The 52,921-nt window shown below is 32.2% G+C and overlaps 3 protein-coding genes and 2 non-coding genes across 9 annotated transcripts; 2 read left to right on the top strand and 3 right to left on the bottom strand.

Moving 5' to 3' along the window:
- The first annotated feature begins 252 nt into the window (after positions 1–252).
- LOC112101104 lies at positions 253–5,292 on the top strand. Of its 5 annotated transcripts, none has more exons than XM_024191262.1 (13): positions 253–528; positions 1,164–1,256; positions 1,342–1,458; positions 1,536–1,886; positions 1,971–2,195; positions 2,282–2,344; positions 2,436–2,707; positions 2,792–2,965; positions 3,063–3,167; positions 3,270–3,435; positions 3,554–3,667; positions 3,935–4,039; positions 5,085–5,292. In XM_024191262.1, exons 1-8 carry the CDS (start codon positions 481–483, stop codon positions 2,937–2,939), a joined length of 1,317 nt encoding a protein of 438 aa, XP_024047030.1. In that variant the 5' UTR covers positions 253–480; the 3' UTR covers positions 2,940–2,965; positions 3,063–3,167; positions 3,270–3,435; positions 3,554–3,667; positions 3,935–4,039; positions 5,085–5,292. The 5 variants fall into 5 exon arrangements, with proteins under 5 accessions (XP_024047030.1, XP_024047028.1, XP_024047045.1 ...); XM_024191260.1 differs by lacking the exon at positions 5,085–5,292 and adding an exon at positions 4,139–4,440; XM_024191277.1 differs by lacking the exon at positions 5,085–5,292 and adding an exon at positions 4,139–4,440 and having other exon boundaries at positions 3,533–3,667.
- A 5,515-nt stretch (positions 5,293–10,807) lies between these two features.
- LOC112095546 lies at positions 10,808–10,914 on the bottom strand. Its single transcript, XR_002903924.1, has one exon. It is a non-coding gene; the product is annotated as a small nucleolar RNA R71 (small nucleolar RNA).
- A 14,220-nt stretch (positions 10,915–25,134) lies between these two features.
- On the top strand, positions 25,135–26,965 carry LOC18031641 (blue copper protein). Its single transcript, XM_006421468.2, has 3 exons — positions 25,135–25,312; positions 25,896–26,317; positions 26,837–26,965. Exons 1-3 carry the CDS (start codon positions 25,141–25,143, stop codon positions 26,963–26,965), a joined length of 723 nt encoding a protein of 240 aa, XP_006421531.2. The 5' UTR covers positions 25,135–25,140.
- A 6,208-nt stretch (positions 26,966–33,173) lies between these two features.
- LOC18031552 (ervatamin-B) lies at positions 33,174–34,688 on the bottom strand. The gene is made up of 2 exons (XM_006421467.2): positions 34,161–34,688; positions 33,174–33,959 (listed from the first exon to the last, which is right to left on the bottom strand). Exons 1-2 carry the CDS (start codon positions 34,606–34,608, stop codon positions 33,373–33,375), a joined length of 1,035 nt encoding a protein of 344 aa, XP_006421530.1. The 5' UTR covers positions 34,609–34,688; the 3' UTR covers positions 33,174–33,372.
- A 6,520-nt stretch (positions 34,689–41,208) lies between these two features.
- Positions 41,209–41,315, bottom strand: LOC112095550. The gene has a single exon (XR_002903929.1). It is a non-coding gene; the product is annotated as a small nucleolar RNA R71 (small nucleolar RNA).
- Positions 41,316–52,921: the final 11,606 nt, after the last annotated feature.

Raw genomic sequence — 52,921 nt, 5'->3', positions numbered from 1 at the left:
TCTACTTCTCTCTTTCGGGGTTTGATAATTTTAGGGTTATAGTTGAATTATTTATATTTTAAAACAATCTAGGGTTGATTTAATTGATTCCAAGTGTCGTATCTGCTCTGCTATTTGAATGCACATTACTTGTTTGATGAAATGTCTCTTTAAAAGATTATTTTGTTTTTAACAAGCATCTTATTGAGATGTTTCTCGTAATATATTAACGTAATGCACTTAGCTTCAATTTGGTCCGTTTAATACATTTTAACAAAGGAAACTTACAGAACTGCAACAATTCTCAAATTGCTTGCAAATTAGAAGTAATGTTATTGATTTTTATTAATTAATGAGATTTTAATTTATTGAGTCTGTAAACTCACTCTAAGAAGTGATTATTGCTTCAATTTAGTCTGTTTCATACATTTTCATTCTCATTATAAATGACAGTCATCTCTCATTTTTTCATCCAATCACTCAACCTATAAAGAAGAACCCATGAAGAAGTTCAGCTTGCTTCAGCTTCATTCGCTTCTTGAATTTCAGGTATTTTTTTCTTTTAATTTTGATTTTTTTTAATTCTCTCTTTCTAGTTTGATAATTTTAGTGTTATACTTGAATTAATTGTATTTTTAATTGATACTAAGTCTTATATTTGTTCTTGTTCAACAAACAAAGAACGCACAAATAATTTTCACTTTCATTCTTAATTAGTAAAATTGTGATCTCATTGCCTTATTTTTTGGGGTTAATTATATAATTTTATCAGTTGTTCTTGTGGTTGCAAACAATATCATTTTTTAATATTAATAAAACTAAATGAATATTATGTGATGCATTTGCAGGAAAGTTAGTAGTTTAAATATGTTATTTCATGTCTTACAGAGTTCGTTTGACGTGGATGATCGATTTAAAAGACAATGTTTGCAAATTGGTGGAAGTTCATTTCGTTCTTTTAGATATAATCTCACACGACATGTTAAAAAGTACAAAGCCCATCCAAATCATTTGCGTAACCCACCGTTATTGTACTCTTTCATACAAAAAGGTCATTAGGATGCATTTGTTAATGATCGATTATCCAAAGAATTTAAGGTAATCTTTTTTTATTATTGTGAACATTATTTTTTTTATATTTTATTTATGTTAATGCTAATAAACATATGTATGATATGCATTAGACGCTTATTGGCCTTCAAAAAGAAAGACGAGCACTAAATCTTTACAACCATCACCTTGGTCGAAAAGGTTATAATGGATTAGAAGAAGAAATAGTAAGTATTTTTTTCATAAAAAAATTATAATTATTTTTAGCACTTGATGTATGTTTAACATTGGTCACATTGCTATTGGAATTAGAAAAAAGAATGTGGAAATCCCAATTTGAAAGTGGATAGAAGTGTAGCATGGAAAAGGGCTTGTCGAAACCCAAATGGTGGATATCATCCAGTTGTGATACCTGTTGTGCATACAATTGTAAGTATAATATTCTTTGAGCAATTTTCCATCAATTCCTTGTATGTTGCATGAATAATGGTCTTATATTCTTGTAGGATGAGTTGACCCAGCTAGCAAAATCAGGGGTTATAACCACATCTAGTGAGAATGATATTTTGGCCCAAGCATTAAAGAAGCCTGAGCGTAATGGGCATGTTACAGGGAAGGGAAGAGGAGTCAAGCCATCTTCTTTCTTTCACACTGTTAATTTAGAATCTGATTGGCAAAAGGAGAAGAGGCTGTTGAATGAACAAATAGTGAAGATGAAAGCTACTATCCATGATCTCTCAAAATCTTCACCAAAAGCAAGACACTCCAATGTCTGTAGCAACAGATTTGGATCACAAGATGTGTCTAACGAGACAAAGAACAAAACAAATCCAATTTTTGAAAAGCAAAAAAATAAGGTACGCACACTCAAGTAATTAAATTAATCTTTGAATTTATACTTTAAGTGCATATTTAATAATCTTATTACTTTTTTTGGTTAGGATCAAACTTGTCAGTTGGCTGTAGGATGTAAAGAAAACATTGTTGCTACTGGAACTATTTTGGAGTATAGGAAGTCAAATGTTTTAGTTGTAATTGATATGGTATTAAGTCCAGATGCCCATCTTCCAATCAGGACTAGTGAGCTTGTTTACGTCAGTGATGGGTTAGGACAGCACATATTATGGCAAGAAAAGCTTGTTTCCCAAGCTGTTGTAGTAAACAAGGTATTGAATTTGGCATATATTACTTTTTTTTAATTCTTTAATTGAGAATTTAAATTGTAACCATATGTGAATGCTTAAATTTCTAGATGTCTAAGTCAGCTGTAAAGCCTTCCAAGGGGAAATTAGATGTGAATGCTAACACCCCAATGGTACCTGGCCTATATTACTAGCTTTAATTCTTGTTTTATTTCTTTATTTAAAATTGAAGTAATAATCATATTTGAATGTTTGCATTTCTAGGTGTCTAAATCAGTTATCAACCCTTTTAAAGAAAAATTAGAGGTGAATGAGGAAGTAAACTCTCCCATAGTTCAGCAAACATTTAAAAAACCTCCTGACATACAAGTTTTTGATAAAATGGTAAAGAAAGTTATGAAACCTGGTTCCCAAGTTAAGGTTGATTTTGAGGACACGTTTAGTTACAAATTGCATACATATCTCACTTTGGAGGAAATTCAAGATCTTATTGATATGCAAGAGCTTTCACAAAACTGCATTGCTGTATACATGAGGTATGATACTTCAATAATGCTTTATATTTTGTCGAATATTTTTGTTTCACTTTAATTGACCTAGCGCTTTTTCTTATATACTAGATATCTTTGTGCTGAAACGAAGGCCAGGCTAATTAATGAAAAGTTTGGGTTCATTCATCCTACCACTCTTTCTTTTTTGGATGAGAGTACTTTCAAACAGAAAGCAAAAACTCTTGCTGATCGCTTCCAAGAATTGAGTGCAAAATAATTTATCTTCTTACCATATAATCCTAGGTTAGTTATTTTGTTGCTTTAAATATCTTTGTTTATCTACTTAGTTTTTACTTTTTAATTAGTAATTTTTTCTAACTCTTTATTCATTTGTTAATAGTTGTCATTGGATCTTGCTTGTGATCGACTTGCCCTCAATGGTTGTTCATTATTTGAATTCAGTGAGAAATGAAATCAGTGTTGATATAAAAAAAATTGTAACAGTGTAAGTATATTAAAGATATTTAGCTATAAGTGTACTAGTGGTTTTTGCTATATATATAATTATTGAGTTTAATATTTCATATTTAATTTGTATTTTTTGTAGTGGGATTTGAATGTTTCTTGTCAAAAAAGGACAGCAAATGAAAAAGATTAATTTGAAATGGAATGATGTTAATGTGCCTACGCAAATTGGTAATGTTGAATGTGGCTACTATGTCATGCGATTCATGAAGGAGATTATTGCAGATCAAAGTATACTTTGTGCAAAGGTTAGATCATTAACATAGCTTAAACTTATTGTAGATTTTACAGAGAAATGTGGTTAAAATGAAGTCTATGAATTGAAGGAGTGACAAATAAATATAGTTTTCTGTCTTTTGATGTCAGTTTAATGAAAAAGATACTTATAATGAAGATGAGATCAACGAAATTCGCTCTGATTGGACCACTTATGTTAGTGACTTGATTTGAAAAAAAATGCAAAAGAGACAAGTAATGCAGGTAAATAGCATATGATTCAATTGAAGTACATTAGTTTATTGTTAATATTTTTCATGCATAGATTTTTCCTTCTCTTTGTGCATAGATATCTTATGCTTTCATTGCATAAGGCAACTATATCATCTAGTTGGATTCATAATAAAAGCTCTCAGTTAATTCAATCAAAATTTGTCAATGCCTTACTGGTAACCATGACTTACTTTTTTAGCCTCTTCCTTAAACAATAATAGTAGTATATGGCAGTAATTTTGGTTTCTTGATGTGTAGGGCTATGTGGGAGTGTAGGTGGTGTTGGTGGGGGTGGCATATTTGTTCCTGTACTTAATCTGATTATTGGATTTGATCCAAAATCATCTGTAGCACTATCAAAATGTAAGTGAAACAAACCCCTCTTTTACAGATACAATCTTAGTTGTTCAAGACAATCATATGCTTACTCTCATAGTCGTTTTAACCCTCATGACTGAGTAGGTATGATCAGTGGTACTGCGGTTGCTACTGTTGTCTACAATCTAAGGCAAAGGCATCCCACACTGGATATGCCCGTTATCGACTATGACATTGCACTTTTGTTTCAACCCATGTTGGTTCTGGGGATCAGTATTGGAGTTGCTTTTAATGTGATTTTAAGCACAGGAACACATTTTCCTTTTGTATGTACAATGCTGCTATGAAAAACTTTTGGACCGATGGTGGAATGCTAACTATAGGCTCAATGTATAGTTTTAGAAACAATCTTATTTTAGAATTATACTTAAGACATTTGATACATTTATACATACAATGCAAGTTCATTTTAATATGAATTCAGGTTTCCTATGCTTTATTATGGTGTTTGAAGTTAGTTGAAATTTTTTGAATTTTATCAAGTTTCAATGTTATAATATATATTATGTGCAACCCAAGACAAGGAATTATAATATTTGATATTTTTATCAAGTCATTTGCATTTGACCATTTTGAATAATGTCACATGTATATGACTATTATTAAGTGTCATACACATTTGACAATCTTATATTGTGAAAAATATTTGATTATTATTAATTGACAAAAATAAATGACAATTTTACTAAATGTCAAATAAGCATATTTGACACAGGAATATTTGGCACTTTTTAATGGTCAAATATTCATTTATTTGACAGTTTTTAAATATCAATAATTCTCTTTTTTCTTATAGTGAGTAGTAGAAAAATAAAGAAGTAAAAATTTAAAATAATAATTATACTGATAACTCTATGAAATGAGAGTTATCATAGCACTTTTAGACTTAAATTAATATTACTTAGAGAGTAAATGATGTGTTTCTATTGCATTTTTGTTATATTTTGCATAAATATTCATTTTAGTTTAGTCTTAATGAGTTTTGCTTAATTTAAAGTAATTCGTGCTTAAATTGTGTGCATAATTGTAGGTTTCCAGAAGCTTATAATTCATGGAAGGAATGTTCATGCAATAGGCTTGCAAAAATGAGGAAGAACTTAGCTATCTGGAACAGTGCAGTTGTTGTAGCCGTTGCTGTAGCAATCCTAAAACAACGACATAGAAAATTATGTGCGGGATACTTGCAGAATTGCGATCTACAGTTTCCTAATCTGACTAATGCTTGCCCTAGGCTTCCGTTTACCCTAATTTTCAACTATAAAAGAAGCACACATCATAAGGAATAAGAGAGCCATCACCCAAGGAGAAAAACACAAAGAAACAAAAGAAAAACAAGATTCAAGAGAGAGATTAAAGGCTGCACAAGAGGAGAATTTACAAAATCACTACAAGAAAAATGATATTTTATTGCAAAAAATTTAGTCACTCAAGATAACATATTAGTCACCTTATATTTTCTATGATGATAAATAAATTGTCACACGCTAGTCACGGAAAGACCGTCTTAAAAGGTTTTAGCGACCATAATTACTTTCGTCATGTTAAAAATATGTTTTGTGACAAAGACCATTGTCTTAAAATTAAGTTAAAATTGTCACAAATAGTGTTCAAAATGGTCAAATTAGAGATTCAAAAATGCAATCAATGACACTTCATATTTGTCACAATATGTGATTTACAGTGACTATAATATTTGTCTCAATAGGTGATTTATAGTGACTAAAACATTGGTCTCAATAGGTGATTTAGAATGACTATAATATTTGTCTCAAGAGTATGTAAATATAGTCTCGATAATTACTAAAAATCGTTATTTTAGAGGTTCAATGATACAATTACCAATCGTTGACAATTTACATATCGCGACATTACACAATCGTCTCAAGTAGTTATCATTTGTGACAATTTTTACAAATACAATTGGTAATTAATTTAGTCTCAAATTTATTTTAAGGACAATTTTTATAGTCTCACATAAATTTAATAACAATATGTAGTCATAGAATTCAAAATTTAATGACAAAAGAACTTTGAAGTGAAAAATATTATTAACATAAATATAATTCATTACAAAGAAATCTAAAATCAAAAAGGTAAAAAATCAATAGTCTAAAAATAAGATTACATCATAGAAGAAAAATAAAAGAAACATTACACAAAAGCATAATTAAGTAAACAACAGGTTGTTGTTTCATGAATGCTTCAACTTCCTTAAATTTGCTATCTTCTTCCTTGATTTTAACTTTTTATCCTTGTTGTGCTAAGACAATGTTGTAGTAGAAGATGACTTTGAAGGTACCTGTCATTTTTTTATCTTTATAAAATTAAAGATTTTTCCAAAAGTATTTCACAATTTGATCATCTATTATTGGTACATCATTTTTCTCTATCTATCATTTGTCTTTACATGATTAAAAAATAATATTAATAATAAAAAACTTGAGAAAACACTTAATTGGTATAGGAGAATAATCTTATGAAAGAAAATCTTATTGCCAAAATGAAAGAATAGTAAATAGCAAGGCAATAGCTATATATAAAAATATTTAGGTAAGAATGCAAAAATAATTAAATTCTCAATGAAACATATCCGCAATCAATTCTTTCATCCAATAAAAAAATGGAAAAAATTCTAAATGAAAGACAGGAGATTACAAGCACATACTTGCTTTCATTATGACTTCAAATTAACAATATAATCACAAGATTACAAGCACATAATCAACCTCGATTCACTTGCACAAATTTTACATCCAAAGCTCTGAACTTAATCGATTAAACAGTTGGTGTCAAACTTGAACTAAATTAAATTATTAAGCAGTCAATAAATCAACATTTACAGTACAATAAATATAAAGTTGAAAGAAATAAAAGATTAAGTCAAAAAATAAAAATAAGATAACTTACACATTTAAATTTTGTATGGAGACTACTTGAACCTTTTTCGCTCACTCTAATACATTTTCTTAAACAAAGTAATCGAGGAAACTCTCTCCATACTTTTTTGTTATCCCAGTACAAAAGAAGATAAGCATATTAATTTTGACTAAACATACAACGACCACTTGGGGAAAAAAAGGCTTTTTGACCTTTATTTAGTCACTTCATCTACACTTCCTAGCAAATCCAGCAAAGCCAACAATATTTTCAGCAAACTTTAGCAACCCAAGCTTCAAAATCGTCCTTCCAACCAACACATGTGTTTTATAATTAAAAGTTTGTAGCTTAACTTATTATTATATCGGCTGGACTCGAATAACTTATTAACTCTTTTTACTATATGAATACTAGCTATAATTATCTTAAAAAAAATAACGAAAGATGATTAATTACATACCAAGTTGAAGTGAACAAAAATTAGAAAGATCCCATTTTCGAAAGTTCTTATGAAAGAATATTAGGAAAAAAAAATCTGATATCAGCACACCTAAACCCACTGCTCAAATTGAAAAACAAATTCATCTTAATATCCTAATTTTGCAAAAGTTTCTCAAAACCTACTAAACTTTGCTTCAAATTCCTTCATTTATTTGCATATATTTTATGTTTTTCTTTTACTAGATTCTCTTAGGAATTTTATCAAGCACCTGATAAGCATAAAAATATTCAAATAATAGATCTAAGAATTTCAATCCCTAATTTTACCAAACACAAAAATATGAATTTCACATAATCCAATCACAATTAAACTAATCAAAATTAAATTGGCTGAGTTTATATATACTCACAATTTCGAAGTAGAACGAGAGATGAGAGTGAATTTTGTTGAGTGGCTGATTTTGGCATGCATGAGTGGACTGGTGAGGGTGGCGTGCTTTTGGGCGGCGGCAAAGTGAGGTGGCCTCCATAGTCATGCGTTTTTGTTCTGTTATCATCATTCACACACACTCACGCATAAATTGGAAAGGATTACAAAAGATAAAGATAGGGTAGTTTTTTAATACAAAACCAATTAAAGTGAAGTGGCCTGGGAGAGAGTGGGAGGAAATTAAATGGTTTTGTTTGGATAACAACAAAATTGGCCAGGGAATCAGTGGGAGGGGATTTATTTGTATTTCACGATTTCATTAGAGAAACTTATATTCTATTTAAGTTTAGTTATTCTTTTATTTTAATTTTTATCCAATATAATATGTATTCTTTCTGTAACTCCAACATAATTAATTATTATAGGATTCTTTTAAAAAAATAAAAAAGAAGCTATAATAAGTTTGTTATTATTGGTTTAAAAAAAGTCTATTATCATTTTTTAATAATCTAAGTTAATTATTTTAAGGCTATTATTTTAATTTTTATTAATCTAACATAGTTAAACAAATTTGTATGAAGCTAAATAATAAAAAATAATGTGCGTAATTAAATTTCAAGAAAAATGTATTATTTAATAAAATACCTATCAGTTAAATACCTTTTTTCTTGATATTTAATATTGACATTTTATCTTATCTTATCAATTATTTAATAAAATACATATAAAAAATTTGTTGGTCACAAAATATAATATAATTTAAAAATATTGATTATTATTCTCTGTTTTTTGTCAATGTTGTAAAGTTTGCCAAAAAAATATGAAACAAATACTAAATAAAGTGTCTATGAAAAAAAAAGTCATGAAATACAAAATTACTCAAGAAAAAATTTTAAACTATTATTTTTTAGTTTTGTCACAATAGGTAATTATTTGTGATAAAAATAAATAGGGTCTTAAAAATTAATCAAAACCATATTAGGTTTGGAGACTAATATTTTTTGTCACAAATGGTTTGATCAATTTTACATCCCTCTTTTAGTTACGAAATAATTATGTCACTTATAATTACATTTCGCTACCATATTTTTTGTCATAAAAGATGATATTTTGTCAAAAACTGATCAATTTTGGAGGGAATTTAAAGTATGTCTTTTTGTGGCTAATTTTATATTTGTCGCAAAACATTTGATTAAGTGACCAATTATTGGGTCATAAAATGAATATTATTCATTACAAAATATAACATGAGCCAGGACGAGATTATTTGCTACGACTTTAAAAGATCATCACACCAAGTATTATTTTATGACAAAATCTACAAATGTCATAAAAACATTTGTCTTAGAAAGTCAGATTTCTTATAGTGAATCAACTGGGAGCTCAATCATTCTTATTCTTCTCTTGTTTTTTCGTTTTCTATTTATTTATGGGGATGTGTTTCATGGCTGAAACTTTGTTCTTTATTTTTCTTTTGCAAACCATGAACTAAATTTATCTGTGGTTGAGTGATAAACAATCTTGATGGTTTATTGACTGAATATATGTGTTGCTGCATGTTTGCTGTAGTAGTTTGTTTTGATAGTATTTATTTTTATTCATTATTTCGGTTGATCACCCATTTACTGATACAAGTTAGGAGAGAGCCGCAAAAGGGCCTATCTTAATGAAACATATCAGAACAATACTTGATCTTAAATTGAGTTTCTCGGATTGAGTTTTACTTGAGTTCCAAAAGGGCCATGCTTGATTTAAGATTAGTGATGAACTAGACATAAGGATTCACCTTGTAGGGTAAATAGAACCTAAGCGTGTAATGTTATATCTTATGTTGGCATAGCAACTGATCATTGTTAGGTTGCATATAGATATAAGATATCCAACATGCGACGGCTGTGGATATATAAGGATTCGGCCTAGTGCTGTAGAAAATGTTGTAGCAACCGAACCAAACATTAAAAAAATAGTCAAGACCATTAAGAGAGTTTATTCACTCAACTGCTTTATATTCCCATTGATTTTATCCTTGAGATTGACGTGATAATTTACTTTATTGCATTTTATTTATTGTGTTTTTATTTTAATTAGTAAATTAGTTTCATCAATTGTTTATCTTACTTTAGACACAAAATCTGCACTGTTAAGATTGCTGTAGCAAGTCTAATAACATCAATCCATGTGGAGACGATCTTGAATACTCATCACTTTATTACTTGTTGTGTACACTTGCACATTGACACCAATAGCATTAGTATTTATACACCAACAAGTTTTTGGCGTCGTTGCCGGGGATTGATTGTTCATTGTGATTTGTGAAATTAGTTTTAACGGTGCTAATTTTTTATTTTATTTTAGTTTGTTTATTTTGTTGACATAGGTGATCTAGCAACCCTTGCATGCGCAAATATAAATCTGTTGAATTCCAGTTTGATTCAGAAATTGAAAGAATTGCAAGGAGATTAAGAAGAGAGCGTTGGGAATTACAAGCTGCTGTAGCAATGGATGATTTGTAAGATTTGAGAAACTTGAACCGTATAGAGGAGATACAACCAGTCGATGTACATGAAGGTTTGAATGGACATTGTGTTCAAAAGCAACCAGGGAACAACAACATTATTCACATGGCGAATGATAGAGATAGAACCATTCAAGACTACACAGTGTTGACTCCTCAAGCCATACGTCCAGGAATAGTTAAACCCGATGTTCAAGCTGAAAATTTTGAACTCAAACCCGTGATGTTTCAGATGCTTCAAACAGTGGGGCAATTTAATGGTTTGCCATCCGAAGATCCTCATTTACACCTTAAGTTATTTTTGGAAGTAAGTGATGCTTTCAAGATTGCTGGAGCATCGCAACAAGCGTTGAGACTCAGACTTTTCCCGTTTTCTTTGAGAGATCAAGCAAGAGCATGGTTGAATTCTCTACCACCAGATTCTATCACTACATGGAATGACTTGGCTGATAAATTTTTGATGAAATACTTCCCACCAACCAAGAATGCAAAACTGAGGAATGAGATTACATCTTTCCATCAACTTAAAGATGAGAGCTTGTATGATACATGTGAAAGATTTAAGGAGTTACTCAGAAGATGTCCTCATCATGGTATTCCTTACTGCATACAGTTGGAAACTTTCTATAATGGTCTCAAGCCAAGCACTAGATTGATGGTGGACGCTTCAGTAAATGGAGCCTTGTTATCTAAGTCTTACAATGAGGCTTATGAAATTTTGGAGAGGATAGCCAACAATAACTATCAGTGGCCATTAACCAGACAAGCTGCAGTGAGAGGAACAGCATGAGTCCATAACGTAGATGCCTTGACATCATTGCCAGCCCAAGTAACTTCATTAACAAAGATGATAAAGGCTATGACCACTGCTTCAACAACTGTTAACCAAATTTCTGATGTGTCATGCGTTTATTGTGGAAAAGGGCATTTATTTGACAATTGTCCTAGGAATCCAACTTCAGTCAATTATGTGGGGAGCTTCAATAGATAAAACCAGGACAATCCATATTCAAACACTTACAACCCTGAATGGAGACAGCACCCGAACTTTTCAAGGAGTTATCAGAACCAGACTGCTGCAGCATCCAGTGGACAGAACAAACTTGCTCAACCAGCTGGATTTTATCAGCAAAATCAAGAGAAAATAAGCATCAACAATGATCAACTCAGCTCTCTTGAAGGTTTAATTAAGGATTATATTGTGAATAATGAAACGGTGGTCCAAAGTCATGCTGCATATTTGAGAAACTTAGAAAATCAAATTGGACAGCTTGCTACAGCAGTAAGCAATAGACCTCAGGACAGTTTACGCAGTAACACAGAGAACCCAAGAAGAGAAGGGAAAGAGCACTGCAAAGTGATAAACTTGTGATCTGGAAAGGAGGCTGATAGTTCAGTTGGTATACCAAATAGAAGAATTGAGTCCAACCAAGGCCAAGAAGACACTCAAGTAGAGAAGAAGTCACAGTCTTCCACTTTTCAGAATGCAAATAAACATAATTCTGCTACAACATCTGCAGAAAGTTATGATCTAGCACCTGGTGGTGAGGAAGCTACAACACCAACAACAACAGAGCCGAGTAGAGCAAAAGAGAAGCAATCTGCACAACATGCTGCAGCACAACAGTTTAGACATCCACCACTATTTCCTCAAAGGTTTCAGAAGCAAAAACAAGACAAGCAGTTCAGCAAAATCTTGGGAGTGCTGAAACAACTACATATCAATATCCCTTTTGTGGAAGCTCTAGAGCAAATGCCAAATTATACAAAATTTTTTAAGGATATCTTGACAAAGAAAAGAAGACTTGGAGAATTTGAGATAGTTGCTCTAACACAAGAGTGCAACCGAATGCTTCAGAGTAAGATACCACAGAAGATGAAGAATCTAGGAAGCTTCACAATTCCATGATCCATAGGCACTGAATACAGTGGCAAAACACTTTGTGATCTGGGGGCTAGCATCAATCTCATGCCTTTATCAGTGTTTAAGTAATTGGGAGTTGGTGAATGTAGACCAACAACAGTGACTTTACAACTTGCTGACTGATCTCATGTCTATCCAGAAGGGAAGATTGAAGATGTGTTGGTGAATGTAGATAAATTTATTTTTCTGGTGGATTTCATTGTGCTAGACTTTGAGGCAGACAAAGAAGTGCCAATCATTTTAGGGAGACATTTCTTAGCCACGGGAAAGACTTTAATTAATGTTCAAAAAGGAGAATTAACCATGAGGGTAAATGACCAGCAAGTTACATTCAATGTGCTGGATGCCATGAAGAGTCTTGATGAGATTGAAGATTGTAATTTTATTAGTGTTGTGGACTTTATTGTAGCAGAGAGATTATACAGTTGTTGTAGTAAGGAAGAAATTAATGTTGTAACATTTGAAGAACTTGATGATGAAAATCATGAAGCAGCTAACATATCATGGTCGTGGGAGAAACAACCTTTCAGAATTGACAAGCAAATCCAGCAAAGGGGACTCACTCCAGACCAACAAGAATTCAAGGTTAATGGGCCGAGAGTGAAGTACTATATGAGAGATGATATGAACAACCTAAAGAATGATCGGTTCTTGAAGGATCCAGGTTGAGGAAACAAGAAAGGTCAGGCTGAAATACCTAAAATCAAGCGTTAATTGGGAGACAACCCAATAAGGGAAGTTGTTTCAAGTTTTTATGGCATTGAATTTAGCTTTTAAATTATTTAATTTGTCTTTTTATTATTTTAAGTGTGCATCTAATTTTTTATGTCTTTATGTTACATTGCAGCAAGTAAAAAAACAATGTGTGGGCAAAAAGAGCAGGAGGGAATTGTTGCAGCATCACTTACAGTATGACATAACAGAAGATTCTCAAACAACAGAGGCATTCTTGCTTTTACAGCAGCAAATGAATTGATCAGATTTTATGATAAGGAGCGTTTAAGAAGTGGATCAAAGAAGAAGTGACCCTTTACAACCTATGATGCAGCAGTGCTTCCAGCAACAGGGGAGTACCTCCCTACCTGCTAGTTTATTTTACTTCTTTCTATAAAACTTTTCTTTCATTTAGTTTTAATTTTCTAATTCATTCTACATGTTCTTTTATTTAGTGTATGCATGTCTGATTTATGTGGTTTTGTTTTGTGTGCTTGTGAGGACACAACACCACTCAAGTTTGGGGGGGTTGTGTTTCTGAGTGCATGTGTTTATGTTTGTGTTGTGTGTTGTGTGAAGCTCTGTTATCTAATATTTTTGTATGGATTTGAAAACCTAATGAAGATAAATTGAGTGTTATTCAGTATTTATGAGAATGCCAAGTAGAGATAGTTATAGATAGAGGTTGAATTTCTGTCCCGACACTTAGACTTTGGTTCAGTTTTATGAGAATGCTATAGAGAGCGAGGAAAACCAAAAAAAGAGTAGAAAATATCTCAAGTTTAGGGGAAAATTTTTGTTGGATTGTGCCTGTTATGAAATAAATTCTGCTCCAATAGTTTAAGTTGTTGAGTAACCAAGGTTGAGTTTACACCCCATATGCAAACTTGAGTCCAAAGGCAACAAGAGTTATGAGCTGTGCTGCAGCAATTATATATATATAAAAAAAGCAAAAAGCAAAGCAAAAAAAAAAAAATTGTGATGAAGGAATAAAAAATAAAGAGGTCCGCTACCTAAGATACTGAGTAACATGATCTGTTCATGAGCCTCATGTTCAGCCTTGAGTCAAAGGCGTCCAAAGGTAAGACCTAGATATAACATCCTAAATGCGTTGCTGTAGCAACTCTGACATGTAATTTGAATGAGTAATTGGGTGTCGTCATTGCAAGTGATAGACATTCACATGAAAGCTCAATGTTGCATTGAAGGGTTTAACTGAAAAAAATTTTTTTTATTACTGTTGTAGCACAGTTTGAGTATATTTTTGATTTCTGCTCCCCCAAATGTGAATATATTTGTGTTCTACCTTTGAATTATATGCAATGTTTCTGTAATGTTGTAGCACCTCTGGAATTTGATCTATTTTGCGTGATTAAGAATGTGATCTGAGGGTGGAAAAATTCTTGCAAATTTGATGATAGAGCTAAGTTATTTGTTGCATGACTGTGTGATTGAAGTGTTAGCGTTGTTGTCATTACTTGAGGACAAGTAATGGTTTAAGTTTGGGGGTGTGATAACTCTATGAAATGAGAGTTATCATAGCACTTTTAGACTTAAATTAATATTACTTAGAGAGTAAATGATGTGTTTCTATTGTATTTTTGTTACATTTTGCATAAATATTCATTTTAGTTTAGTCTTAATGAGTTTTGCTTAATTTAAAGTAATTCGTGCTTAAATTGTGTACATAATTGTAGGTTTCCAGAAGCTTATAATTCATAGAATGAATGTTGATACAATAGGCTTGTAAAAATGAGGAAAAACTTAGCTGCAAAAGAATTGAAACAAGTACACATCATAAGGAATTGCGATCTACAGTTTCCTAATCTGACTAATGCGTGCCCTAGGATTCCGTTTACCCTAATTTTCAATTATAAAAGAAGTACACATCATAAGGAATAGGAAAGCCGTCACCCAAGGAGAAAAACACAAAGAAACAAAAGAAAAACAAGATTCAAGAGAGAGATTAAGGGCTGCACAAGAGGAGAATTTGCAGAAATCAATTGATCAATCATTCTTATTCTTCTCTTGTTTTCTCGTTTTCTATTTATTTATGGGGATGTGTTTCATGGCTGAAACTTTGTTTTTTATTTTTCTTTTGCAAATCATGAACTAAATTTATTTGTGGTTGAGTGATAAACAATCTTGATGGTTTATTGACTGAATATATGTGTTGCTGCATGTTTGCTGTAGCAGTTTGTTTTGATAGTATTTATTTTTATTCATTATTTCGGTTGATCACCTATTTAATGATACAAGTTAGGAGAGAACCGCAAAAGGGCCTATCTTAGTGGAACATATAAGAACAATACTTGATCTTAAATTAAGTTTCCCGAATTGAGTTTTACTTGAGTCCCAAAAGGGACATGCTTGATTTAAGATTAGTGATGAACTAAACATAAAGATTCACCTTGTAGGGTAAATAGCAACTGATCACTGTTAGGTTGCATATAGATATAAGATATCCAACATGCGACGGCTGAGGATACATAAGGATTCTGCCTAGTGCTGTAGAAAATGTTGTAGCAATCGAACCAAACATTTAAAAAATAGTCAAGACCATTAAAAGAGTTTATTCACTAAACTACTTTATATTCCCATTGATTTTATCCTTGAGATTGACGTGATATTTACTTTGTTGCATTTTATTTATTGTGTTTTTATTTTAATTAGTAAATTAAGTTCATCAATTGTTTATCTTAATTTAGACACAAAATCTGCACTGTTAAGATTGCTGTAGCAAGTCTAATAACATCAATCCCTGTGGAGACGATCTTGAATATTCATCACTTTATTACTTGTTGTGTATACTTGCACATTGACACCAATAGCATTAGTATTTATACACCAACATATACCATAAAAATATATCTTATTTTTAAGAATAAGATTATCAAATAAGATAGATAATTATGAATAGGAGTAATAATAAGGTAAAGCCTAAATATTAGTTTTCCCATAATATAGGGCAAAACTATGTTGGCACATAGGTGTGTTACCCCTTTTTTGTCTTTTTCTAAGTCAACTATAATGGAGTCTTGATATTTGTTATAAAAACAAAAAAGCCAAGGACTTTTAAATTTTGACACATTTCTCTTTTACCTACAAATTTTCAATTACAGTGATGTCTCTAGAAGCCAAGACCTCTAGAAGTCAAGACCTATGTCACAAGCACCTTTTGAATATATCAGCATGAACACAATACTCCAACATCACAAAATTGTCAAATTTGGACAATACAAAAGTCCTTGTTCAAGCAAACAAAAATGATTTTGCAGATTTTTAAACTAACACTTTGTTATTATTAGTAAACTAATATATTTTCATCATATATTCAAATAATTGATACTATGTTAAATAAATGTTATATTTCAAAAAAATAATAAAACATTAACTACATAGAATATGAAATTAAATTCATTTTCATATTTTGTACATTTCATCTACTTGAGATAGTAAAACCTCTTGTTCTTAAAAAAAAAAGGATACGGAGTTTGAACCCTGCTTAAATGGGTGAGAGAAAATTGATTACAGTTATGATAAATTAAAAAAAATTGTATTTATATTTATCGTCAATTACAGTTATTAAATAATAAATATAGTTTAACTATATATTAAATTAATTAATTCATTAATTACTAAGAAAATTAATTAATTTAAATACATATATTTTATAAATGTAAAAATAAATCATTTAACTCGAAATCTATTTTAATAGTGTAAAAAATTTAAAATATTATCGATTTATATGTCAAAATTTAAACCATAGGATCAAGCAACCAATGATGCAGAGGATGGAGGGATGAGATTAATGGAAACCTCATTCGATTTGCAAATAAGATATGCAGGTTCAACAAAAGAGCTAGTTTGAAGATTTTGGAATCAAATGACAACCCAAATAAGCTATACTATTGTTGTACGGGCAGTAAACATGGTTGTGGTTATTTCAAGTTCTAGATGCCATCCTTAAATGACTTCAATCGAGGTGAAATATTTAAAGGTGTAGGAACATGTCATGCAAATTATGAGTTGCTACTGATTATGTAAAAAATTTGAAGGAATCGAAATCACACATGCAAGATACACGTAACAATGAGGGCAAAGGCAGTGGTATTAAGATAATTTTGTTCTTGAACTTCTTTTTTTTTCATTTTTATTGTTGTACTTTTAATAATGGGTGTAGTTATAGTTGCAACATAAGCATTATGCAACCAATGCATGTACTTGTACCTAAAGTACCTAATGAACAAGTACTGCCATGAAGATGAATCAATTGATCTTTTTGTAACTTGTTGTGTATGAATGCAAAGAATTTCAGCTTATTATGACTTGTGTGTATGACTGTTTAAAGGAAAAAAATCAATTACAAATTGTGTTTTATTAGCTCATTGTCCAGACTAAGCCTCCATTATGTGAATCACTTGAATTTCATCTCAACATCAATAGATTATTGAAATAATAAGTATTGGGTATAAATACTAATGCTATTGGTGTCAATGTGCAAGTGTACACAACAAGTAATAAAGTGATGAGTATTCAAGATAGTCTCCACAGGGATTGATGTTATCAGATTTGTTACAACAATATTAACAGTGCAGATTTTGTTGTAAATTAAGATAAAACAATTAATGAAATTAATATACTAATTAAAATAAAACGCAATAATTAAAATGCAACAAAGTAAATTATCACGTCAAGCTTAAGGATAAAACCAATGGGAATATAGAGTAGTTGAGTGAATAAACTCTCCTAATGGTCTTGACTATTTTTTAATGGCTGGCTCGGTTGCTGCAGTATCTACTACAGCACTGGGCAGAATCCTTATGCATCCTTAGCCGTCACATGTTGGATATCTTATATCTATATGCTATCTAACAGTAATAAATTATTATGCCAACATAAGATATAGCATTACACGCTTAAGTTCTATTTACCCTACAAGGTGAATCTCTATGTCTAGTTCATCACTAATTTTAGATTAAGTATGATCCTTTTGGGATAAGTTAAACTCAATCCAAAAAACTCAATCTAAAACCAAGTATTACTCTGATATGTTCCCCTAAGATATGTCATTTTGCAGCTCTCTCCTAACTTGTATCATTAAATGAGTGATCAATCGAAATAATGAATAAACATAAATACTATCAAAACAAACTGCTACACCAAACATGCAGCAACACATATATTCAGTCAATAAACCATCAAGATTGTTTATCACTCAACCACAGATAAATTTAGTTCATGGTTTGCAAAAGAAAAATAAAGAACAAAGTTTCAGCCATGAAACACATCCCCATAAATAAATATAAAACGAGTAAACAAGAGAAGAATAAGAATGATTGATTAATTGATTTCTGCAAATTCTCCTCTTGTGCTAACTAACTAAAATGATTATTTATGCAAAATGAAACAAAAATGCAATAGAAACACATAATTTACTCTCTAAGTGATCTTGATTTAAAGCCTAGAATTGCCATAATAACTCTCATTTCATAGAGTTATCAATAAGCAATAACAAAATCCATTCCTAATGTATGATCAGAGACTTGTGAAACCAAATCCATGTAAAATAAGTTCCAATCAATTGTTTACTGGGTAGTCAATTTCAGTAAAAAAAGTCTCTAACTATTTAAACCAAAGAAGCAATTATAAAGCACAATTGCATATTTGACAAACCAAGACACTTCAAAATAAACTATTATTTCACTAGCTCACTGTCCAAACTAAGCCTCTATTCTATAAATCAATTGAACTTCATCTCAACATCAGCAGATTATTAAAATAATAAGAAATAACAATAGAATCCATTCTTAATGTATGAGCAGAAACAATAGGCAACAACAATAAATTTAAATCAAACTATAATATAATTGGCATTCTAGCAAAAATTGACTTTGAACATTCATTTTCTTAGACAATAACACACCCAACCCTTACAATTGACATAAGTACACCATATAAATATGCAATAAAGCAACTATCTATCATAATAGGTTGCTGTAATTAAGTCAAGAAAGACATATAGGACCTATTTTTTGGCATTAGTATAAAAGTTTCTACATTTCAACAAAATATCAATAAAAAGAACTCAAACTTATATGTTAAGTGAACAAGAGATGATACACCATCTTTTGATACTTGGGTATTGCAAAAGTGTTGCATCATCTGATCTCTGTAAAAAAAAAAAAAAAAGAATATGGGGTTAGATAACATGCTTTCTCTTCTCATATATTCTTAGCTCTATGTTCTTAAATTTGCCGGATGCTTTAAGTTTAATGACAATAGAACTACAAAATTAAGATTGTTTATTCACTACAGATATTTCCAACATTAATATTACCATTATCATGGGCAGATGACTGTGTTTGGCTCATTATATTTCTTATATTTGAACTAGTCTGAGCAATTGGTGCCTCACAAAATAAAAATTATTAATTATTTCAGTGATCAGGTGTAATTTTATGTTAAAATTAAGATTAATTTTAATAAATTGTTTTACCTTTTCCATAATTTTTTTTTGCTCATAATCACTAGTTGTCCTTAGGTGGGTCCTCTTATTATGTCCTCACTAGTCATAGTGAAAGCACCTTACATTTAAGCTTCTCTAGAAGGTTGAAGATTCACCATTTTCTTTCCTTCTATTAGTTTGAGGTCTGTCAATTGTCTTTATAGTTGTTGGTGGCTGCAAATTGTCATAAAGTATGAGTGGGCACTTTTTCTCATCAAGAGTTGGTTTAAATTGATGTTTGTAAGTCTCAATGAAAGCTGCCTTTTTAAGATATGGATGTATATAGTCTTCCACATGATACCTCTTTGTATATATGCAACAGAGGGCATGTTTGCAAGAAAGTCCAGAAATACACCATTCACCATAGTCACATTTCTTCCTCAACAGATCAAAAACAGTGATTTTTGTCATGTCTTCGAGTATCTCGAATGTCTCATTATGCCCAAAGATGACAGAGAGTGACTTTGCTTCTACTATTCTCTCAATAATCTTCCTTATCACAACTTATGAAAGCTCACAATTCCATTCAAGGGCTGCCTCGTGCCTTTTATAAATCAACTGCATGGTTTTCCTTTGTATTTCCCCAGACATCCTTACAATTGGCAAACCTCTGAAATTGTTGATCCAATTGTTGAAGGATTCAATCATGTTATTAGTAACATGGCTGCATTTGGTGTGAGGGAGGAACAAACGATTTGCCTAACATGCAATGGGAATTTTCATCAACCATTCATAGCCATCCGGAGTTATAGTCTTTAGTTCTTCCATGTGGGAATTAAAGTCAGCAGCGTTAGAACTCCTACATGCTCTCCATAACACTTTCTTCAGTAACAAGTCGGGAAACTTGTTCTTAAAGTTTGCATAAATGTATCTATAGTAGTATCTCTTTATTGATAAAGGGAACACTCTATCCAAGGCATTGAGGACATCCTTTTGTCTATCACTCATAAAATATAAACTTTCACCACCATTACAACCCACTTGATCATATAGTTTCTCCATAAAATACTATCATTACTCATTATTCTTAGACTCAACCACACATATAGCTAAAGGATAAATCTCATTATTTGCGTCAATGCTCACAGTTGTTAGGAGTACACTTTTGTATAGTCCTTTTAAGTGACAATTGTTACCCCAAATTAATGGCATGCACTTTTAATTAAATCCCTTTTCTACTACTATCTATATATACACAAGAAGAACCTCTTAAATGTGGGAAATTGAGCACTACCAAGCCAATCCTTCCAAGAGAGATAATGGAATTAGGATTGAAATTTAATAAGGCATGCATATATCTAAACAATTTACTGTAACTAGTCTTGTGGTCTTCACCGAGTAACTTAAGTGCTTTCCTTTTAGCCTTATATAGCATTTGATTGTTGCATTCAATTCTATAACTCTGCATCAAAGCAGCCACAATAACAGAAATTTTCAAGTCAGGATTCGCTTTGAATAGATGCAGATATGTGGCTACTATCCAATCTAAAGTTGCTCCATAATTGTCATCAACTCTAGGACAGGTGTGCCATGGGCAGTAAGTCTTAATTTGGAACGACCTTCGGTTCTAATTAGGACTTGCATGGATTCTCCAAGTGTAATTTGGTGCTGCACACGCACATGTTACTCTTATCTTCTCATTTTCAACCTCTTCAGTCTGAATCCATTCCTAATTGCGAACGCCTTCAAAACTTTTTTAAAATCCCACACATTGACAAACAATTGTCATGATCTCAATACTATCTCATAGCCAACAGAACTAAACTCAAAACCACCAGCACTCTTTTCATATCTATTACAAGCTTGTTCTTTGAAAATATCATCATATAACTCATCTCTACTATCATCCCCAGATTCGTAGTCTTCAAGATCATCACAGTTGTTACCTTAATCTCTAAAAGCATCATCTAGATCAGAGCCATCTGGGTCAAAACCACCTAGATCAGAGCCATCAGCATTATAATCATATTCAAATTCATCTAAAAATGCCTTAGAATAATTTTCCTTCTCTCCGTTTCCAATTTCCACATCATTGTTCAATTGTTGTGTGCACTTATCTGCTAAGGTTTCATTTTCATTCAAATTTAGGACTACCTCTGTTTGTGTTTCACTTGGTTGGACCATTGAAGAAAAAGATGGTAAAAAGTCTTCATCAAGTGTGACCATAAATCTTGCCCAACTATACCCCTTTACTCTGAGTTGTTCAAATGCCCCTAGCAAGTCTTTATTAGTTAGTAATGTTTGCTGCTCAGTCTGCCATGGAAACATCACTGGAACCCTTATCCCATTCGCATCCCTAATAGGGTGACCCCAACAAACATCCCTACTATCAACCTATATTTTATGCAGGCTATAGTGATCTAGAATAACAAGACCAATTGCAAAAACTTCACCATCTATCATTGCCTCAATGTCAAAGTATACTAAGCTTCATAAACAATGACAAAAGTAATTAGCCTTAATCAATGCCATTTACTTCATCAACAATCTTAAAAATAACTTCACACAAAAAATCAGAAAATGCATGAGCTATGACTTTATTCAGTTGATGAGTGAATTATTATTATTTGTGAATAATTATTAAAAAATATAAAAGATGTACCTAAAACTAGATGTATGTTATAGTATGTGTTGGTGTAACAATCATTATGGATCAAATGATCAAGTTGATAAAGAGTAACACATTGTCAGTACTAGATTGATAACAATATATGTAGTTCCTAAATTAATGGGCAAAGTGCATAACAATGCGATGTGTATGTAAAACTATAAAAAGATGCAAAGTGGAAGAAAGACAGTAGAACAAGGATGTTGAAATAGACTAAAATACATAGATACCCTATTTTAAAACAGGTTGAATCATAAAAGGATAAATTTATGAACAAACAATGCATGTCTTTATCTTCCCCCTGTACCCAAGTATCAATCTATTGAGAAACAAGTTTACTGTAACCTCTATAACTAATTTTTGACGAATATCTTAAGTACAACTTACAAAAGATAGTAGCCAATCATCATTTTATTAGCATGACCTATAAACTATTACCGAAAACAAAAAATAAGAAAAAATTCACTAACCATTCTCGGTAGTAACAACTTTGCATTTCCAGCAACAAGTTTTTTTTTTTTTAATATGAAGAGCAGAGCAAGTCAAATTTAGCAGGCACTCAGATCCTCACTTTCTTATCTCTTAAAAAATCAAATGTTTTTTGTATTTTACCCAAAATTTTATAGTGATTTTCAACTTATTTCGATAACTATTTCAAATTTTCAGAACGCTATACAATCTTCTCAATTAATTGAAGCACAACCTAGCATCCTATTGAACAAAATGCAAGACGAAAATTAACCCAAAATTAAGCTTCAAGTTTCAATGGAAATACACACCTTATGCTCTTCAATGATTGACTGCTTAGACGTTGGCCGCCGACATAATTTACTTCTTAACATGCTTAATCGCAGAGAGGTTATTTCTCACTATATCACAAGTTCATTTGAGCTGAATCAAGTGGGTATTATATATTTTCAAGTGAAGTCGATGAGAAGAAGTGGAGATGGGTTGCTCCCCCCTTAGTTTTCACATGGTTCCATGCTTTGTATTCAAAGTGCATAGTGATTTTTCATTTACTCACTGTGCGTTCTGGTGCATAGTGACTTGTTTAATCGGTCAATAAATTCTTTATAGTTTAAAAAATTTAAATTATTGCAATTACATTTTTACCCTTAACTACCAAACGGCACTCTAACACTTATATACCTTCAAAGGTGCTATATGTCAATATATGCAAGCATTCTCTCTAAGTGTAGCAGGTGCAAATCTCAGGGGAGGTATCCAAAAATTATCCTTTGAAAAAGGCAAAAAATAGGGTGCCAAACATAGCTGGACTCTTAAAATATATAAATAACTTAAACTATTTTAGTATCATAAAAAAATTATTACTTATACTAATTAACAAATAGATACTTAAAAATTGATAACTATCTAAATATGAAGCATTGAAGCCTGAAAAGCTGCTTAATTTGTTTAATGCTAAAACCGCTACTACCTGTTACATCCTAATATAGTTGATATGCTAATTACAAATAAGTTGTCAAACTAGTTAGGGCCCAAATATTAGAGCCATTGAAATTAGTGCATTACTCCAAATATAATTAGAGTCAGACATAATTGCAAGCACAAGCAGACCCACTCAGGGCCTTGAAATTGCCTTAAATGAAAATTGTAAGCCCCTTTTGTGTTTTCAAATTTCAAAGTGTGAAACTGTTAAGATCCAACAAAATTCCTCGACATCCCCCAATTTCAAATATGCTTTAGTCAAGAGGCCTCTTTTCACATAAACTTAAAGTTAAGCCTTAATCTTTAACTACACCCCTGTATGATTGTCTGATCGATCATTGCCGGTATTAATTTTTTTAGTAAAGTTCCATTATTGATTTAAAATAAGACAGCTTTTTTCCCTAATGCTTTGATATGTTGAAAAATTTCGGTCCCAAATATTTAAATTTAAAACTGGTAAAAAACAAAAAGAAAGAAATATAGTTAAATAAAAATTGAGATTTGTAGTTAATCAAATATTTGATAATTATTCATAAATACTTCTGAAAATATTTTGTACAAAGATTCTCATTTCCGGCATCTGTGTAAGGTACTAAATCAAGGTGTTCTGACTTTTAGAATTGTAAACACATGTTAGCAGTGTTCTTTAGGTACCTCAATAGAGGTTTATAAAGATTTTGGAGGGCTGCTAGTAGTCTCACTCTTTAGTAAAATATTTTTACAGTTTATTCTAAAACACTTATTAGAACAACATACTTGGTTTTAAAATTTAGTGCTTATGGCTCTTTTTCTCAATTCTTTTCTTATATCCTCTTTAGATCTACTGCATTCAAGATGATTAAGAAACTCATTTGGAAAAATATTATGAAATTAAATCAAAAAGTTTTTTTAAATAAACAAAAATAAAAAATTTTACTCAGCATTTTTTTAATTGTTAATGATGATTATGCTGTACTGACAAATAAAATAATAAACTAGTCTGAGGATAATCAAAATATATCAAACCCAATGTTATGCAGTAAGATTTGCAGATTATTCATAAGTAATTTTTTTTTTCTTATCAGCCATGTTTTCTTCTAAGTTATGAAAACTAGTGAAATAACGAATACTTAGAGAAGATAATTTATAGCAAGCCCCGTCTGGCTTAAATTCCTGGGTCCGCCACTGGTTGCCAGTAAATATGATAAAAATCGTAGATATTATGCTTATAAACGTGGAATAGATTAACATTTAAAAGAGCAATGAACGGTGAGAATCCATTTAGATTCTCTAATATTTTTATGGACTTATAACTCGTGATTTTTTTTTATAAAAAAAATGGGTCGATGAATCAAAAGGGATGTACAAACACATCCATAATTTTTTCTGTTATTTCCCATTATTACAGTTATTTCTGTTATTCCAGTAATTAATTTCATTACTTGTATCCTATTTTTAAATAGTCCAAGTTAGATATTTTGTTTTCCGATCATTTCCTTGCACATCGCTCGGATAAAACACCAGTCTCAAGCTAAATATAGACAGCAATGCTTGGTGGCAAAGAAGTACCAAAGCCTATATAAACTCTCTCGTTATTAGAAGTTTTGGTAATTAATTTTAAAACAGTATAATAAAGTAATAATGGCAATGGCAAAGAGTGCTGTGATTTCCTTAACAATCATGGCTCTCCTTGGAGCCTCCGTGGCAGCTACTACTTATACCGTTGGTGACAATACCGGCTGGACGACACAAGGCAAAGTTGATTACTATTCATGGGTAGATGGAAAAGAATTCAAAGTTGGTGATACCCTCGGTGAGTTTGTGATTTGTTCCACTATTTTTTTTTTGGGGGGTTAAACTTCGATAGAACGAGAAAATTTTATTTGCAAAATGAAAAATCTAAGCGCAACTATTTAGCAGGGACGTAACAATCCATACCTTCAAAAAATATATGGCACTAAAGCATAAGAAGCAAATTAACAAAATTCACATCTTCGAAAATCCTTTGCATCGCTCTAGAGGAGAGATTTTATCTCAAACAGAGGAAAATTCCACTGGGTACAGGCTCTACAGCAAAGACCTACGATAGCTAGCATATCTGCTGACCCATTCTTGCATCTCTTCTTCTTAATAGGTGAAAAATATAGAATAATTGAGCATATTTCAACCGAAACAGATATACTACATGAATCTTTTGGGTAATTATTGCAAATAGACTGACAGAGTAATATATGCTCAAACCCTAAGTACTAAAGGCGCACCTACGTACACAATCTGTTATTTATAATTCTACTGTTTGAGCAATTTCTTATATATTGCATTGTGAAGAACCGAGAATATTATACAACTACACGGTTAATTATGTATCTCCTAATTGCATGGCTTAATTAATGCAGTTTTCAAGTATAACAACGCCATGCACGACGTGCATGAAGTGACTGAGGCAGATTACGTTGCATGCAATGCAAAAGCTTCGATAAAACATCACATCTCAGGCTCTGACGCCATCACTCTCAATGCGCCCGGTATCTATTACTTCATTTGCGGAATACCAGGTCATTGCCAAGCCGGCCAGAGACTTAGGATTGAAGTTGAGTCCGATGGAAGCCCCGGCGCTAGTCCATCTGCAGCTCCTGGCCAAAGTCCTACTACTTCTTCCACCTCCACTGGAGGTTCAGCATCTACTGTGCCACCCGGAGGCGGCTCAGGTTCTACGCCGCCGTCCTCGAGCAGTGCTCTTCTACCATATTCTCTCCATACTTTTGAGGTGATGTTGTCCAATTACTGGAACCCAAACACGTTATGTCCAATGTTTCAGGTTTTATTATTTCACAGAGGGTGGGGGAGTCGGGTTCGGATTTGATCACAGGGAATTCTGACTCGATAGGCTGGAGAAAAGAGAGATTTGGGTCGTCTAAGGAGGTAAAGTCTCCGAGAAGAAACTGGCGAATGAATTCCAGGATGGATGATTCTTCTTCCAATGTTGTCATGTTGGACATGTGAATGAGAATGGAACTGAAATGAAGAGAACGAGTGTGTTGAGTGAGTTTATAAAGCAGCGGCACAAGGCAAGGTGACGGCTTTTATGGCTCATGGGGCTCACTCTTTGCTAATGTGGGGACTAGCGACTAGCCCAGTATTTAATAATTAATTGTGCATTGGCCCCGCTTACTAATGTACAGAAAATGACTCAGTACACGGTTTTTATCCCACTGTTGTGGAGTTTGTTTGGGGGTAATACTTCTACAAGACCAACCATGATGAGCAGATGTCTGGTAGCAGGATTCTACGAACAGGAATATTCAGCTGAAGTCTGGTAGCAAGTGACCACGAACAGGAATATTCGGCTCATTCACAAATGCACCCTCCACGGGGCCATAGCGGGACCCGGACTCCTGCTAGGAGCATAAGGCCATTCCTGCTAAAGGTTGAGGGGGAGAGACCTAGCCTCCTGCTAGGAGCATAAGGCCATTCCTGCTAAAGGTTGGGGAGGAGAAACCCAGTCAATGACGGTTGGCAAGACGTGCATTGTTGCCCTAGAATCAAGGCACGGAGTCCACCCAGCCACAACTATGGTAATGACCCACCCACTTCCGAGTGTTGAGAGAGGTGATGGACGTGGATTGCAGGAAGGGCCGAATTCAAAGGAAGGCTATAAAAAGGTAACCAACAAAGGTAAATGAGTTAGACTTTTTGAGATTAGAACATAAGAAAAGAGTTTTCTATTGAGAGATCAGAAAAAGAGCCATAATATTAGTGCCCATGTTTCCCAGAAAGACAAAGCCTACGTTTCTGACTTGAGCGTCGGAGAGTTTACGTTGGGAAAATACCCCGTGTGCTCTGACCTGTCTCTGTGTACGCAGAAGTTTGCAGAGAGGAAATCTTACGAAGAGAGATCCTGGTTGTGGACGAGTTAGTTGAGGAGAGATCTTGGTCGTGGACGAACAGAAAATCAGAATCTTGCATCAACATAGTCTACTGGAAAACGTTGGCAGATCACAATTGATACTAATAGACTGGACAGAGGTAGTGCTTGAATAAAACAGCACAAATTGCTCGCTACACACCAACAGTCAGCAGCAACTTGCACAAGTATCAAATGAATTTGGGCTTTGTCCGTCTTATCCACTAAATTAAGGTACAGTCAATTTCCTTGTCCCACCAAGGCAGGGCTCAGTTGTAAATTTGCAATTCTACTACATAGGACAAAACACAATTTGTGATTTTAATTAAAGTCTACTTCTTGTTACTTTGATTCCGTCTCCAAAGCAGATTTAATCTTATTACATGAAATATCTCCAAAGTTCATTGCATTAAAGAGCTACCGAGCTTTTTTTTTTTTTTTTGGTCTTATCCACGAGGTATTCTGGGGAGGGCCCCAACTGTGGGAGACACCTTTAAGCCCGTACCACAACCCAGACTAGAAGTCCCCGCTCGAACCGGTAGGCACAGGTTCTCCCAACAAAGGCGACTTCCCTGCGACTCGAACTGGGGAGCAAACCCAGTCAAGCCACTTAAGGGGACTCCATTGCCATTGGAGCCAACACTTTGTTGGTGCTACCGAGCTTTCATTCTCTGAAGTTCGACAAGAAGAAATATTCTGCTTCCATTTATCGCGGCATCAATTATCTAATAATAAGTACCAGACTTATTATTAGATACCGTTTGGGATTTTTTTTTTCCTTTTCTCTTTAATTGATAAATGTAATAAAATGGGTGGGCTTGGATTGGTTTTAGTTGGGTTTAAGATCAATCTAAACCAAACCAAACAAATTTGAATTTAACCCAAAGTCTTTATAACCCAACTCAAATCAAATTATTTTAATATGGTTTGAGTTTGGGCTGACATAGGACATGTTTGGATTGCATTATAGTCTAAAAATAATTCAATAGCGCATTTGATAAATTTAAATTATTAAAGAATTTCTTTCCAAATAAAATTCAAGTTATGATTGAAAATTACTCATCTATGTTTGTAGAAATGACCAAATGGATACTTATGTCTTTTTCAATTTTGAGGTAAAACTTAATTGTTATTTTAAAATTGTTTAATGCAAAAATTATTGAATTTTTATTTTCTATTTATAACCTACAAAAAAAATTAATTAATAATTAATTTTACAATCAATGCTATTTCTTGATTAATTATTTAAAAAATTGATTTAAGCCACCGGTGTGATTGTTGCTTCACTGGTGCCATCGTTGTCGATGTCGGCGGTAGAGCTAGCAAAATTTGACACGATCCGATTACTCGACACAAACACGGCATGAATAAATGAGTATGGATCGTCGAATTTAACACGATTATTAAATAGGTTAGCTCCGGGTCGACACAATTTTTCCGTGTCAGGTTAGGGTTAAAAGTTTTGACCCATTTACCCGATCAATGACCCGATTATATTTTCTATTTTGAAATAATTTACAGGTTCTTGTGGTCAAAACTCAAATATTAGGGATGATTTTCTCTTTTATTTTTATTCTTTGAAATGAAAAATATAAACACAGTGTTTTATTTATAAAATTTTATATACATGTAGAACTTCAATAGTATAAATGTGTAAAATATTAGTAGACATATAGATTTTATAATATTGATATATAATATTATTTACATATAGATAATTAAAACTTCAATAGTGTAAATGTATAATATTTTGTTATATATGTATATTTTATAATATCAATAAATTATGTATGTATGTATGTATGTACATACGTATGTATGGCAATGTGTAAATATTTGATGTAACTTTTGTTTAATATATAGATATTAAGCGGGTTATTAGGTAACCCGATTGTTTTTTCGTGTCGGGTTTGGGTCACAATATTTTGACACGATTATTAAATGGGTCGGGTTTGGATCGACCTAAATTTGACATGACACGAACACGATCCAATGACCCGTTTTGCTAGCTCTAGTCGGCGGCAAATGAACCATGATGAAGGCAAATTTGGTATCATCTAAATAGAATTTTTTGGTCTATGTTACAGTAAGACATTCAATGCTTATACAGGGACTTTTGGCACTTAACAGTTAACAGTCTTTCCTACAAAAATTGAAATGGATTGAACCCAACCCAAACTAAATAAATTTTCAACCAGTCCAAACTAACCCAAATACCTAATTTGGTTTGGGTTTAATTTGGATTGTGGGTTATGAGTTTTTTACCCACCCATTTATGCTTGTACTTACTGAGATTTGACACGAGTATGTTAAATTACTTGTACTAAATGCAGCGTCACGCGAGGTAAAATTTTCTCCCTTTATTTTTCAACTTTTTATTTTGGGTGGTGTTTGGTTTGAAGAAGAGAAGGAAATGAGAGGAGAAGAAAGTGGAAGAAAGGAGGGAAGATTGAAACTCTTTTCTAATGTTTGATTTGTTACAAAACTATACAAAGAAAGGAAATGCCTTATTTTTCATTTGGACTATTTTACACTTTAGTTTTTAACTTACAATATTTATCATAAATATAATTCAAAAAATAAACAATAAATTTATTTAATATACTACATAAATAACTAATAAAAAATTATTTTAAATAATATAATTATATTTGTAATTATATCTATTTAAAAAGTTTATTAACATAATTTTAGTCTATAATTAATCTAATTTAATTTGTTTCTAAATAAATTATGACATAATACAAATAATTTCTTAACCAATATATTATAATTTTAAAAATTTTGTTTGACAAACTTCAAAAAAAAAAAAAGAGTCGCTGTTACCGCCATTGGAGCCACTACATGTCGCCATCGGCCACCACTGTAGCATGTTATTCCAGCTCGAGAATTATATGAAAATTATAAGAAATTAATGATCTATAGATTCAAGCAATTTATTTAGCCAATATACTTGATGTTTGTCCAGATATGAGAAAGTTATAAAGTTTAAAAAATTTTTTAATTGGATTTGAAGAAAACAAATTCATTTTTTCACCTCTATGAGAATATAATGACTTTGCTCATTGGTTGGTTAGTCCAACGATACCGCATGACGTCCCATGCGGCAGTATCGATGGCAGCAGTGCAGTCCGACAACTATTAAATTTATTTTCTATTTTTGTAAATTAATTAAATAATAAAGTGATTTTATTAAATCCTTACTTTAACTTTTATTAATATAAAGTTATTCATCTACAATATTAAATTGATAAAATAAAATTGTAAATAATAATAATTTGATAATTTTAAACAAAGTTAACAAAAGATTTGAAGGGGTAATTTTAGATGTTTTAGCTTTTAGAGGAATTTAAATTTATCACTTTTTGGTGTGGAATCTAAATTCTACATTATAATGTATATTAAATTGTAATGAAAATTAAATTCTTATAAATTATGGTTAACCAAACAACGAAAACAAGAATGGAACTTAAATTACTTTCCTTTCCCCTTCCTCTCCTTTCAACCAAACACCACTCTAAGTCTTTTATATATTTTGTAATACTTTATTACCTCTAATGTTAAATTTTCACCCAAAAAAAAAAAAAAAGCTCAATCCTACCACAAAACAACTATTTGATTTTGCTAAAATTCTACTCCAAACAACTATATATTTTTTTATAAAATTTTACTTTATTAAGACAATTCAATGTATAAACCCTTAATTCTAAGTAAGTTAATTAAATTATTTCACCAACCAGTAAATGAATACCACATCATATATAATCAAATTTTAAAATGTATAACACCACTGTACTCTTAACGAAATAATTACTTCTTTTTACAGCCATTGGAGGTAAAATTATCCTATCTTTTCAACCTGAAAATTAATGTAATCTACTGTAAAAATAATTAGGTTTTAACAAATTAACGTTGTCCCCGGAAAATCAAATTAGTGTTCCCGTAGAAACGTTTCTGGGGACTAATTAGAGAAAGCTCAGTAGCATATGATCAAGAAACTAGCTATGGCTCATAACTTCTCAACTTGTTCTGGTTAACGGAATTGATTGGAAAAGTCATGCATCAATACACAAATTATCTTTTGTTTTAAACGTGATTGAAACAAAGACAGAGAAATCATGAAGGAGGAAATTAAAGTTGAGAAGAACCAGTCTTATAATTAAATATAGTGAATTGGCCAATATCAAATATAAGAAAAATCAATGAAAAAGATTGGCATCAACATTGAACATTATAAAAGAACCAGTCTTATAATTAAATATAGTGAATTGACCAATATCAAATATAAGAAAAATCAATGAAAAAGATTGGCATCAACATTGAACATTATAAAAGAACCAGTCTTATAATTAAATATAGTGAATTGGCCAATATCAAATATAAGAAAAATCAATGAAAAGGATTGGATCAACATTGAACATTATAAAAGATTCTCAGTTTGAAGAGAATAACAAAGACAAATCAAACGTGAAGATTGTAAAAAAAAACAACTTAAAAATAAAAAGACAATACATTGTGAAATGTATCGAACGGAAACAAAGTTTCTAATGAAAAGGTTTAATGAGGAGTGTTTTCATATTTATTTTTAAAAATTAAAAATGTGTTAATACTAAAATTTAAGTTTTAAATTTTATTAAATAGATGCACAAAATATAAGAGTTTTGAAAGTATATTAAAGTAGAGTAGTGATCACGTGAGTGATGTCGCTCATATGATCACAATAAAAGAAAAATAATATTTTAGGACTAAATAAAACTTAACCACCTAATATATTATTCCACGACTACTATTAGTTTTTATTCACGGAATTTGCAGTTCATATATCTGTGTTATTTTACTACCATGGTCCATGTTTTGTGACTATTTTTTTAAGTCACCGAATGTTTCATTATATAACGAATCAGCGATTAGTCACAAAAACCAGACCAATTAATTGGATTTTATGCGATCATTTTTTTTAGTGAGTAAAAGACTTCAACGACTATGATTTTAATCACTAAACGTCTAAAACAACCATTTGAAAACTAAAAGTGATAGTCACAGAGTATAGTTAAAATGGGAAATATAATTCTTTTCTTTTTTTAAGTTCTTAATTATATGTGACTAACATTTCTGGTTGCAATATATGAAGTTTTTTTCATCTGGAAATGAGTAGCTAAGTGTTCTAGCCACTGATTTACTTAGGAATAAAGACAGAATTTGGTGGAGGGAAATTACCAAGCCTTTAAATTTTTATAAGTAATTAGAAAAAGAAATTCAAGATTGCCAATTTTTTTTTGCTGTATGAGACCCCAATTAAAGCGGGCAAATTCCACTCGAACTTTAAAAGTTAGTGTGTGTATATTGGTTTGATTAACTTAAAAATTCGACCTAAAACAACTTACACAAATTCATAAACATTGTACTTCCAGACATCAAGCGTGTAATCAAAATTCAGTTACTTTTTGTCTTGCATTAATTTCATTGACCAATATATATTTCTTAAATGAATAATATTAATTATCAGTAATGTTATGTTTATTGAACTGGGATACATAGTTTGTATTTTAGTTATTGTACCACTAATCATTTATTGTCTCATAAATGATAATAAATAAATTTATTATTAATTATTTACATACTATTCTTACAATTTAATCAATGAACGACATATAATATGCCACATAAAATATCAGAGTAACTGAGATATAAACTTTGTATTTCTTGGTTGAACTGAGTATCTGTGGCATTAAATGTAAACGACTAATTATTGAAAAGATCAAACTTATACTTAAATGAGAGATTTAACATTAACTAATACCAAATATTGGCGTTCAATTACAACTTATGAAATACTCAACATAGATAAAACCACAGAATCATACGATTCATACGGTTCGTATAAGCCTTTCGAGGCTAATGCATGTGTAGGCTTGAAGACATCATTATTAAGAGGCGGCTAATAATAATATAATATAAAATACTGCTACTCATGCAACTGGGTAGGAAGGTTTAGTGGCAATGCCACAAAGACCTTCAGGTGCATCAACATCTCTGAGAATCCTCATGTAGCCGGCCTCACCCCATTTCTCCCCCCATGAATTCTTAATTAACCAATACTTCATTCCATCTTCAGTTGCCCCAAATCCAACGATAGCAACAGCATGAGAACACTGAGTTCCACATCCTCGGTTAAAAATACCGCCTTTGTAGCTCTGGAAGTCTGGTCCACTTCCTTCAATGCAAATTGATACTGGCTGCATGGCTACAGCTTGGAGTAAAGCCTGCTCATCATTGGGTTTTACATCTTCAAAGTTACTAATTTTAGCAGCTACCTTGACCTGTGCGTCTTCACAAGTTCCTTGGACTTCCTTGTATGGATAATCCGCTTCTGTGGCAATACCCTGGTTTTTTATAATATATTTAAAGGCATTGTCCATCCAACCGCCATCGCATCCACGGTTACCATCTATTGAGCAGTCTAGTATTTGCTGCTCCGAAAGTGGAATAAGATTACCACCACTAATCTTAGTGACCCCTTCCACCGCCGCCACAGCTGAAAATGCCCAACAGACTCCTGCATCGTACATATTAAGAAAAAAAAAAAAAAGCTTGATTAAGTTACATGAAACATGCCCCAGCAGGGGTTTGGCAGACGGTTGTCAAGCTGTTTTTATTAATTAGCTGATGGTCAATTGAGTTTGAGTTCTGAAAGAGGTTGGAGGCTAAATAATCTATTATAGTTACTTCATAAATATTTAGTATACGATTTACTTACCACATTGACCTTGGTTCTTAATAGGAGTGACAGCTCCTTTCTCTCTCCAGTCCATGCTAGTTGGAACGTCAGTCAGGTTTTGATACTTGAAGGATGCTGTTGTGGATTGCCGTGATGAAGATGACTGGCTTGGCACCCTGTATCCTGTATATGAAGCACGAAACTCCTCATTAGTTAAGTCTGAAAATTCATTGGTGCCTAACTTGTACGTCCGATTCGCCTCCTCATTGGCTTTCTCAATGTATTCAAGGTTTTCTTTGAATATCTTAAACCGCATTTCCTTCTCCAGGTCGTCCTTGTAAGTGCGCCCATGCTCAGCCATCCATTTTTCATGCTTCTCAACAATGGATGGTTCATGCAGCGACCGGCCGGCGACCGACACCATTTTAGATGAATAAGTCACCAGAATGATCATAGACAGGGCAATGATATCAAAGCTTTTCTCCATAATAATTGGTAGGTATTTGCAAGTTGAACAAGGTTGGTTTTTTTTTTTTTCCCCTCAAATTATAGAGGCTAGCTAGCCAGCTGGGGGTAAGTTGTGAATACTTGAAGCACGCATTGCAGCTCTATATATAGTACTTGTAGATAGTGGATTTGTGCTCTCAACATGGGTCCCGTACAATATTTGCCTAATGCATGAGACGTATGCGTTGCGTTAGTCGTGCCCCATACTTCACGATTTTTAATCAAGCTAATTAGTATGCGAAACCGGACAACCAAGTTATTATCAGTTATCGCCGTGATTCGCGTACTTCGTGCTTTTGAGGCTTGCTAGCAATGACTTGACTAGCTTTTAGCGAAGTTACAAAAAGAATTATGAACTAATTTGTAAATGGACTTTTATCGATGAGACTTGCGGCGACGTGGAAAACATTGGTGTCATTTTTTTTTTTCTTTCATAAATCAACTTAAAAAAAAGGAAAATTGGATAATAATGTGAACTCATTTGGACGGAATAAAATAATTCTTACAAAATCTACAATGTATCTAGCTAGGATGAACTTTTATATATCTGCGATATTATGAAGAAATCATTACTAATATGCTTACATAATATGGCATAAAATATGACACTAATACTAGAATTTCTTCCTTTAAGTGCCAATTTGGTAGCTTATCTTAACCTGTCAGTGACAACTGTTATTTCAAGTGCTAGAATCAATATCAGCTCATTTTGTATATATATCCAAGATAATGATCTTTAACTTCACCGATTTTAATATGTTGAATATGTTCATGCATTGTTGGATTAAATTTTACAATCATTTCAATTAAACTTAAAAAATTTCAATTTCTCTCTTCATAGATCTTCTCATTTTTTCCATGAAATGCTAAATTATTTTTAAAAAGATTTTTTTACAACAATAATAATTCTTATTAGTACTTTTTTCCAAAGTTCTTTTTCCTTATCAATTTATTCTTGAACATCTTTATCAATTATATGTTCATTGGTTGTTTCATGATCTCTAAGTTTAGAGCTAAGATTTTTCCAATCTCTTGTGCCTTCATCATCAAGCTGATTTTTGCTACAACTTGTATTGAATAATTTGCAACAAAAACAATATACTTTGTCAAAATCTTTTGAATCTACCAAGCATTTCCTATCATATTTTTCTCCATTTGGTAGCATTTTAACATAAAATACAGCAGAGAAATGCCTTGAATTTTCATCTTTTGTGAAAGTTATGATATTGTCTTTAATTGTGCTTTTTTATACTAAAAGATTTTCTTAACTTTGTATCAACATTTTCCCATTTTCCTGGAGCATACATTATTTGTAACAAATAAATTTGGTACATCAATTTTGTTTGGATTTTTGTTTTTATCATTTTCACTGTTGTTTATTTCATTCACTATTTCATCATTGCTTAATTCATTTGAAGTTAGTTGTTCAATAACTAATTTTTCAGTTAGATCTATACCTTTTTGACTAGTTGTGACAAATTTATTAAGAGCTCCATTTTGAGATTGGACTAGTTTTTCTACCCTCCTTTTTTTTTTAAATAGTTTTTCATATTCTAATGCATGTTTTCTAGTTGTCAAGTTTTTCAAATATAAATAACAAGCAAATAAACAAACACAATCTTTTTTTTTAGATTATTCAAGCCATAAATCAATAAAAAAATAAAATAAATTTTAAAAAATAAGAACAATAATAATTAAAAATAGAAAAATAGAATGATATCACCGATAGAATACTAAAAGTAATCTCCGACAATCTTATGTTAACAATTTTTATTGAGTAATTTTTGTAAAGGGAAAGCATTGATTATTTTGGGGGGGGGGGGGTAGTAGTAGTAAAATAAAGAAGTAAAAATTTAAAATAATGATTATACCATAAAAAATATATCTTATTTTTTAAGGTGAAGATTATCAAATAAGATAGATAATTATGAATAGGAGTAATAATCGGGTAAAGCCTAAATATTAGCTTTGCCATAATATAGGGCAAAACTATGTTGGCACATAGGTTTGTTACCCTTTTTTTGTCTCTTTCTAAGTCAACTATAATGGAGTCTTGATATTTGTTATAAAAACAAAAAAGCCAAGGACTTTTAAATTTTGACACATTCCTCTTTCACCTACAAATTTTTAATTACAGTGATGCCTCTAGAAGCCAAGACCTCTAGAAGCCAAGACCTATGTCACAAGCACCTTTTGAATATATCAGTATGAACACAATACTCTAACATCACAAAATTGTCAAATTTGGACAATACAAGTTCTGTTATTGCAATAAATGAAGAGAAGTCAATGCTTAATTGACTAGAATTGGGGGGAAAAAATACATTTCACTATCAAATTAAAAAAAAAATTGATCATAGTCATGATGCTATTGTTTGACGCTAACCCATTAACCTGATAAGAATATAACACAAGAAAATATATTTGAGTAGTTAATTTGACACAATTATTTAATTGGTCATATCTCTATCAATTAAGGATGCAAAATCTAGTTGGATATAGTGATTATTCATCCATTGTAAAAATACATAATTATCGAATATGAATATGGATATCCATGGGTAGACATTGATATTTAATTTTATTATAAATACTATACATTTTATAATATGAAAAACTAATTAATGTGTTTTACAAAAAAAATTATTCATTTTTATTGAATTTCCTAAAATTATTAATATTAAAAGGTAATTAAAATTATTTTTGATATAGAAACATAATAACAAAACAAAATTCATTACTCTTATTTTTTAATTAATTGTAAATCAATAATTTTCATTAAAAATATAGATAATTGCTGGCAGTCACTGCTCCATTGTCGACCATGACATTATTGTTATTGATTGAAGAGGGTTGTGAAGGGTACCATTGGACTTGAAATTGGATTATCTACATAATGATGGTCTCAAAGTCAGAAAATGGTGATGTGCAAAGTTGCACCTTCCAAAAGTGACTATCACCATAATTACGCCACAAACCATAGTGTGTTACATTACACTATCACCTTTTTCCAATTTAGAGACCATCAATTTGGTTGTTAAATGTAGTGGTGAACCTTGAAATGCCGCCTAATCATGATGGTCTTGCTACGACTATTTGTATTGGAAGGCGCATCCATCCCTAGACATCCATTTATCTGGCAACGTTGCCTCCATTACATAGATAGGAGAATTTCAAATATGTTGATAGTATTTGTGTTTTTGTTCATTCACTTCTATTTTTTTGATGATGGTGCCATCATTGTCATCGTTGGTGCAATAATTTTCGGCAAGGTTATTTTAATTTTTCATTTAATTTACAAAACTTAAATATTAATTATAATATTCAATTTTAGTCTCATATACCTAAATATTAATAATAATCAAGTTCATGGATGAACATAAGATAAACCAAATCCAGAGTATTTTGGATGGATATTATCCAATCTATTTGGATAAGATGCTTGAATATCCAACTTGAATGGATTTACTAGCTCTTCCGAACTGTCAACTCGATTAATAACTGTATTAGGTTCGGTTTTACATATGATAATTTATTTATGTCACAATTAATTATACTACTTGACTTGTATTTTATCGATAGATAAATGTTGAACTTTCATATTTTTTAAAATCAATTATTTGTATTTAAAATAAAATTGATTAGAGTTTAACAGGATAGCACCCCAAGATTTATAGAAAATATAAAAACATATTGAAAATATTTTTTTTTATTGAAAATTGAGATTTTGTTAAATAAGTAACACAATTATAGCACGATAATAAATGGATCGGCTAGGGTTGAGATTCTTTACACAATTAATAAATGAGTTAGGCTTGGGTTAGCTCAAATTTGATGACACAACATGAACACGATCCATTAACTCGAATTGCCGCCTCTACTGTTGTCCATGTGCGATATTACAGAGAGAAAAAAAGACAAAATATTTATTTTAGCTTATTTTAATAAAGAAATATTTAAATTATTTTCAAACCGAGGAAGTGTTTAGATTTTTGAGATTGGACTAGTTTTTCTACCCTCTTTTTTTTTAATTAGTTTTTTCATATCCTAATGCATGTTTTTCCTAGTTGACAAGTTTTTCAAATATAAATAACAAGACAATAAACAAACCCAATCTTTTTTTAGATTATTTCAAGCCATAAATCAATAAAAATAAAAATAAATTAAATTTTAAAAAATAAGAACAATAGTAATTAAAAATAGAAAAATAGAATGATATCACCGATAGAATACTAAAAGTAATCTCTGACAATCTTATGTTAACAATTTTTATTGAGTAATTTTGGAAAAGGGAAAGCATTGATTTTGGGGGGGGGGGGGGGGGGAGTAGTAGAAAAATAAAGAAGTAAAAATTTAAAATAATAATCATACTGATAACTCTATGAAATGAGAGTTATCATAGCACTTTTAGACTTAAATTAATATTAATTAGAGAGTAAATGATGTGTTTCTATTGCATTTTTGTTATATTTTGCATAAATATTCATTTTAGTTTAGTCTTAATGAGTTTTGCTTAATTTAAAGTAATTCGTGCTTAAATTATGTGCATAATTGTAGGTTTCCAGAAGCTTATAATTCATGGAAGGAATGTTGATGCAATAGGCTTGCAAAAATGAGGAAGAACTTAGCTACAAAAGAATTGAAACAAATCTGGAACAGTGCAGTTGTTGTAGCTGTTGCTGTAGCAGCCTTGCTGTAGCAATCCTGAAACAACGACATAGAAAATTTCGTGCGAAATACTTGCAGAATTGCGATTTGCAGTTTCCTAATCTGACTAATGCTTGCCCTAGGCTTCCGTTTACCCTAATTTTCAACTATAAAAGAAACACACATCATAAGGAATAGGAGAGCCGTCACCCAAGAAGAAAAACACAAAGAAACAAAAGAAAAAAAAAGATTCAAGAGAGAGATTAAGGGCTGCACAAGAGGAGAATTTGCAAAAATCAATTGGGAGCGCAATCATTCTTATTCTTTTCTTGTTTTTTTTTCGTTTTCTATTTATTTATGGGGATGTGTTTCATGGCTGAAACTTTGTTATTTATTTTTCTTTTGCAAACCATGAACTAAATTTATTTGTGGTTGAGTGATAAACAATCTTGATGGTTTATTGACTGAATATATGTGTTGTTGCATGTTTGCTGTAGCAGTTTGTTTTGATAGTATTTATTTTTATTCATTATTTCGGTTGATCACCCATTTAATGATACAAGTTAGGAGAGAGCCGCAAAAGGGCCTATCTTAATGGAACATATCAGAACAATACTTGATCTTAAATTGAGTTTCTCGGATTGAGTTTTACTTCAGTCCCAAAAGGGACATGCTTGATTTAAGATTAGTAATGAATTAGACATAAGGATTCACCTTGTAGGGTAAATAGAACCTAAGCATGTAATGCTATTTCTTATGTTGGCATAGCAACTGATCACTGTTAGGTTGCATATAGATATAAGATATCCAACATGCGACGGTTGAGGATACATAAGGATTCTGCCTAGTGCTGTAGAAAATGCTGTAGCAACCGAACCAAACATTAAAAAAATTGTCAAGACCATTAAGAGAGTTTATTCACTCAACTACTTTATATTCCCATTGATTTTATCCTTGAGATTGACGTGATAATTTACTTTGTTGCATTTTATTTATTGTGTTTTTATTTTAATTAGTAAATTAGTTTCATCAATTGTTTATCTTAATTTAGACACAAAATCTGCACTGTTAAGATTGCTGTAGCAAGTCTAATAACATCAATCCATGTGGAGACAAGATTGAGTACTCATCAATTTATTACTTGTTGTGTACACTTGCACATTGACACCAATAGCATTAGTATTTATACACCAACAAGTTTTTGGCGCCGTTGCCGGGGATTGATTGTTCATTGTGATTTGTGAAATTAGTTTTAATGGTGCTAATTTTTTATTTTATTTTACTTTGTTTATTTTGTTGACATAGGTGATCTAGCAACCCTTGCATGCGCAAATATAAATTTGTTGAATTCCAGTTTGATTCAGAAATTGAAAGAATTGCAAGGAGATTGAGAAGAGAGCATTGGGAATTACAAGCTGCTGTAGCAATGAATGATTTGTAAGATTTGAGAAACGTGAACCGTATAGAGGAGATACAACCAGTCGATGTACATGAAGGTCTGAATGGACATTGTGTTCAAAAGCAACCAGGGAACAACAACATTATTCACATGGCGAATGATAGAGATAGAGCCATTCAAGACTACACAGTGTTGACTCCTCAAGCCATACATCCAGGAATAGTTAAACCCGATGTTCAAGCTGAAAATTTTGAACTCAAACCCGTGATGTTTCAGATGCTTCAAACAGTGGGGCAATTTAATGGTTTGCCATTCGAAGATCCTCATCTACACCTTAAGTTATTTTTGGAAGTAAGTGATGCTTTCAAGATTGCTGGAGCATCGCAACAAGCGTTGAGACTTAGACTTTTCCCGTTTTCTTTGAAAGATCAAGCAAGAGCATGGTTGAATTCTCTACCACCAGATTCTATCACTACATGGAATGACTTGGCTGATAAAGTTTTGATGAAATACTTCCCACCAACCAAGAATGCAAAATTGAGGAATGAGATTACATCTTTCCATCAACTTAAAGATGAGAGCTTGTATGATACATGTGAAAGATTTAAGGAGTTACTCAGAAGATGTCCTCATCATGGTATTCCTTACTGAATACAGTTGGAAACTTTCTATAATAGTCTTAAGCCAAGCACTAGATTGATGGTGGACGCTTCAGCAAATTGAGCCTTGTTATCTAAGTCTTACAATGAGGCTTATGAAATTTTGGAGAGGATAGCCAACAATAACTATCAGTGGCCATCAACCAGACAAGCTGCAGTAAGAGGAACAACAGGAGTCCATAACGTAGATGCCTTGACATCATTGTCAGCCCAAGTAACTTTATTAACAAAGATGATAAAGGCTATGACCACTGCTTTAGCAACTGTTAACCAAATTTCTGATGTGTCATGCGTTTATTGTGGAAAAGGGCATTTATTTGACAATTGTCTTGGGAATCCAACTTCAGTCAATTATGTGAGCAGCTTCAATAGACAAAACCAGGACAATCCATATTCAAACACTTACAACCCTGAATGGAGACAACACCCGAACTTTTCATGGAGTTATCAGAACCAGACTACTGCAGCATCCAGTGGACAGAACAAACTTGCTCAACCAGCTGGATTTTATCAGCAAAATCAAGAGAAAATAAGCATCAACAATGATCAACTCAGCTCTCTTGAAGGTTTAATTAAGGATTATATTGTGAAGAATGAAACGGTTGTCCAAAGTCATGCTGCATATTTGAGAAACTTAGAAAATCAAATTGGACAGCTTGCTACAACAGTAAGTAATAGACCTTAGGGCAGTTTACCCAGCAACATAGAGAACCCAAGAAGAGAAGGGAAAGAGCACTACAAAGTGATAAACTTGAGATCTGAAAAGGAGGCTGATAGTTTAATTGGTATACCAAACAGAAGAATTGAGTCCAACCAAGGCTAAGAAGACACTTAAGTAGAGAAAAAGTCACAGTCTTCCACTTTTCAGAATGCAAATAAACATAATTCTGCTACAGCATCTGCAGAAAGTTATGATCCAGCACCTGGTGGCGAGGAAGCTACAACACCAACAGCAACAGAGCCGAGTAGAGCAAAAGAGAAGCAATCTGCACAACCTGCTGCAGCACAACAGTTTAGACATCCACCACTATTTCCTCAAAGGTTTCAGAAGCAAAAATAAGACAAGCAGTTCAGCAAAATCTTGGGAGTGCTGAAACAACTACATATCAATATCCCTTTTGTGGAAGCTCTAGAGCAAATGCCAACTTATACAAAAATTTTTAAGGATATCTTGACAAAGAAAATAAGACTTGGAGAATTTGAGATAGTTGCTCTAACACAAGAGTGCAGCCGAATGCTTAAGAGTAAAATACCACAGAAGATGAAGAATCTAGGAAGCTTCACAATTCCATGCTCCATAGGCACTGAATACAGTGGTAAAGCACTTTGTGATCTGGGGGCTAACATCAATCTCCTGCCTTTATTAGTGTTTAAGCAATTGAGAGTTGGTGAATGTAGACCAACAACAGTGACTCTACAACTTACTGACCGATCTCATGTCTATCCAGAAGGGAAGATTGAAGATGTGTTGGTGAAGGTAGATAAATTTATTTTTTCAGTGGATTTCATTGTGCTAGACTTTGAGGCAGACAAAGAAGTGCCAATCATTTTAGGGAGACCTTTTTTAGCCACGGGAAAGACTTTAATTGATGTTCAAAAAGGAGAATTAACCATGAGGGTAAATGACCAGCAAGTTACATTCAATGTGCTGGATGCCATGAAGAGTCCTGATGAGATTGAAGATTGTAATTTTATCAGTATTGTGGACTTTATTGTAGCAGAGAGATTACACAGTTGCTGTAGTAAGGAAGAAATCAATGTTGTAACATTTGAAGAACTTGATGATGAAAATCATGGAGCAGCCAACATAGCATGGTCAGGGGAGAAGCAACCGTTTAGAATTGACGAGCAAATCCAGCAAAGGGGACTTACTCCAAACCAACAAGAATTCAAGGTTAATGGGCCGAGAGTGAAGTACTATATGAGAGATGATATGAACAACCTAAAGAATGATCGGTTCTTGAAGGATCCAGGTTGAGGAAACAAGAAAGGTTAGGCTGAAATACCTAAAATCAAGCGCTAATTGGAAGGCAACCCAATAAGGGAAGTTGTTTCAAGTTTTTATGGCATTGAATTTAGCTTTTAAATTTTTTAATTTGTCTTTTTATTATTTTAAGTGTGCATCTAATTTTTTATGTCTTTATGTTACATTGCAGCAAGTAAAAAAAAAAAATGTGTGGGCAAAAAGAGCAAGAGGGAATTGTTGCAGCATCACTTGCAGTATGACATAACAGAAGATTCTCAAACAACAGAGGCATTCTTGCTTTTACAGCAGCAAATGAATTGATCAGATTTTATGATAAGGAGCCTTTGAGAAGTGGATCACAGAAGAAGTGACCCTTTACAACCTACGCTGCAGTAGTGCTTCCAGCAACAGGGGAGTACCTCCCTACCTGCTAGTTTATTTTACTTCTTTCTATAAAACTCTTCTTTTATTTAGTTTTTATTTTTTAATTCATTCTACATGTTCTTTTATTTAGTGTATGCATGTCTAATTTATATGGTTTTGTTTTGTGTGCTCGTGAGGACACAACACCACTCAAGTTTGGGGGGGTTGTGTTTCTGAGTGCATGTGTTTATGTTTGTGTTGTGTGTTGTGTGAAGCTCTGTTATCTAATATTTTTATATGGATTTGAAAACCTAATGAAGATAAATTGAGTGTTATTCAGTATTTATGGGAATGCCAAGTAGAGATAGTTATAGATAGAGGTTGAATTTCTGTCCCGACACTTAGACTTTGGTTGCGTTTTATGAGAATGCTGTAGAGAGCGAGGAAAGCCAAAAAAAGGGTAGAAAATATCTTAAGTTTGGGGGAAAATTTTTGTTGGATTGTGCCTGTTATGAAATAAATTCTACTCCAATGGTTTAAGTTGTTGAGTATGCACCCCATATGCAAACTTGAGTCCAAAGGCAACAAGAGTTATGAGCAGTGCTGCAGTAATTATATGTATATAATAAAAGCAAAAAGCAAAGCAAAAAAAAAAAATTGTGATGAAGGAATAAAAAATAAAGAGGTCTGCTACCTAAGATACTGAGTAACCTGATTTGTTCATGAGCCTCATGTTCAGCCTTGAGTCAAAGACGTCCAAAGGTAAGACCTAGATATAACATCCTAAATGTGTTGCTGTAGCAACACTGACATGTAATTTGAATGAGTAATTGGGTGTCGTCATTGCAAGTGATAGACATTCACATGAAAGCTCAATGTTGCATTGAAGGGTTTAACTGAAAAATTTTTTTATTACTGTAGTAGCACAGTTTGAGTATATTTGTGATTTCTGCTCCCCCAAATGTGAATATATTTGTTCTACCTTTGAATTATATGCAATGTCTCTATAATGTTGTAGCACCTCTGGAATTTGATCAAAGTGGCACACACACACTTTGGACATAATGAGGCATAAGTCTAAAACTGAACTGCTAAGGCTATTTTGCGTAATTAAGAATGTGATCTGAGGGTGGAAGAATTCTTGCAAATTTGATGACAGAGCTAAGTTATTTGTTGCATGACTGTGTGATTGAAATGTTAGCGTTGTTGTCATTACTTGAGGACAAGTAATGATTTAAGTTTGGGGGTGTGATAACTCTATGAAATGAGAGTTATCATAGCACTTTTAGACTTAAATTAATATTACTTAGAGAGTAAATGATGTGTTTATATTGTATTTTTGTTACATTTTGCATAAATATTCATTTTAGTTTAGTCTTAATGAGTTTTGCTTAATTTAAAGTAATTCGTGCTTAAATTGTGTGCATAATTGTAGGTTTCCATAAGCTTGTAATTCATAGAATGAATGTTGATGCAATAGGCTTGTAAAAATGAGGAAAAACTTAGCTGCAAAAGAATTGAAACAAATCTGGAACAGTGTAGTTGCTGTAGCAATCCTGGAACAACGACAGAGAAAATTCTATGCGGGATACTTGCAGAATTGCGATCTGCAGTTTCCTAATCTGACTAATGCGTGCCCTAGGATTCCGTTTACCATAATTTTCAACTATAAAAGAAGCACACATCATAAGGAATAGGAGAGCCGTCACCCAAGGAGAAAAACACAAAGAAACAAAAGAAAAACAAGATTCTAGAGAGAGATTAAAGGCTGCACAAGAGGAGAATTTACAGAAATCAATTGGGAGCCCAATCATTCTTATTCTTCTCTTATTTTTTCGTTTTCTATTTATTTATGGGGATGTGTTTCATGGCTGAAACTTTGTTCTTTATTTTTCTTTTGCAAACCATTAACTAAATTTATTTGTGGTTGAGTGATAAACAATCTTGATGGTTTATTGATTGAATATATGTGTTGCTACATGTTTGCTGTATCAGTTTGTTTTGATAGTATTTATTTTTATTCATTATTTCGGTTGATCACCTATTTAATGATACAAGTTATGAGAGAGCCACAAAAGGGCCTATCTTAGTGGAACATATCAGAACAATACTTGATCTTAAATTAAGTTTCCCCAATTGAGTTTTACTTGAGTCCCAAAAGGGTCACGCTTGATTTAAGATTAGTGATGAACTAAACATAAGGATTCACCTTGTAGGGTAAATAGAACCTAAGCGTGTAATGCTATATCTTATGTTGGCATAGCAACTGATCACTGTTAGGTTGCATATAGATATAAGATATCCAACATGCGACGGCTGAGGATACATAAGGATTCTGCCTAGTGCTGTAGAAAATGCTGTAGCAACTGAACCAAACATTAAAAAAATAATCAAGACCATTAAAAGAGTTTATTCACTCAACTACTTTATATTCCCATTGATTTTATCCTTGAGATTGATGTGATATTTACTTTGTTGCATTTTATTTATTGTGTTTTTATTTTAATTAGTAAATTAATTTCATCAATTGTTTATCTTAATTTAGACACAAAATCTGCACTGTTGAGATTGCTGTAGCAAGTCTAATAACATCAATCCCTGTGGAGACGATCTTGAATATTCATCACTTTATTACTTGTTGTGTACACTTGCACATTGACACTAATAGCATTAGTATTTATACACCCATATATACCATAAAAATATATCTTATTTTTAAGATGAAGATTATCAAATAGATAGATAATTATGAATAGGAGTAATAATATGGTAAAGCCTAAATATTAGTTTTCCCCATAATATAGGGCAAAACTATGTTGGCACATAGGTGTGTTACCCCTTTTTTGTCTTTTTCTAAGTCAATTATAATGGAGTCTTGATATTTGTTATAAAAACAAAAAAGCCAAGGACTTTTAAATTTTGACACATTTCTCTTTCACCTACAAATTTTCAATTACAGTGATGTCTCTAGAAGCCAAGACCTCTAGAAGTCAAGACCTCTAGAAGTCAAGACCTATGTCACAAGTACCTTTTGAATATATCAGCATGAACACAATATTCCAACATCACAAAATTGTCAAATTTGGACAATACAAAAGTCCTTGTTTAAGCAAACAAAAATGATTTTGCAGATTTTTAAACTAACACTTTGTTATTATTAGTAAACTAATATATTTTCATTATAGATTCAAATAATTGATAGTATGTTAAATAAATGTTATGTTTCAAAAAAATAATAAAACATTAACTACATAGAATATGAAATTAAATTCATTTTCATATTTTGTACATTCCATCTACTTGAGATAGTAAAACCTCTTGTTCTTAAAAAAAAAAAAGGATACGGAGTTTGAACCCTGCTTAAATGGGTGAGAGAAAATTGATTGTTTGGCTCGGTTGCTGCAATATCTGCTACAGCACTGGGCAGAATCCTTATGCATCCTTAGCCGTTGCATGTTGGATATCTTATATCTATATGCTATCTAACAGTAATCAATTGTTATGCCAACATAAGATATAACATTACACGCTTAAGTTCTATTTACCTTACAAGGTGAATCCATATGTCTAGTTCATCACTAATTTTAGATTAAGTATGACCCTTTTGGGATAAGTTAAACTCAATCCAAAAAGCTCAATCTAAAACCAAGTATTACTATGATATGTTCCACTAAGATATGTCATTTTGCAGCTCTCTCCTAACTTGTATCATTAAATGGGTGATCAACCGAAATAATGAATAAAAATAAATACTATCAAAACAAACTGCTACAGCAAACATGCAGCAACACATATATTCAGTCAATAAACTATCAAGATTGTTTATTACTCAACTACAAATAAATTTAGTTCATGGTTTGCAAAAGAAAAATAAAGAACAAAGTTTCAGCCATGAAACACATCCCCATGAATAAATAGAAAACACGAAATCAAGAGAATGATTGAGCTCCCAATTGATCTCTGCAATTTTTCCTCTTGTGCAGCCCTTAATCTCTCTCTTGAATCTTGTTTTTCTTTTGTTTCTTTGTGTTTTTCTCCTTGGGTGACGGCCCTCTCTATTCCTTATGATGTGTGCTCCTTTTATAGCTGAAAATTAGGATAAACAGAAGTCTAGGACGCGCATAAATCAGATTAGGAAACTGCAGATCATAATTCTGGAATTGTCCGACACATAATTTTCTCTGTTGTTGTTCCAGGATTGCTATAGTAACGGCTACAGCAACTGCACTGTTCCAGGTTTGTTTCAATTCTTTTGTGGCCATATTCTTCCTTACTTTTCCAAGCCTAATGCATAGCATTCCTTCCATGAATTATAAGCCTCTGGAAACCTATAATTATGCACACAATTTGAGCACAAATTACTTTAAATTGAGCAAAACTTATTAAAACTAACTAAAATGATTATTTATGCAAAATGTAACAAAAATGCAATAGAAACACATCATTTACTCTCTAAGTGATCTTGATTTAAAGCCTAGAATTGGCATAATAACTCTCATTTCATAGAGTTATCAATAAGCAATAACAAAATCCATTCCTAATGTATGATCAGAGACTTGTGAAACCAAATCCATGTAAAATAAGTTCCAATCAATTGTTTACTGGGCAGTCAATTTCAGTCAAAAAAGTCTCCGACTATTTAAACCAAAGAAGCAATTATAAAGCACAATTGCATATTTGACAAACCAAGACACTTCAAAATAAACTATTATTTCACCAGCTCACTGTCCAAACTAAGCCTCTATTCTATGAATCAATTGAACTTCATCTCAACATCAGCAGATTATTAAAATAATAAGAAACAACAATAGAATCCATTCTTAATGTATGAGCAGAAACAATAGGCAACAACAATAAATTTAAATCAAACTATAATATAATTGACATTCTAGCAAAAATTTACTTTGAACATTCATTTTCTTAGATTATAACACACCTAACCCTTACAATTGACATAAGCACACCATATAAATATGCAATAAAGCAACTATCTATCATAATAGGTTGCTGTAATTAAGTCAAGAAAGGCATATATGACCTATTTTTTGGCATTAGTATAAAAGTTTCTACATTTCAACAAAATATGAATCAAAAGAACGCAAACTTATATGTTAGATGAACAAGAGATGATACACCATCTGTTGATGCTTGGGTATTGCAAAAGTGTTGCATCATCTGATCCCTGTAAAAAAAAAAAAAGAATATGGGGTTAGATAACGTGCTTTCTCTTCTCATATATTCTTAGCTCTATGTTCTTAAATTTGCCGGATGCTTTAAGGTTAATGACAATAGAACTACAAAATTAAGATTGTTTATTCACTACAGATATTTCCAACATTAATATTACCATTATCATGGGCAGATGACTGTGTTTGGCTCATTATATTTCTTATATCTGAACTAGTCTGAGCAATTGGTGCCTCGTAAAATAAAAATTATTAATTATTTCAGTGATCAGGTGTAATTTTATGTTAAAATTAAGATTAATTTTAATAAATTGTTTTACCTTTTCCATAACTTTTTTCTGCTCATAATCACTAGCTGTCCTTAGGCGAGTTCTCTTATTATGTCCTCACTAGTCATAGTGAAAGCACCTTACATTTAAGCTTCTCTAGAAGGTTGAAGATTCACCATTTTCTTTCATTCTCTTAGTTTGAGGTCTGTCAATTGTCTTTATAGTTGTTGGTGGCTGCAAATTGTCATAAAGTATGAGTGGGCACTTTTTCTCATCAAGAGTTGGTTTAAATTGATGTTTGTAAGTCTCAATGAAAGCTGCCTTTTTAAGATATGGATGTATATAGTCTTCCACATGATACTTCTTTGAATATATGCAACGGAGGGCATGTTTACAAGAAAATCCAGAAATACACCATTCACCATAGTCACATTTCTTTCTCAACAGATCAAAAACAGTGATCTTTGTCACGTCTTCAAGTATCTCGAATGTCTCATTATGCCCAAAGATGACAGAGAGTGACTTTGCTTCTACTCTTCTCTCAATAATCTTCCTTATCACAACTTATGGAAGCTCACAATTCCATTCAAGGGCTGCCTCGTGCCTTTTATAAATCAACTGCATGGTTTTCCTTTGTATTTCCCCAGACATCTTTACAATTGGCAAACCTCTGAAATTGTTGATCCAATTGTTGAAGGATTCAATCATGTTATTAGTAACATGGTTGCATTTGGTGTGAGGGAGGAACAAACGATTTGCCTAACATGCAATGGGAATTTTCATCAACCATTCATAGCCATTCGGAGTTATAGTCTTTAGTTCTTCCATGTGGGAATTAAAGTCAGCAGCGTTAGAACTCCTACATGCTCTCCAGAACACTTTCTTCAGTAACAAGTTGGGGAAACTTTTTCTTAAAATTTGCATAAATGTATCTATAGTAGTACCTCTTTATTGATAAAGGGAACACTCTATCCAAGGCATTGAGGACATCCTTTTGTCTATCACTCATAAAGTATAAACCTTCACCACCATTACAACCTACTTGATCATATAGTTTCTCCATAAAATATTGTCATTACTCATTATTCTTAGACTCAACCACACATATAGCTAAAGGATAAATCCCATTATTTGCGTCAATGCTCACAGTTGTTAGGAGTACATTTTTATATAGTCATTTTAAGTGACAACTGTTACCCCAAATTAATGGCATACACCTTTAATTAAATCCCTTTTCTACTACTATCTATATATACACAAGAAGAACCTCTTAAATGTGGGAAATTGAGCACCACCAAGCCAATCCTTTCAAGACAGACAGTGGAATTAGGATTGAAATTTAATAAGGAATGCATATATCTAAAGAATTTACTGTAACTAGTCTTGTGGTCTTCACCGAGTAACTTAAGTGCTTTCCTTTTAGCTTTATATAGCATTTAATTGTTGCATTCAATTCTATAACTCTGCATCAAAACAACCACAATAACAGAAATTTTCAAGTTAGGATTCGCTTTGAATATATGCAAATATGTGGCTACTATCCAATCTAAAGTTGCCTCATAATTGTCATCAACTCCAGGACAGGTGTGCCATGGGCAGTAGGTCTTAATTTGGAACGACCTTCGGTTCTAATTAGGACTTGCATGGATTCTCCAAGTGCAATTTGGTGCTGCACACACACATGTTACTCTTATCTTCTCATTTTCAACCTCTTCAGTTTGAATCCATTCTTAATTGCGAACGCCTTCAAAACTTTTTTAAACTCCTACACATTGACAAACAATTGTCATGGTCTCAATACTATCTCATAGCCAACAGAACTAAACTCAAAACCACCAGCACTCTTTTCATATCTATTACAAGCTTGTTCTTAAAAAATATCATCATATAACTCATCTCTACTATCATCCCCAGATTTGTAGTCTTCAAGATCATCACAGTTGTTACCTTCATCTCTAAAAGCATAATCTAGATCAGAGCCATCAGCCTTATAATCATATTCAAATTCATCTAAAAATGCCTTAAAATAATTTTCCTTCTTTTCGTTTCCAATTTCCACATCATTATTCAATTGTTGTGTGCACTTATCTGCTAAGGTTTCATTTCATTCAAATTTAGGACCACCTCTGTTGTTGTTTCACTTGGTTGGACCATTGAAGAAAAATATGGTAAAAAGTCTTCATCAAGTGTGACCATAAATCTTGCCCAACTATACCCCTTTACTCTGAGTTGTTCAAATGCCTCTAGTAAGTCTTTATTAGTTAGTAATATTTGCTGCTTAGTCTGCCATGGAAACATCACTGGAACCCTTATCCCATTCGCATCCCTAATAGGGTGACCCCAACAAACATCCCTACTATCAACCTATATTTTATGCAGGCTATAGTGATCTAGAATAACAAGACCAACTGCAAAAACTTCACCATCTATCATTGCCTCAATGTCAAAGTATATTAAGCTCCATAAACAATGACAAAAGTAATTAGCCTTAATCAATGCCATTTACTTCATCAACAATCTTAAAAATAACTTCACATAAAAAAAATCAGAAAATGCATGAGCTATGACTTTATTCAGTTGATGAGTGAATTATTATTATTTGTGAATAATTATTAAAAAATATAAAAGATTACCTAAAACTAGATGTATGTTATAGTATGTGTTGGTGTAACAATCATTATGGATCAAATGATCAAGTTGATAAAGAGTAACACATTGTCAGTACTAGATTGATAACAGTGTATGTAGTTCCTAAATTAATGGGCAAAGTGCATAACAATGCGATGTGTATGTAAAACTGTAAAAAGATGCAAAGTGGAAGAAAGACAGTAGAACAAGGATGTTGAAATAGACTAAGATACATAGATACCCTATTTTAGAACAGGTTAAATCATAAAAGGATAAATTTATGAACAAACAATGCATGTCTTTATCTTCCCCCTGTACCCAAGTATCAATCGATTGAGAAACAAGTTTATTGTAACCTCTATAACTAATTTTTGATGAATATCTTAAGTACAACTTACAAAAGAGAGTAGCCAATCATCATTTTATTAGCATGACCTATAAACTATTACCGAAAACAAAAAATAAGAAAAAATTCACTAACCATTCTCGGTAGCAACAACTTTGCATTTCCAGCAACAAGTTTTTTTTTAATATGAAGAGCAGAGCAAGTCAAATTTAGTAGGCACTCAGATCCTCACTTTCTTATCTCTTAAAAAATCAAATGTTTTTTGTATTTTACCCAAAATTTTATAGTGATTTTCAACTTATTTCGATAACTATTTCAAATTTTTAGAACACTATACAGTCTTCTCAATTAATTGAAGCACAACCTAGCATCCTATTGAACAAAATGCAAGACGAAAATTAACCCAAAATTAAGCTTCAAGTTTCGATGGAAATACACACCTTATGCTCTTTAATGATTGACTGCTTAAATGTCGGCCACCGACATAATTTACTTCTTAACATGCTTAATCTCAGAGAGGTTATTTCTCACTATATCACAAGTTCATTTGAGCTGAATCAAGTGGGTATTATATATTTTAAAGTGAAGTCGATGAGAAGAAGTGGAGATGGGTTGCTCCCCCCTTAGTTTTCACATGGTTCCATGCTTTGTATTCAAAGTGCATAGTGATTTTTCAATTACTCACTGTGCATTCTGGTGCATAGTGACTTGTTTAATCGGTCAATAAATTCTTTATAGTTTAAAAAATTTAAATGATTGCAATTACATTTCTACCCTTAACTACCAAACGGCACTCTAGCACTTATATACCTTCAAAGGTGCTATATGTG

Source organism: Citrus clementina, unplaced genomic scaffold, assembly GCF_000493195.1.
Source record: "Citrus clementina cultivar Clemenules unplaced genomic scaffold, Citrus_clementina_v1.0 scaffold_9, whole genome shotgun sequence".
Taxonomy (NCBI): domain Eukaryota; kingdom Viridiplantae; phylum Streptophyta; class Magnoliopsida; order Sapindales; family Rutaceae; genus Citrus; species Citrus x clementina.
The sequence above is the reverse complement of the archived record's forward strand: the minus strand, read 5'-3'. Positions and strand labels throughout refer to the sequence as shown.

Coding starts and splice junctions, on each gene's coding strand:
- LOC112101104 (XM_024191282.1), top strand. CDS start 481: ATGAAGAAGTTCAGCTTGCTTCAGCTTCATTCGCTTCTTGAATTTCAG. Junction 1,257..1,341: donor ATGGATTAGAAGAAGAAATA/GTAAGTATTTTT, acceptor TATTGGAATTAG/AAAAAAGAATGTGGAAATCC. Junction 2,196..2,281: donor AAGCTGTTGTAGTAAACAAG/GTATTGAATTTG, acceptor TTAAATTTCTAG/ATGTCTAAGTCAGCTGTAAA.
- LOC18031641 (XM_006421468.2), top strand. CDS start 25,141: ATGGCAATGGCAAAGAGTGCTGTGATTTCCTTAACAATCATGGCTCTC. Junction 25,313..25,895: donor CAAAGTTGGTGATACCCTCG/GTGAGTTTGTGA, acceptor TAATTAATGCAG/TTTTCAAGTATAACAACGCC. Junction 26,318..26,836: donor CGTTATGTCCAATGTTTCAG/GTTTTATTATTT, acceptor GACCACGAACAG/GAATATTCGGCTCATTCACA.
- LOC18031552 (XM_006421467.2), bottom strand. CDS start 34,608: ATGGAGAAAAGCTTTGATATCATTGCCCTGTCTATGATCATTCTGGTG. Junction 33,960..34,160: donor TAAGAACCAAGGTCAATGTG/GTAAGTAAATCG, acceptor TGTACGATGCAG/GAGTCTGTTGGGCATTTTCA.